This window comes from Bos javanicus, chromosome 3, assembly GCF_032452875.1.
Source record: "Bos javanicus breed banteng chromosome 3, ARS-OSU_banteng_1.0, whole genome shotgun sequence".
In the NCBI taxonomy this organism is placed as follows: Eukaryota; Metazoa; Chordata; class Mammalia; order Artiodactyla; family Bovidae; genus Bos; species Bos javanicus.
This window is the reverse complement of record NC_083870.1, coordinates 99,554,680-99,612,711: the sequence shown is the minus strand read 5'-3', so window position 1 is coordinate 99,612,711 and position 58,032 is coordinate 99,554,680. Positions and strand designations below refer to the sequence as shown.

At 46.7% G+C, this 58,032-nt stretch overlaps 2 protein-coding genes and 1 pseudogene across 2 annotated transcripts; 1 reads left to right on the top strand and 2 right to left on the bottom strand.

Moving 5' to 3' along the window:
• The first annotated feature begins 4,447 nt into the window (after positions 1–4,447).
• LOC133244637 (cytochrome P450 4B1) lies at positions 4,448–24,690 on the top strand. The gene is made up of 12 exons (XM_061412076.1): positions 4,448–4,673; positions 16,757–16,898; positions 17,080–17,124; positions 17,702–17,829; positions 18,673–18,797; positions 19,077–19,228; positions 19,383–19,489; positions 20,753–20,943; positions 22,695–22,828; positions 23,600–23,664; positions 23,765–23,847; positions 24,255–24,690. Exons 1-12 carry the CDS (start codon positions 4,494–4,496, stop codon positions 24,436–24,438), a joined length of 1,536 nt encoding a protein of 511 aa, XP_061268060.1. The 5' UTR covers positions 4,448–4,493; the 3' UTR covers positions 24,439–24,690.
• Positions 24,691–26,588: 1,898 nt separating this feature from the next.
• LOC133245052 (nascent polypeptide-associated complex subunit alpha-like) lies at positions 26,589–27,294 on the bottom strand (annotated as a pseudogene).
• A 2,060-nt stretch (positions 27,295–29,354) lies between these two features.
• On the bottom strand, positions 29,355–43,273 carry LOC133245051 (taurochenodeoxycholic 6 alpha-hydroxylase-like). Its single transcript, XM_061412972.1, has 10 exons — positions 43,079–43,273; positions 39,478–39,619; positions 38,270–38,397; positions 37,216–37,340; positions 36,693–36,847; positions 35,954–36,335; positions 35,724–35,857; positions 32,279–32,343; positions 32,078–32,154; positions 29,355–29,550 (listed from the first exon to the last, which is right to left on the bottom strand). The coding sequence occupies exons 1-10, from the start codon at positions 43,271–43,273 to the stop codon at positions 29,355–29,357; spliced, it is 1,599 nt and encodes a 532-aa protein (XP_061268956.1).
• Positions 43,274–58,032: the final 14,759 nt, after the last annotated feature.

Sequence of the window (58,032 nt, the reverse complement as noted above, 5' to 3'; positions counted from 1 at the left end):
CTCACAAGCCCCAAGCTCCCCGAAGGGTTTCAGCAAAGCAATTTTAAAAGCCAGGTGAAAAGCAGAGGGTTGCAGGATATGGGATAAGCTTGCACAGCTCTCTGATTGGCTGATGGTGAGGGGATTGGGTAGTGTCACAGAGGTTAACCTTACCAGTCCTTAGGCGTCAAGAAGTTAATATCTTCCATTTGGTGTTTTTTTTTGTTTGTTTTTTAAATATTAATTAATTTTTGGCTGTGTCGAGTCTCCATTACTTCAAGGGCTTTTCTATAGTTGCTGTGAGTGGGTGCCACTCTCCAATTGTGGTGCACGGGCTCCTTCTTGCTGTGCCTTCTCTTGTTGCAGAGCTCATGTTCCAGGGCCTGCGGTCTCAGCAGTTGTGGCACGTGGACTCAGTAATTGTGGTTCCCAGACTCTGGAGAACAGGCTCAATAGTTATGGCACAAGGGCTTAGTTGCTCCGTGGCATGAGGGATCTTCTTGGATCAGGGATTGAACCCATGTCTCCTGCATTAGCAGATGGATTCTTAATCACTGAGCCATCTGGGAAGCCCCTGGTGGGGGCTTTTCACATCTGTAAAACAACTTAGGAAATGTGCATCAAATACTGCTATCCAGGTAGTTCAGAGAGGAGCTAAAGCAGAGGATATGGGGGAAAGGCCTGTCCCAGGAAGGCCCCATAGGGTCCTGCTCAGCTTCATACCCAAGCCCAAACTTTGGCAAAATTCCTTGCTAGTTAAGCACCCAAGCCTAAGTTTCTTTCCTGCAAATTCCTCTTAAATCTATTGTTTCTACATCTAAAAATCAGAAAAGCTGCCTGCTTTGGTCACTTCTCAGGTCCTATTTCTATGAGACCTCTGAACACAGAAATCAAGTTGGTTTCTTTTTTCCCTGTTAATCTGTCTTGCATCAATTTTATTATTAGTCTAGCTACAAGAACTCAAGATGGGTGTGTATCTGGGGGGAAGGTTCTCCTTCCCCCACAGTCAAGGGTTGCCTCAGCGTTGTTAACTGTCTGGTCCAAATAGGTGTGTGCACCTACGCTGGCACGACTGCACAGAACCCCACCAGGTGTCTCATTTGGCAGACGCAGGAACAGAAAATGAGAGTTATGAGAAAGAGGTGAGGTGCCAGCGGGTTACATATGTGTGCAACTGGCTGCTGTAGAAATGCCAGAGCATAAAGGCAGGCAGAGAGGCAGTGAGATGGCTTATAAACACTGCTGGAGCAGAGGTGCCATCACTTGTCCTCTGGAGAGCACCCAACATTGCCATTATCTTAGGATCTTCACCACAGCCCATGAACCCCCAGACACCATCTGATGCACTGACAGGGGGCAACGGAGGCACCAAGGGCAGTGGGGTTTCATTTGAGGCCACTCAGTGACCCACAGACAGAATTAAAATCAGAACTCATATTTCCTGACTCTCTCTCAAGAATCTTAAGTCTACTGGGCTTCCTAGAAGCCATCTTCCCAGGAACAGGGTCACCTGGCAGACAGGGGATTTGAGTTCTGGACCCAGGCTTTTGGGAATATTGGGAGAGGTCTTTTTTTTTTTTTTTTTTGGCAGAACAATGTTAGAATGTGAGCTCCTTGTCTGTCTTGTTTATCATTTGAGTACCTAGTGCAATATCTGCATATAGAAGTTATTCAATATATACATGTTGGTAAACAAATGAATAAGTTTGATGACTGGAGAGAATTGCGCCATTCTTGGCTCCTCTTGTCTGCTGGTCTTCTTTTTGATGTTAATCTTCTCAGGCACCAACAGGTTAATTTGCTGTGTGTAACTTGGATCTGCTGGGTTTTATCTGTTCTACTCCCCCACCTCTCTTTCTCCTCCTATTTTCCAAGAATGTATCCATCCTTCCCAGGGTTGAGGCGTCTCTTACTCATTTGTTTCATAACATTACACAGCTCTGTTTTATCCAGAACTGAAATTACCTTACGGTTCCAGGTGAAAGGGCTGGGGGCTGGTGTCCTTGGAAGATCAGGGGTTCTAAGCCAAGTCTTCCTCCATTATGCTGCATCCTTATATGTCTTTGTGACAAAGCCATCTTAGGGTGGATCAGAACACCTTGGAAGAACTCTACTTCTCTCTAGACAGAGCCTGCAGAATAACCAGCTTTGATCCAGCCCAACCCTGTCACATTCCTCTTGCCCTCCCCATCCACATGCTTCACACTTGCCTCCCCTATATCTCATACTTTCAGGACCAAGATACTTGGCCAGAGCTGGTTGGGGTTGCTCATGAGCAAACACAGCACAAGCGGAAGGAGCTGGGCTGACCACACAGATCTGGGAGTCCCAGATACCAGGTTGAGGAGCCATCCCTCCTCCCCCCACCCCCAACTCACTTCGGGCTCTGACTGTAGTAGAGAAAACCAGCAACGAGCACAGACCATTGTCACGCTCTCAGGATCCTCCGCACAACCCCACGAAGAAGGCCATGTGAGCAGAAGACAGATGTGGATGAGCTCAGAGGTGGGGGTGCATCGAGGACATCAGATGTTTCTGAAACTCTCTAGGTGATTCCAGTGTGAATCAGGATGGAGGACTATTGTTCTAGACACAACTTTTCTTTCCTTGGATGTAATCTGATCCCTCCTCACTCCTATCAATAATTCACACTTACCACTCATTCTATATGTCTGACATCCCTAGGAAATTGAAGCAAGTGTAGTAAGTGTCAGGTTGAGGACAGTCGTGAGCTCTGGGCTCCTCACTAGGCAGTGATCCCTGGGACCCAGCCACAAGAGGGGTCAAATTCACTGTCCAGAGTGGTACCAGTACAGCAGTTCCAGTATATTTTGGATTGGTCAATCAACCTTTTCTCACTTTCTCTTCCCCTTATTTCCCACTATAATAGCCAATCCCTTCAAATTTCATTCAACAACAATTATTTATTAAGTGTCTACTGTGCTAGGTGCTGGGGAAGAGGAGAGAACCCTGATACAAAGCCTCCCTTGAAGATTTACTGAGCTATGGGTAAAAGTGGGGCAGTGCAGTGGGTGCATGCTGCCAATATTCTCCTAACTCCAGTAAAACCCAGGGCCTGCAGAACCCTCCAGGGTGTCCATCCTTTCACTCATCCACCTGATCACAGGTTTTGCTGAATGCTTGTATTCTGTCTGTCCTGGCTCAGCCATGTAAACAAAGGAAAAGACCAGCTCAGTCTCTGACACAGCAGAATGGGGAGGTTTGAGACCAAGACAAGCATTCTAGATAAGACAATTGCTGCAAGGCAAAATGTGAACAAACCCAAGAAAAGTTGCAGATGGTTAGAAGACTGGCTCTAGTTTGTGTTTCTGAAATGGAGGAAGGGTGTGTAGGAAGGCTTTCTGGAGGAGAAGAGCTTTTGGAAAGCATTTGGAGAAAGGCAGAGGCTCAATGTCTCCATCTCCTTAACCCAGGTAACTACTGGATTGGAGGTTATCTCTAAGTTTTTCTTTGCAGTTGACATTTTCTACTGGGTCCTTAAGGGCATAGCCAGTGAGAGCTCCAGGAAGGCACATTTTGGTTTCAAGAATCACACTGCCAAGGTAGTGCAAGGGGCAGCTGGTAGGATCAGGGGCTAGGAATTGAATGCTGGCGAGTCTCTGATTCTGGCAATGTGGTGACCTCTCTCTGGTGCTAGAAGTGAGGATGGTTGCCAAATTTCAGCCACCGTGTGAACAGCAGGGTGTGTGACGAGTTGTGTAGCCATCGGCATAATAATGACCACCTTTTCACACAAGTTACCTTGAATGTTACACATTATCTCATTTAACTTAAACAAGAAGGTCATCAGTACTTGCTTTTTAAACTCATTTTCCAGATAATGAAACTGAGGCTCAGCTTGCCTGTGCCTTCTTGCTAGAGAGCTTCCATTGTTCCCTCTGGACACGGACTGCTGGGAGAACTTGCATTTATGTCAGGCTAAGACAGGACAGAAGCGACTTAGCAGCAGCAGCAGCAGCATGATGCTTTAAGTCCTTTTTTTGTTTTGTTTTGTTGAGTCATCTTCAGGAGCAAGGTTCAAGCCCTAGAAGGGAGAACCTGGGTCAGAGAAAGGCCAACTCCACTCCCAAGACCATAATACAAACTTGTGTGTACAAACTTTTCTGACCTTGTTTGGGTTAAATGAGATAGTGTGTGTCAAGTACCTGAAGCAGCCAAGGTAGCTTACATGAAAAGGTAGTCATTATTACGCCAGTGATCATACCAAGAATTGCCTTCTGTTTGTTCCTCTAAGGAACCCATTGCCTCGTTTCTTTGAAGCCCACTATCTAGTTTTCTTCATTTGAGTTTTGGTAGAAATCAGCCAGGCTGTCTCCTCTCTGTGAATTTGGGGACTGTTGTCTCTGCCCCGTGGAACTCAGCCCAGCCTGGGACTGTGGCTGACTGCAGGGTGTGGCTGGACTGGGAGCTGGCAGGGTGCCTGGGCTCATAGTATAAGGGAACTTGAGGGCAGTAGGAGGCAGACAGAAACCCGGGCAACTGCGACTCCAGCCATGGTGCCTGTTTTGCTCTCCCTGAGTCTCTCCCACCTGAGCCTGTGGGCTTTTGGACTGGTCTCAGTCTTGGTCTTCCTTAAGCTCACTCGCCTGCTGCTGCGGAGGCAGATGCTAGCCAGAGCTATGGACAGATTCTCAGGGCCCCCCACCCACTGGCTTTTTGGGCATGCCCTGGAGGTAAGTGACTGAGCGGAGGATAGAGAAAGAAGCCAGCCTCCTTTCCCTCTGGGAGTCTGGCCTAACCTGCTGGGGGCCATGGAAGGAGACCCTATGCTTGGGCAGAGGAATGGGGTTCTGTGAGCCGTGATTCCTGTTCATCTTTCCCACTGGGTCTCCCCCTCACTCTCACTTTCCAAGCTGGCCTCAGGTGGGGGTGGGGAATGGGGGTAGAATTTAAAAGCTGGGACTCAGAAGGGCCACAGATTCCTCCCCATTATTCTGAGGCCCAAGGTTCAGACAGAGCTCTGCTAAGGACTCAAGGATAACCTGGGGAAAAAAATTTCCTAGATAGTCTGATCCTACTAGGCAATCTCATTTAGAACTTAACCAGTATCCTCTTGTTCTGTGCACTGTAAAAATTTCCCTTTTTAGGGCAGAAAGTGGAAGTGAAGGCAGGGACAAGTGCTCTCACCTAAGAGACCTCCTGAACCACTTAAAAACTGGTGCTCCCAGATGTGGAGTTCTCCCTGCCATGCCTATGAACCGGGTCAGGGGCTAGGCATCTTCCTGGGTTCAGATTCTGATTCATCCTTCCCAGTTATCTCAGGGCGGTGGGGACCCTTAGCACCCATTGTCAGGAAGAGCTCTTAGTTCCTACCTCCATGAGGATCTAGAGTAGAGGTTTCTGAACACACAGAAAGGGACAGCTGCATTGGAATCAACTGGGAGAAGCAGATTCCTTGGCCCTTGAGCCCTGAAAACTCTAACATTTTGGAGCTAGGGGGTCTGAGTTAAAAAATGTCCCCAAGTGTTTTGCTCTGCAGCCGGGCTTGGGACAGTAGGTATAGCTGCCAGAGGTTAAGGTTTTGAGGGAGGAATTTAGATTTCTACTACATCTTGAGTAAACTTTTCCCAGAAGGAGTCTAGGGAATTGCCTTTCCTTCATGATTGACACTCAGGATAAGCTTACCTCTGGGTGGGATCAAGAATGTGATTAGTCACTCAGTTGTGTCTGACTCTTTGTGACCCTATGGACTATAGCCCACCAGGCTCCTCTGTCCATGGGATTTTGCAGGCAAGAATACTAGAGTGGGTTGCCATGCCCTCCTCCAGGGGATCTTTCCAATCCAGGGATCGAACCTGCGTCTCCTGCACTGGCAGGCAGCTTCTTTACTGCTGAACCAGTGGGGAAGCCTAGGCAAGAATAAGTCTCTACAAATAACTGTCTTCTTAGGATGGCCTGGGCTTCCCTGGTGGCTCAGACAGTAAAGTGTCTGCCTGCAATGCAGGAGACCCGGGTTCGATTCCTGGGTTGGGAAGATCCCCTGGAGAAGGAAATGGCAATCCACTCCAGCGCTCTTGCCTGGAAAATCCCATGGACAGAGGAGCCTGATAGGCTACAGTCCATAGGGTCACAAAGAGTTGGACACGACTGAGTGACTTCACTTTCACTTTAGGATGGCCTAGTAACATACCTGCATCCTAGACACACCCAGAAAAGGACAGAAAGTTCTGGAAGATGAATCAGACCCAGGGTCTGCTCTCAAAGAGCTTACTGTCTAGGGAGAAAATAGATACCAGAGCCTTCGCTGCCACCAGGCTACTAGGGGCTGGGGTGCCTCACCAGTGTTTTGCATCAACCCCAGGTTTGGTATCTCAGTGCTTGTCCTGTATGGTTGTCATCTTCTGTTTGCTTGTTCATCATTCCCACTTGACCATGGAGATCTGGTCTGATTCTTCCCTGTCCCCTCAGGGTACAGTACAAACCTCCCCAGAGTAGGTATCACTGGATGAACAGACAGTGAGTGTAGGAGAGTAGGGCAGGGTATCAAGAGAGGAGACAATGATGGAGAAGACAAGTGGAGGGACCAGGATTTATCTGGGGGGCTGTATTAAGTTCAGGGATGTTCTCTTCATGGGAAGGTTGAGGTATGACCCTAATGTGGGAAAGAGAGGCATTTAGAGAGACCTTCAGTCCCTTTCCTCTCGTGTCTCCTCCTCTTCTCCTTGCCTCCATCAAAGCTGGATTTGTCATCAGCCTGTGGGCTTTCCTAGGACAGAGACCTTGCTCTGTGACCCCCATATCAGTGCTGTCTGCCCTCTTTCCCCCGGGTGCTCCTGCCTTCACCATGAGAATGTATTAAGGACCTGGAACACAACTTAGCTTTGGCTTCCTGGCTCTCACACAAGTATCTGAAGGGCCTTGGCACCAGGAAGGGTGGGCAAGGCCCAGAGGGGTGGTTTCTCTCAGACACAACAAATGTTTCCTGGGGAACCATGGCAGGCCCAACACCCCTGCATTCCTCCGGGGCTTGGCACCTCTGCTCTCAGCTGAATGGACTTGTGCCTTTTCATCCAGGACATGATCACATACAGAGTAACTGCATGTTTGAGTCTCGGGCCTTGTGGTGATGGAAGTAGGAAAGGAAGGAGGAGGACTGGTGGTAAAAGGAAGGGCCCCAGGGGCTGGGAAGAGATGTCCATCAGGATTCACTTCTCCCTTCTTGGCCTCCAGTTATAGTCTGTCCTCTACCCATCAGCCCCCTCAATTCTTAGAATGTATCACCTTGAGGCAGGGGCCCAGAGAGGACCCAGCACATAATAGGTGCTCAGCCACATTGTTGACTGAAAGTTGGGGCCCCTGGGAGGGGCCCGAGGCTCTAATCTGCGTTGGAAGGAGAGAAAGGAGAATGTCAACTCCAAGCCCAGGACAGGTGATCTCCTGGGACTGTAAAGCCCTCTTCCCTGGTCCTGCTCATTGCTGGGATGGTTCCCTTGACCATGTGCAGGTTAGTGAAGAGTGCTGGCCTGGGGATGTGGCTTATTTTCACTCAGTAGACATTGATCATGGGCCTTCACCATGCTTCCTCTCTGTACTTCCATTTCCTTTTCTCCACATTTAGAAAAGCCCCTTTACCTTGCTGTGTTGGAAGGGGATCAACAGAGATAAAGTAGAGATACACTGCAAACTGCTGGGCAGATAGACATCGTGTGTCAGTCATTAGAGGCAGACTCTTGCTGCAGAACACAAGGAAGCACCTGCTTTCTTCATCTTCTTCCTTCCTCCTAAATCAACCCAGTCTTCAGGAGCCAGATAAGGTTCCCTTTGTTCCCAAGCAGCTAGCATTATCTGACCAATTACTCTGGGTCTGGCCCTATGTTGAGGCCAGCGGAGGAAGAAACAAGACTAGAGCCAGGCCCTAGGGGAACCCGGTCTGCAAGAGAGAGATAACACAGCATAGTGTTCCAGATCCTAGGGCCCAGGGAGGGGTCGATGCGCCAATTCTGAGAAGAATGTGGACATAGCAGTCCGTGAAAGTGCGGAAGGGAGGAAGATGATACCTATGATGATACCAAAGGGAGAGGCCAGAAAGAGCACTGTGTGTTTAAGAAATTAATTTGTTCAACAGATGTTTGTTTCTCAAGGTCTTACATGTGCCTGCATAGGTAGTTCTGAGCTTCTGGAGGGGTGAGAGTGAGGGCAAAGAGGAGAAAATAAAACTGGAGTGGGGTTGGAGACAGATCACATGGGACCTCACAGGCCAGGTCAAAAGGCTTTATTGTGAGCACAACAGGGAAGCAGGGAGTAGATTCATGCAAAGGAGTGAAGAGCTCAGATTTGGGTGGAAGAAAGATAAACTTTAGCTTCTGGGTGAAGACTAGATTGGCAGAGACTCAATAGGAGGCAGGGAGAGCAGGGTGGATGCTGAGGCAGTGTTGATGGTGTGAGCCAGCTGGATGAGGGAAATGAGAGGCAGAGCAGGCTCTCTTGGTGTTGTGGGCATGGGGGGAGAGGAGGCATTGATGCCTTCACTGCGGCCAGATATGAGACGTGTCAGGGAGACTCCCTTCATGTACCAGGAGAAGGGGGACATAGGATTGCTCTGGGAGCTTTGTTAGACTGTGGCATCAACACAGCTGACTCAGAGAAGAATTTGGCAAAATCACCTAAAAAGAGAAAGAACCCCTGAGCCACAAGACTGCTATGTAACCTGGAGGAATCAATTTCTGTGTCTGTCTATGTGTAGAAATGTGGGGATCTGAGACCCAGGAAGTGGGGGCTCAGGGGTTGGCAGCACCTGTCAGTGTCTGGGTATGGGAACCTTAGGTTCTGGATTTGGGGTGTTTCATGGCAGGACCTCTCTCCTCCCCACACCAGCCCCCAACCCCAGAATAGCTACATTTGGTTCTCTGAATTCTGGTTAGCTGATTCCAATGTAAAAGTCTCTTGGTGGATCTGCAGGGGAGAGGGGTAGCCACCACAGGGCGTCTCCCTCAGTATTAACATAAATCTCAGAGAAAACGTCATTCCTCGTTTCTGGTTAGTATCAGCATGGATGGTGTTTCCATCCCTAGGTACGGGAGGAGGGGCAGATTTTGGGGGCAAACACGCTGTGTTCACATTTGGAAATGCTGAGTTTGAGGGGCCTGGAGGATGTTATGCAGAAATGTCCACGGGGTAACTGGTCATGTTTCTGGAGCTCAGGAGAAGGGCAAGCTGGGATGAGAGGTCCATTTAAGAACTAGTCAGGTAGATGGCAAAGGAAGCAATGGGAGGAGGTGAGCACCTTCAGGGAGAAGGTGCAGCTTGGGAGCAGACTAGAGGCTAGATTTTGGGGAGCCTCAGTCTTTGATTAGCAAATGATAGGTGAGGAGCTGCTGAGATGGGGCATCAGGAGAGGCAGGAGGACAACCAGGAGAGAGCTCAAGAGAGAGAGGGGAGCTGACCATGTCCCATCACTGCTGGAGAGGTGGGGGCCGAGGCAGGAGCAAGCGGAAACAAGGAGGCAGCTCATTTGAGAAATTGGGTTATGAAGGGAGGAGGGCAATGCGGTGTTAGCTGGAGGAGGAAGCAGAACAAAAGGAGGGTTTGTTTGGTCAAGGGCAAGAGACTTGAACATGTTTAAAATACCAGTTGGCAAGGAGCTGGTAGAGAGGGTGTGTGTTAGGCAAGAGAGGGGGGACTGATGGATGAGGTACCCGAGGGGAGGGTTGAAATCTAAAGGGAGTGGCCTTGGACAAGCCCTGGATACCTCCTCTACTGGAATAGGAGGGAAGGTTAGGAGCAGGCAGTGGTTCTTCAGGTCTGGTAGCTGACTTTAAGGGATCTCTTTTCTGATAGGTTCTACTTTGTGAAGCAGAGCAAGACTGCATTACCAGGAGCAAGGAACAGAGGGGTGGAGGGATAGTTGAGGAAAAAGAATTTTTAGAGGGACAGATGCTGGCCAATAATATGAGGCTTTCTAGAAGGTATTTCTGCCGATCTCTGCTCAACTGTCACCTGAGAGAGGGCTTCCTTGATCCTTTAATCCCCTGTCTACTATAGCACCCCTGCTCCCCTTTCTCTTCATTTTTCTTCCAAGAGTTGCCACTACCTGCAATTGTATGCCTGATGTATTTGATTCTTGTTGATTTCCTTTCTCCCCACTTGGCAAGTAAGTTTAGGGAGGGCAGGGCTTTGTCCTATTCACACTATGTCCCCAGGAACTAGCACCATGCCTGGCATTGAGAGTGGGTGCTCCATGCCCATTTGTTGAATATGTGAGTGTATCCCTGGGAGACCCAACTCTGGGCAGCAAAGTCACTCACACAGGGTGAGGGCCGAAGTTTGCACCCCTAGGACTCCCGGGCGCCTCTTGGATATCTGCCTTTCTGTCTTCTGAGGTGTTGGATTGCTTCCTGTGTTCTGCTCCAACCTGGTTATTCCTGGTGCTGGAGTTCATCTTTGGTGCTGAAGACAGAGACAGGTGTTACAGGCAGAACATATACAGGGTATGGGACTGGAAAACCTAGACCTCAGAGTTGTGTGCCATTGGGCAAGGCCCATCATACCTCCCAGCCCATATGTGGTGCTAGAAGAGTCACAGAGACCTGTGTCAACCTCATCCAAAGCCTCCCAAGCTCCTTCTGTTGAGCCAGGGGTTGCTTCCATGCGTTATGTATTCACATACATCCACAGATACATGTGCAGTATTCTACTTGTCTCTGAAACAGAAGATAGAGGATAAAGTCACTTACTTGTCTCTAGAGTTGGGGGGGAACCATTTCTCTGCTCCTTGGAGCATCACGCATAGATCCCTTCCTCCAAGTTCCCCATGGCTCCCTGCTCATCCTCATAGTTGAATCTCCAAAGAGTTTGTGTAAATTGAGTATTTTTTTTTTCTCACTGATTTTCATGTTTTTTTCAAGGACACTGCCTCATCCCAATTTTTGTTGCTGCTTCTTGGCAGGCAGTCCCAACCCCTCTGGCTTTGACTACACAGATTTGCTGTCCTTGACACTACTGGGGCTCACAAACATCCCGAGTGCTCATGAATCTGGTGTGTGTGGGGGGCGGGGCAGGGCCCATGGTGTGGGGAAGACTATAGCACCCAAGGGCATCTAGGAATGTCCATACTGGAGGAGCACAGACCCAGGAGGATCTGGCCCCCAACTCCCAAGGGACAGTAGCAGCCCCAGAGAGCAGACTGCAAACTCATGGGGAAGGCCACAATCTGGCAGCTTTTAGTTCAGTGACTAAGGAGTCTTTTTTAATTTTTATTTTATTTAACTTCTTAATCTTTTTTTTTTTGCCACACTGTGTGGCATGGGGGATCCTAGATCCCTGGCCAGGGATTGAAGCCGTGCCCTCTGCACTGGGAGCGGTATGTCTTAAGTGCTGGACTGCCAGGGAAGTAAGAATTAAGATGATCCAGAGATGGTTGGGACTACTACATTTTGAAAGCAGTAAGTTCTTGGTTGCTTGAGATGTTTGAGCTCTGGGGGCAGAAGTTCCCACATGGTGAAGGAGCTGGGTCAGGCAATTCTGGGTCCTGGGAACCGGAGATCCGCATGACCTGCCTCAGGGGAGCCCCGCAGGCTGAGGAAGAGGAAAGCCCATCCCCTCCCCTCCTTAACAATTTGTTTTTCTGAACTGCTACCCCATTTTGTGAACAGATTTGTTTGTTCCCCGTGGGAGAGCTATGGCTGCAGCAGACTGGCTAAGCGGGTATCTTGTTTCCTGATTTGGCTCAACTGACTGATGACTTGGGCAGGCTCATTAACAGGAGGGGCAGTAGGAAGTGCCTCTGCAGAATCCCAGTCGGCCCCACTCCTGTGGAATGGTTCTCTTTGTCTTGGAATGTACCATTCCCACCTATAAAGAAGGATGATGGTTTGGCAATATTAATATCTCTTTCAGATCTACTCCTCAGGGCAAAACTTCCTCCAGTTCTGAGGAGGCAGAGAAGAGAGTGGTGCCCATGCTTGCTCTTTCCATCCCCTCCTGTTTATTCTTGGTGATGTCTACAATGGGTGCAAATGTGAGGATGAGTGGCATGTGGCTCTGGAGCCAGGGTCAGGGAATTATCTCCACAACTTGTTCTTTTCCTGCTTCCTTCCTTTTGGAGAAAAACAAGCTGGCCTAGACCTCGGAGTCCTGTAGGCGTCCCAACTTGGGTCATCTGAGGACTGGTCTGAGATGTCCAGTTATGCAACCCAGAGAAGCTAGCCAGGCAGCCATGACCCCTCGAGAGAGGATATCCCAGCCCTTTTGATGGGGCTGCCCTCCACTAGTGGGGCCAGGTGCCAAGAGCTATCCTCACTCCTGCCAGGATCCAGGGGTGATCAAGGGCATGCAGAAGAAATCTGGGCATGGGGAGGCAGGGCTTGCTCAGGCTGTGTATGTGCTGTGGGTGTGCTATGTGTCAGCATGAGGTCAAATCTCCCATCCTGGGTGGGGATGCTCCCGTCCTCAGGCCAGGGGGACACTCACAGCTAATAAGGAGAAAAACAAGGCACAGATGAACCAGATAAGCCAAGGGTTCCTTCCAACCCTGAGATTCTGTGAGTCTGGCTTTGTGATTTAAGCCTCTCCTTGTCCCCTGTCAACTGAACTTGAGAGGGATGGAGAGAAAGGGCACAGTCATGGTGTTCAAAAAGTCAGCAAGGAAAACCCAGGAGCGCAGATGGAAAAATAAGAGGGACACAGGAGGAAGGGATTATTTCCAGGGATACCAAACAAGAAGGAAGCAAGAAAGAGGTCAGGGACACCAGAAGGAAGGTTCCCTTTTACTAATCGGCAGAGATTATGTTGCTCACTTGTAACCTTTTGGACACTGTGTTCACAAGGGCAATGAAATTCTTACAACCCATTATTCTGGGTTGAACTCAGAATAAAGAGTTCAGAGGCAGAGGGGGAAAGGCTCTATGGGGAGATTACACTGGACCCTACAGAGGGCCTGGAAGGAGAGGAACCCCAGAAAAACCACAGATGATTGGCTGGAGGCCAAAGTAGCCAAGCCCAGTCCCTCTTTGGGATCTTGGTCTAGACAAGGATTCCTGGGGCTAAATTTTCAAATGTCCTGTGTTCTTCTTCAAGGTTGTTTCCTGGAAGATACAACATGGATTAATTGAGTGGGTGAGGACTGTGAAAAGAAACTTTACAAGGTGGAAAAGCTGGGCCAGTCCTTGCACGGCCTTGTCGTGAACAGCACGCCCTAGGATTGTGCAGTATACAGTTTATACAGCTGAACACAACAACCCTGACAGATTTCAGTACAGGGAAGAGAATGTGGGGCTCTAACCCAAGTTAGAGCACTACTAAGCTACAAGCAAAGTGCAAGTCAGTTCACACCTCTGAGCCTCAGTTTTCTCATCTGTAAGATGGGAATAATTGTTCTGCATTAGGTACCTGAAGTGATCTATGAATTCACTCCCGTAGCTCCTGATTTACGGGAGATACACAATAATATCTGTACCCTCCCATCCCCTATGTTGTAAGAAAGAATGTGGAAATGAGCAGTGAATCTGAACTTTAGCCAGAGCAGGCAGGATAGGGTCATCTGGGAAAACAAAAAGAAATCTGTGGTACTGTTTACCACACAGGAAGTGCTGATGGTGGCCTTTCTTCTTTCACTTCCAAGATTGAGTGAGACTTGAACTGGTTCTTCATGAGATGGCCTATCTCTGGCCAATGTTTAGACTAGCCAGATGCTTTGTATGCTTTCTCCCTCCTTTCTAGTCTTCTCTGTCAGCTCCTTTTTCATTCTGTTCATCTGGCACACTGTTTATCAAGGATACTCTGTATCTGGTGAGCTCCATAGTGACCTGGGGACGCCCCACACATGATCTGTGCTTCTGGGAAACTCACGGCCCACAGGTGGGGTCAGGTCAGGGGTCCTGGGTGTGAATCCCAGGTCTATCGCTGACAAGCCGTGTGACTAAGCTTCTCATAGTTGACTTGCCCTGAACTCCGAAGTAGGAATTATGATAGTGCCTATCTTATAGAATTTTCTGAGAGTTAAATAAAAGAATTTGCATGTAGTATTAGCTCAGTATCTGAACACATCAAATGTTCAGTGAATGTCAAATGTTTTATTAAATTTTGGGGGTCTTAGATAAAAGCAATTATAGCACAAGGCAGAATACGGGTAAGGCCTTGGTAGGGCTAGAGAGGTCCAGAGGAGGCAGAGATGTCAGCTGGTGGAAGGTTAGAGAGGTCCCCAGAGAGGTCATTCAGGCTGGATGCCAAGGTACAGACAGAACATCAATGGGCTCTCTTGGGTAGAGGGTATATGAAGAGTGAGGAATGGTATATAACAAATGCACGAGATGATGCCACACCCCAAGAGGTCAACGTAGTTTCAAGCACTCAGACTCCCAAGGCTGCCAGAGGCACAGTTAGCATTCGTTTCCTCCAAGGATATGGGCAAGCAGCCAGCAAGGCAGCATCAGGCATTCCTCACAACCTCCACATAGCCGTTAGCCACTGTTTGCTCCTCAGGGGACGGCCAAAGGCAGGGAGATAAGCTCCCCATCCTGGATGTGGGTCAAGCTTGTTTTCGAATCTCCAAGTCCCACCGAATCCCTGTGTCCACTAGCAGTCCCAAGGGTCCTGCAAGGTCATGCACATTACCAGAGTCACCACACTCAGAGAAGCCCAAAGCATGGTGCTCTCATCAGGTGTGCGTGGTTCTTTCCAGTCCAGATATTATTTACCTCCCAGGGTTCATTTGGCCATAGCTATGTTGCCTAGCAACACAGTTGATGTTCTACAGTTGTCAAGTTTCCAGGGGAATGGGTTGGAGAGTGTAACGCAAGGGTCAATTTACCTTGTAACAGGAGATAAAGTTTGGTGAATGCTTTACCTGCAGTTGGAAGTATCTCAGGGCATGTCCAGACCACACTCTTTATTGCATTTTAGGGGCATTGAGGAGGAAGATGTGTGCAGGAGATGCAGGGATGAGGCTTGGAAGAAGATATTGGGAATGGGAGGGAAGGTTTGAAGGAGAGGAAACTTTTAGTCAGTCGAGGGCTTCCCTTGCCCAGGATCCACATGACCTCAAATAATGACACACCTGCCTTGTGTGTTCATTAATGTCACAGTGACTTGCCCGAGTTCACACATCTGAAAAATAGGGGAAATCAACATTCAAACCCAGATCTGTCAGGCTCCAAAGACTGCTGTGAGTTCTTGGGAAGCAACCTCAGATCTCTGTACTTAGGCTCCTCTTACTTCCCTTGTGGCTCAGATGACCTTGGTTCAATCCCTGGGTTGGGAAGAGCCCCTGGAGAAGAAAATGGCAACCCACCCCAGTATTCTTGCCTGGAAAATCCCATGGACAGAGTATCCTGGTGGGATATGGTCCATGGGGTCACAAAGAGTTGGACACGACTGAACGACTTCACTTTTCCCTGAAATGGGAAGAATGGTTTTGAAGATGCGATGAATCAAGATATAAGGTGCTTAGAAGAAGGCCTGGCACACAGCAGGTGCTTAATGAAGATTGGTTGTTACTATACTGTCTCCCAAACTATGGTGCTAACCCATGGGCAGGCAACTGGAAAGTTTAAAGTGTACTTCTAAAAGGCTCCTTCAAAATAGGGGGAAATGGATAAATGCATAATGGTATACCCCTGAAGTGGAATACTAGGCAGTTGTTGGAAACACTCTGAAAAAAGTGAAGTCGTTCAGTTGTGTCCGACTCTTTGCGACCCCAAGGACTGTAGCCTATCATGCTCCTCCATCCGTGGGATTTTCCAGGCAAGAGTACTGGAGTGGGGTGCCATTTCCTTCTCCAAAGGATCTTTCCGACCCAAGGATCGAACCCAGGTGTCCCGCATTGTTGGCAGACACTTTGCTGTCTGAGCCATCAAATATCTTAAATAAAAAAGCCATGTCTTGGAAAGGTATTTATCATATACATAAGGCATATACAGTATATGTATATGTATCATATACATATACCGCTTACATAAGGCAGCTCTAGGTGAGTAGATGTGGCTAGAAAAACCTCCAAAGTTGGTCTCTGCAGCCTCGTCTCCAGCCACTGCCCCACCTAGTGGCAGCTCCTGGGAGACACCATACTTTTTCCTACTCCAGACACTGCTTGCTGCTCCCTCTGCCTTAGAGTGCTCTTCCCTTACTTTTCACACGGTCAGCTCCAGTATCATCTTTCAGTTTGACCTTGAATGTCCTCGCCAACAAGAGTCCATCCTGGGTCACTCTGTCTCAGCAGGGTCTCCCTGTTAAGTCTGTCTCCCAGCGCTGTGCTTATTTCCTTGTGAGTACTTCCTACTGTCTGCAGTCATTTGACTTTGTTGTTTACTTGTTTATTAACACTTCCCCACCTAGAGTGAATTGGAAGGACTGTGTTTATCTCATTCCCCTGAAACATCTAGACAGTGCTCTGCACATAGTACATCCTCAATTAAAAAAAAAAGTGCCCCATGATTTAGGGGTGGAATCGAGGTGATTTTGAGGTGTATTGAACAACAAGCTGGAATTCTCTAATGAAAACTTTGATGCTGAAAGAAACCTCTTTTTGGCTGCAGTGGAGATAGGTTGGTGACAGGTACCAGATGGAAGTAAGTTGGCCAGTTTGGGTTGCTGCGCTCACCCAGGGGCAATAAAGCGTGGCCTGGACTTAGAGCAGTGGCTCTGGGGCTGGAGAGAGGACTGAGCCCAGAGATGTATAGGACTGTAACTGGCTGGGAGGGAAGGGCTGCAGGAGGAGGGAGGGGTGCTCCCTGCACCTTCCCGGGCAACCTCCTCTCTTCCCTGCCGGCCTGGCTGGTGATGCTGGGGTCCTGAGTGGCCTGGCCTTCTGTTGCTATTTCAGATCCAGCAGACTGGGAGTTTGGACAAGGTGGTGTCCTGGACTCACGAGTTCCCTTACGCCCACCAACTCTGGGTTGGACAATTTCTTGGCTTCCTGAACATCTATGATCCTGACTATGCCAAAGCTGTGTACAGTCGAGGAGGTGAGGACTCCTGGAAGAAGTTGGAGCTTCCTGAGAGCAGAGGGCTCAGGGTGCCATGTGGGGAGGGGTCCTGGGCCTGCACCCTAAGTCTGGGCAGGTGAAGTCCTCACCTTATTCATCACCAAACATCCTCCAGGAATCCCCCAGTCCCTGTTTGACCAAGCTTCTCTTTCTCTTATAGACCCTAAGGCCCCAGATTTCTATGACTTCTTCCTCCAGTGGATAGGTGAGTAGGCACTTGCCCTCCCTGTCCTTGGTGCTGGGTGACCAGGAGCCTTCCCTGTCTGATCCCTCCTTGCCCAGTGTCCACTCTTATGGTTACTCCATCCACCGGACCACCTGGCCCCAAGTTGCCACCCTAAGCTCAGCTTCTCAGTAGGAAATAGTGGAGGAGGCAGGAGAACTCTGGGCTGCCTGAGAGGTGGGGTTCAGGCAACTTGTCCTGCCAGGGTGTCCTCTTCCCTGGGCAGGCAGGGCAAAGGCTCTGGGCAATGTTCCTCCCCGCATTAGCGAGGAACAGCTTCCTGGAGGAGGTGGCACTACAGGAGATCTGAGGAGATTATATTGGTGGTGCTGGCTGGGGCAAGGGCCTGTGGAAAGGAATGTGGAAAGACAGGATCCAGGCTGTCTTTCCAGGCTGCGAGGCTGGGTGCCTGAAAGGCAGACCTGGGTTTGGATGCCAGGCTGATCAGGAGGATGGGAGTGGGGTTAGGCGGGGTGGTGTGTGCTTGATCCCAGGCTGCCAGGGGTGGGGGCAGGATTGTGTGAACTGACCAGCCATCCCTCTCCCATGCCTCCCCCAGGGAAAGGCTTGCTGGTTCTCCAAGGGCCTAAGTGGTTCCAGCATCGCAAGCTGCTCACACCTGGCTTCCACTATGATGTGCTGAAGCCCTACGTGGCCCTGTTTGCTGAGTCCACGCGTGTCATGCTGGTGAGCTCCCTGTGCCAGGCTCCTGGAGGCTGTGCTGTGGGGCCAGCCCCCCGCCCCCCAGTTTTTCCTGGGAGAGGGCAGTGAGGAGAGTTGCTGAGGCCCGAGGCCCTGTTCTGCCTGCAGCAGCAGTGTGAGCCTTGCTCTGCCTGATACTTACTGCTGGCTGTGTGCTGACAACGTGCTGAGGCTCCAAGCCGCCCAACAGCCCCAGCTTTTGTCTCCACCGGGAGACCAGCACTCCCTCTTCCTACATCAAAGGGCCTCTGCGAGACCCCAGGAAAGCTCCTACTGTAGCAGACTGGAGGGCTGCCTGTATCTGAGAATATTAGGAAGACCTTTCATATCTAAAAAGTGTCTCCTCATCCTTGGCCTAGCACAACTGCCTGAACTAATGTCGAGAGTAACTCTAAAATGGATGCTGGGAGTCAGGGGTCAAGAACTAGGCTCAGAGGCTTATAGCCGGATAATCCCTGAGGTTACCTGGGCTAGCCTGTCTTCTTGCAGGAGACTACCCCCTCCCCACCCGCCAGCATCACTGCAGGCCTGACTCACACAGACTGAGCTGGGGAGCTTACCACCTTTGGCCCTCCTCTTCCCTCATACACAGCTGCCCTGGCTGTGTGTGCTGGGTGAGGTTCTGTGGGTTCTGAGGGTTCTGAGGTTCTGTGGGTTCTGCCCTCTGAGCCTGAACCACCCCCCACCCCCACCCATAACAGCAGGATGAGGCCAGGCCAGGGACCCGGAGTGCGTGTGGGGAGGACAGTGGTGGGTCCTGCAGGCACGGTGGGGCACCCAGCCTGGTGGGCCCCCTCCCCTACATCACCTCCCATCTCTGGGCTCTAGGACAAGTGGGAGAAAAAGGCTCGTGAGCAAAAGAGCTTTGACATCTACAGCGATGTGGGCCACATGGCGCTGGACTCGCTCATGAAGTGCACCTTTGGCAAAGGAACCAGCGGCCTGAATGACAGGTCAGGGGCCCTCGGGGCTGACCACGGTCTCCACCCAGGTCAGCTCAGAGGGCATGTGAGGTGGCAGGAATCCTGGGCCCTGGTCTGAGAGGAGAGGGGCGTCCTGCTCTACGGATCCCCAGCTCAGGTGGAGCCGGGCCTTTCCCATGGCTCTCATGGGAGGCTTGATGGTGGGGCGAGGACGGGCAGAGAGCGCAGTACTTGGAACTGGATTCCACTCACTCGGGGGCTCTGCTGCGGGTCAGGGTCTCAGCATCTCCCCTTCCCTCTACTGTGCAGGGACAATAACTACTACCTGTCGGTCAAAGAACTCACACTGCTGATGCAGCAGCGCATCGATTCCTTCCAGTACCACAATGACTTCATCTACTTTCTCACCCCACATGGCCGCCGCTTCCTGCGGGCCTGCCAGGTGGCCCATGACCACACAGGTGGGCCTTTCCTGCGCCGCCAGCCCACAGGAGGCCTAGGTTCTGGTCTAGCTCCTCCTGGCCCCTGGGGGACCCCTCCCATTGCAGGACCTCTGTTCCCCTTTTGGGCAGAGGGTGGGTCCGCAGGCAGTGACACCCTGTGCTCCCGGCCCAGACCAGGTCATCAGGGAACGGAAAGCAGCCCTCCAGGATGAGAAAGAGCGGGAGAGGATACAGAGCAAGAGGCACCTGGACTTCCTGGACATTCTCCTGGGGGCTCGGGTGAGTGCGCAGTCACCCACCCTTGCCTAGAACATGTCCCTGACGGGTCTTCAGACTGTCCTCCTGAGACAGGGCTCCCTGGACAGCAGCAGGGGCTGTTAAGCATCTTTTCCCTCTTTCTCCAGCAAATATGACCTGTTTCTTGTCCTGTGGTGCTGTGCTGTGCTCTGTCGCTCAGCTGTGTCCGACTCTGCAACCCCGTGAACTGTAGCCTGCCAGGCTCCTCTGTCAGTGGGGGATTCTCCAGGCAACAATACTAGAGTGGGTTGCCATGCCCTCCTCCAGGGGATCTTCCCAACCCAGGGCTTGAACCCAAATCTCCAGCATTGCAGGTGGATTATTTATTGTCTGAGCCACCAGGGAAGCCCAAGAATACTGGAGTGGGTAGCCTTTCCTTTCTCCAGGGGATCTTCCTGACCCAGGAATCGAACTGGAGTGTCCTGCATTGCAGGCAGATTCTTTACCAGCTGAGCTACCTGGGAAGCCCTTGTCCAATGGTATATATCAGCAAAGGCTCAGAGGTGGGAAGGTGACTGGTGTGGTGCTGGGGAGAGATGTAGTGGCAGGGAGGCTGGGTCTACATGAAACAGAAGACCAATTCCAGCCTTTGAAGACTCTGAAGAATCTTAGCAACCTAGAACCTTAGACTTTATACATTACTCATTCATTCATTCAAGGAGGTCATGGCAACCCATTACAGTACCCTTGCCTGGAGAATCTCATGGACAGAGGAGCCTGGGTGGGGCTAGAGTCCATAGGGTCACACAGAGTTGGACATGACTGAAGTGACTGAACACCCGCAGCAACATTCATTTATTCACTCATTCAACTGGTCCTTCCACTCCACAAACTCACTGAGCCCTACTCTGGGTTAGTTCTCACGCTAGGGATGCAGATGCTGAGAAAGCCCTAGCCCTGGCCTCCTGACTCTCACAGTCAGGTGGCAGGGACAGGAGGTAGATGTTGACAAAGACCTCTTCCTCCTCCAGAAGGCATTGTGTGTGTCAGGTGAGCCCAATGGATAGGACTGGGTAAAATCACAAGTCATTTGGCCAGAGGGATCAAAGAAGACTTCCTGGAGTAGGAGTCATCCAAGCTGGCCTTGGGAGAACAGATAGGAATCAAAGAGACGCTCCGAACCCCTAGTCTGAAAAGGAATTTCCCTCCCTCTCCCAGACCTTCATTTGACAGCTACTCTTGTGAGGCCTTGTTGGAACCTACCTCACATGCCTTGGGCTGTCCCATTGTGCTTTCCTGACCCAGGATGAAGAAGGCATCAAGCTATCAGATGAAGACCTCCGGGCCGAGGTGGACACATTCATGTTCGAAGGCCATGACACCACCACCAGCGCCATCTCATGGGTTCTGTACTGCATGTCCCTGTACCCCGAGCACCAGCGTCGTTGTCGGGAAGAGATTCAGGAGATTCTTGGGGACCGGGACACTTTGAAGTGGTGAGTGAGGCTGTGGGTGAGCCCAGTCTGTCCCAAGGAAGAGCTGCGCCTACAGGGCCATCCTGGAAACCAGGCGACGGCAGTTAGCCCTTGTCATTTTCCCCTCCAGAGTTGTGGCTTTTGGGGGGAAGCTATGTGTGGACACAGCCCCGAGCCCTTTCTCTCACCGTGGACCATTTTCAGATGTGTCTTGTAAAGGTGGTCAAGAGGCTGACTTTTATGTTGGCTCCCTCTGGTGGCAGAACGTGACTACCCTTCTGGGTTCCCAGATAGATCAGGGAGCATTGGAAAGGATTTGAACACTGAGGATAAACAGAGCTGGGGTAGCAGGAAGAGCTGATTCCCTCCCACCTGCTTTTGGATGGCCAATGTGCAGCCTCTAGACTCCTCTGATGAAGGAGAAAAGGCTGTTGCCCAAACATCATCACTTAGAAACTTACAACTATTTTGTTTCTTCATTCAAGCTTGAGCTCACTATCACGACACTGATTGACGCTGACCTCTCTCTGGAGAATGATCTTTGGCAGTTTTGACTGGCCCCCCTCCTGCATGTGCCCTCTGCCCCGCCTCTCCCTGCCTCTTCCCCTTGGGCTTTCGAGTCCTGTCACCTTTCTCTCTAGACTCCTGTGTTACCTCCAGCCCAGGGATAGGACACAGCAGGGGCCACAGAAAATGCTCAGTCGAGGGAAGAAACTTTAGACTCGCTGAGGGAGACTGACTTAGAATTCCAGAATCTGGGATTTGAAGGATGTGGTTTTACTGGTCAGAGGTTGGAAACCTCCTAGGGTGTCCAGCCAGGTGCCAGATGCTGTTAGGAGTGTGGGGGATGAGAGTGAGTGGCCAATACTGCCCTGGGGGAGTTTTTAGAAAGACAAACTCTTGCAGAACCAAAAAGCTAGAGAAAACCACAGAGTGGGGTAAGATTGAGCGGCCCCATGTTCAGAAGAGAGGAATCAAAAGGGGTGGGCCCAAGTTGGCTTTCTAAAGAGATGTGTGAGGCTCAGAAAGGCCAAGGGGGAGAACTGGGTGCTCTGGGTTGGGGAACAGTGTGAACACAGCCTGGAGGCAGGGAGTTGAAACATTTATTTAATTTTCATTTTATTCCATCTCAATCTTGAAGCAACTTAAAGGACACATTCAATTAAATGTAGAACACAAATGAAAAATGAGGACCGAGGGAATAAACCCTAGAGTTTGGGGCTCTGTAGTTAGCTGTTGCACAGTCATTATAGCTGGAGCACATTTGAGGTCTGAACTTCCTAGTGGCAAAATGGAAATATCTATCCATCTGTCTATCTATCTATCCATCTGTCTATCTATATGTAGTTACTCACCCCCTCCAAGCTTGTTATTGTTTGACATTTATTCATTCAGCCACTGTATGTCAGCCCCTACCCCTTGCCATTCCAGCTCCATGGGGAATGAAGCAGAACCTAAAGAACTGTTCCTCGTGGGGTTTCTGGGGGACACTGAAAGAGTGACCTTGCCTTTGATGGCCAGGAGCACATACACCCCTAGGATCCTGTGCTTTCCCTTCCTAGCTGTGAAAATGAGGGAGGGATGGAGAAAAGTGGAGCCAGGCCCCTGAGTCTGTGTGTCCACTCCACGTCTGGCCTGGACACTTGGAGCACTTGCGTCCCTCTGACTCCCTTATGTGTGATGGTGGTGAAGTGGGGATTCTGGCTGGGCCTGCCTTCCTGCAGGACTGTGCTGCCCCCCAGTCCACAAAGGCCTGTTTGTGTTGCTGGCAGGGACGATCTGGCAGAGATGACCTACCTGACAATGTGCATCAAGGAGAGCTTCCGCCTGTACCCGCCTGTGCCCCAAGTGTACCGCCAGCTCAGCCAGCCTGTCAACTTTGTGGATGGTCGCTCTCTACCTGAAGGTGGGATGCGGTAGATTTCGAGGTGGAGCCAGAGTCCCTGTGGGTGCTCTCTCTACCCCTGTACCAGAGGGGAAGAGACCAGGCTTTGTGTTCGGCCAGCATCAAAGTCCTAGCTCCATAATGTGTGGGTAAATCCACCAACATCTACACCTCTGGTCTGTCTCCTATGAACTGGGGGTGAGAAGGGTCCCTGCCATACAGGGCTGTTTTCAGAATTAAAGAGGCAGTATTCATCAGGGATGTCATGTACCACCAAGCAGATTGTGCCCTGAACAGCTTCAGGAGGCGTCATTCACTTAGACTATGATGTGGTGCAATGGACAAGCTGTACAACTGTGTGTGGTGGCTTTGTAAGGAGCGTTTGACTCTGGATCTGACACATAGTAAGCGCCCAATGAATGGTAGTTGTTACTACTGATGGCATACTACTTCTCTTGAGAGTCAGTTAATGGAAAGTGGGAAGTGGGTAATAATCCTTGCCTGTCCTTCCTCGTGGTGCGGTGGGTTTGGTCCTCTTTAACTTTTCCGTTCTACAAATGTCTGTGTCAGGTGCTACACCTGGTGCTGGGGCTATGGGAAGTAGGTGTGCTGTTGATCAACACACTTTGATGTGTTGAGGGTGGGTATGAACTTTCCGTCACTGGCAGTGCTCAGGGACGGACTGGTGCTCAGTTAGGGGCACCAGTTAGGGGATTCTGACCCTGTGAAGAGGTGGGCCTGGCTGTCCCAGGACTGTCTGGTCACCAGTTTTCTGCTCTGCTCTGCCCACAGGCAGCCTGATTTCTCTGCACATCTATGCCCTCCATAGGAATAGTACAGTGTGGCCTGACCCTGAGGTATGCCATCCCTGGGCTCGGAGTTCAGAGGAGGTGGGCTTCTGTGGGGTCAGCCTGCCCTGGGACCTGGCAGATATTCAAGCAAGCCCTGTCCCCTCAGGTCTTCGACCCCTTGCGCTTTTCTCCCGAGAACGTGGCCGGACGTCACAGCTTTGCCTTCATTCCCTTCTCTGCTGGGCCCAGGTAAGGAGAGCCCAACGTCCCTGTCCAGAGGTGAGGATGGAGGATGTCATGGAACATCCTTTGGGGGAACTCTGCGATGAGGAGGGCCATGCTGGGTGTGCGGTGACCCTGATGTGAGGGAAGTTCCAGGGACCCTCTTCCTGCCATTAGCATACTCTTGTCTTTGGCAGGTGGGGTGGGTGAGTCATTCCAAGAGAGACCCCTAAGTCACAACCGCAGTATGAACCTACCTAGTCTGGGACCCTCACTATGCCCCCAAGATCTGTTTCTGAAGACCAGGCCAATCAATCGATCAGTCAATGATTCATCCATACACAGTGACTGATTTCTGTTGGACACTTAGAGCGCTAGTTTTCATCACTCTGGATGTCTCATAGCCTGATGTCATTTTGTGCTGCTCATTGCAGGAACTGCATTGGCCAGCAGTTTGCTATGGCCGAGGTAAAGGTGGTCACAGCCCTCTGCTTGCTCCGTTTTGAGTTTGCCCCAGATCCCTCGAGGCTACCCATCAAGATGCCCCAACTGGTCCTACGCTCCAAGAATGGCATCCACCTCCATCTGAAGCCGCTGGGGCCAGGCTCTGAGAAGTAGCTCTGCTGAGATGAGAGCTCCAGACAGCCCAACCTGTGGCCTCTTCCTGGACGCTGCCCTCTCCAAGCTGGGTTGTAGAGTAGCTGTGCTCCCCTGTCTTCTGTAGGCTTATGGACTAGAATCAGAATAGGCATCTGATAGACAATCACCTCAAAGGCAATGCCATGTAAACATGTGTGTCTATAAATGCTTACTGCACATGTGTTCCCGAGCTCACTCATTCATTTAACAAACATGCTGAATAACTACTTGCTTCTAGATTCTTTATTGATCTCCCATAATTGTCCATCTTTCTAAAATTTACACGGCATTCACATGGAATCTGTGCCTTGGGACTGGTGGTTATGATCAGACACTCATCCACTCCACACAATAGACAGATGGCTTTCGGAGCTTGCCCCTTTCACCAAGATCTGTTTCTTTGTTTAACTTTGTATGTATGTGTCTGGAATATAACAGACATAAGGAAAAACTGCTTAAATCAAAGATACATAAGAAGGAATTTTTAGAGAAAACTCCCTGATAACCACTGTTGAGGTTGAGAAATATGGACTATGGTTTCATGGGTATAAATTCTGCCCCTTCTGAGATGGTCTCTGGGGTACTCCTGCCATCATCAGCATCTGTATCACTGTTACCTGGTGCCCTGGGCATGTGAGTTTTGGCTGGGGAAGGTAGCAGAGTGACATTAAAGGGTGGCTTCCTGGAAGAGATGGTGCTTGAATCAGGGTTTAAGGCAGGGTGAGGTATGAGGGTGCAAAGAGGGACTTTTGGAGAAGGACTCAGGCTGGGGCCACGTGGGGAATTAGTGCTCTTCCCAAAGTAGTCCCTGCCTGATGGCTGGGAGCATATACACCTCTAGGGTTCAAGTCTAAAGCCATTAGTGGGCTTCAATCCAGGAACTGGACAGGTGTGGAAGGAAGGGAACTGGGCTCTAGGGGAGAGGCAAGAGAGGGAGAATTCTGGCTTTGGGACTTGGGGATGTCTTTATATTGCCCTGGGGATAGACCACCTGGAGACACATCCTTCCTGCTGCTGATGCGTGGCCTCTGAGAAGAAGGTCACAGCCTTGGGAGTCGGGCCATGGGCCTCATGCTCACTCCTACAAAGCCTTGTCAAGACTCAGATCTCCTTGCTCACCTGAGGCTGGGATGCTGAGGCCTCACCAGAGTGTCTCCCATGCCACCCACTTTCCCCTCTGTCCTGGCCCTGGACAGAACTTTCTCTGCACAAGTGAAAAAATGGTTTCCATAGGCATTCCCGGGGAGAAGAGCTCAGTGTACCATCCATCTCTGACCCATGGGTGGAACTCAAGTCTAGGATGCATCTACTCCTCTGATCCCTGGATTGTCAGGAGGCCAGTGAGGCAGGACTGGAAGAAGCTGTTATCCCACTTAAACACTAAGGGAAGGAACCTGACTCTGCCCTCTTCTGACTAAGACTCCATGGGTAGAATTGCATCTCTCTCTGAGGGCACATGCCCTTGAGTCAGAAGGAATGGGGAAGGTCCCTGTGAGAGGGGAGCTGGGGGACCAATGGGCACCAAAGCTGAATTCCATTTAATCCTACCAGCTCTCCAAAGAGATCCTGCTGCCTCATAGGATCCAGGATTTGTGCACATGTGTGTGAGCAGAGTGTGGAGTGTGTAAGGGGCACATATAGCTTGAGGTTGCACAGGGATTGTCTATGTACAACCCCAGCTGCTACATGTATATGATATGTACAACCCCAGTTGTATCCTGGCAGATGCACGTAGGAGTATGGATGCAGCTGGGGTCTTTCCTACTGCCTGGAACAAGCCGGGTCTCTTCTTGGTAATTCTCTTCAGCTCCTGTAAAATCCTGTGATTACAACTCATGTTCATGGCTGTCCACACAGAAGAAAAAGTTCCCATCTCCCCATGCTCTGAGAGTGACTAGACTGACCCTTTCGGTGCCACTTCACTCCAGGGGACTCGTCAAACTTCCTGCCTAGGACACACCCAGCTAACTCTACTGCTCCATTCCTGGTCAAACACAGTGTCTACCTGGCCACTTTTTTTTTTTTTTTTCCATCCAACAAGAAGCATTAACTTTATTAATGTTAGAAACAGTACAAACTTCAAAGTCAGCTGCAGTTACTCTTTTGAAGCACCAAAAAAGGTCCTTTTTTCAGATAGGTATTGTTAATGCCGTAATAGCACTTACAATATCATTACTGTTGTTCTTCAGGGCTCGGACTGCCTTTGTTCTTGACACATTTGCTTGTGACGTGACCAATTCTAGCCCCTTAACTTCCACACCTGTTTCATCAACCTCTTCCTCTTCACTCTCCTCTTGTACAGTTGGAATCTGTGTTTTCCTGAATTTTGGAAACAGCTTCACTTTGAACGTTGAATTTCTCAGCAGCTGCTAATTGTACTTGCTGAGATAAGTCCTTGATCTTGGCTTCCCTCAAAACTATCTAGGTATTTGAAGCTGGGCTCTTGTACACATCTGGTTTCTTGATGACAAAAAGGATATTCTTAGATGTCTGGATAGCCACTCTAGTAACCCCTGTAACCTGGTGAAGACCTAGTTTGGACATAGCCTTCCACGCCTTCCTTTCACTCCAGCTCTGTTTTGCTTTCCTAACTGGTTCTTCATCAGTTTCAGCTGCTGCTGCCAGCTGGGCTTGTGTGGTTGCTTGCACAGAATCCTGTTCCTCAAGTTCTGGTTTCTGTTCTAGACCTTGTCTCAGCCTGCAACTGTGGCAACTTCTGCTCTAGGGCAGGGATTTTTCTGTGGCTTCACCGGGTGTTTTGTAGGGGGAGTGCAGAACTAAGATGGCCATAGAAAGAGAGCAAGTGAGAGTGTGACCCACCTGTTGCAGAAGAAAGCCTTCCCCTGGTCACTTCTAGAAGCAGAATGAACTAGCCTGGTGACCTAGGAACCTGGAGATGGGGAGAGGATTACTGGTCTGAAGGTCCCGGCCACAGGCACTGGCTGGGGAGAGGTCCCATTAGGAGGCACATGGCAACAGCACAGCACAGCGCTGCTGGGAGGTCTCCTCTGGCACCAGGACACTGGTCTAGGAAGGGCAGGGGTGGAAGGGAGGAGGACCTGTGTGCAGAACCAGAAGAGAGCAGGGCTGGGTGCAGAGAGGCTGGAGGAGGAGTGCAAAGGGTCTGGTTCTGGTCAGTGCCCAGGGTCAGGAGGACAGGCCCCAACATGGTCTCCAGGAATGGCAGGGTTGAAGAAGCCTGTCCTCACTCAGAGTGGCCAGGCTGCATGCCAGGGACTCCAAGGTGCTATCCTGTGGGGGAGGTGCCACCAGCTGTCCTGGATTTGGGTCTGACACCTGTTACCAGTAGCCAAGCCTTGTGCCCAGTTGGCTCCTCCTATACCCTCCAGCACAGCTGCCCACTCTAGGCTTCTGAGGAGCCTGAGGCCATGCCTGAGAGGAAGGGCTGCCAAGGGACTGGAGAGAAGGCCAGCCTGGACTCTGCTCAAATCTCATTTGGGGTGAAGAAGCCTCTTGTGTCTGGCCAAGTCTGTAATGTCTTCCCTGCTAGCACAGGGTGGGTGCTGGCTGGGCCCCTCTACAGATGGGGTGAGGAAGCCACCACGGAAGAGCAGGAGGCTCCTTCCCTGACAGGTGCTGGTGTGAGCATCTTCCCTCTGAGCCTTTGGAGACAAGCCCTTTCTCCTGACTCAGCTGTCATGGGAGCTTCAGGTGCCAGGCAGCATGTGGGGCATGAGGGACCTCAGAGTGTGAGGCTGCAGTGGGGCCAGACACACTTTCCCTGCTGGGGTTCCAGCCCCACAGAGCAGGTGTCATCTCCCCTCCTCCTCTCTACTGTCTTCCCTCCACTTCTTTCTCTTTTGTTTCATCCAGATCCTTTCAGAGAAGACAAGTACACTCCATATGACATGCGAACTTTATTAAGGGAGAGCAAGAGAGGGGAAGCCACATGACTGACACATGGGTAGGCATTGGAGAGAGCCGGAGACAGACTGATGGTGGTCACACAAGACTTAACATGTCCAGCAATGGCTGCCCAGGTGTCCTCATCCTAATCACCAGGCAGAAGAACAAGTCTGTCTTATCTGAGTTGTTCATCTAATCACAAAAGTCCTGGTGAAAGAGAAAGTGATGTGAAGACAGAAGCAGAGGGACGTTTGAGATGCTGCTCAATTCACATAGGGAGGAGGGCCCAGGAGCCAAGGAATGCAAGGATTGCAGAGCTAGATGCAGAACAGGCAAAGAGTGGGACCCGGTCCTAGATCTTCGGAGGTGGAGCCCACCAACATCTTCCTTTTCCCAGGGAAACCCACTTCAGATTTCTCACTCCAGAGTCTTCAGAGAATAACTTTGTATTTTTCTAAGTCTCTAAGATATTCTGCCCTGTGCTTAGTCAAGTCCAACTCTTTGCCATCCTGTGAACTGCAATCCACCAGGCTCCTCTGTTCATGGGATTTCCCAGGCAAGAATACTGGAGTGGGTTGCCATTTCCTTCTCCAAGGGATCTTCCTGACCCAGATATTGAATTTCTCTCTGGTGGCTCCTGCATACCAGGTGGGTTCTTTATCCCATAAGCCATCAGTGAAGCCCCAAGTCCCTAAGCCAATGGCAAATTATTTTAGAAGCAAATATACGTGAATTCAGGGTCCGATAGGCAGGCAGAAGGGGAGAAACAGAGGAGAGAACAGACAGACTGGAGGGTATCAGGTGATCAGGATTCCAGTGGACAGTGAGAGATACAGGGGGTCAGAGACAGATGGAGAGACAGCAGATAGAGAGCCTGGAGAAAGGTGAGAGGAGAAGGGCAGAAAGTCAGCTGCTGGGCAGGAGGCAGGAGATAAGGCAAGCTGGTAGGGGGTAGACAGAAGCAGGAAATGGGCAAAGGGGCAAGGACAGGGAGAGTGACAGCAAGACAGGATGGCGGGCAGGGGCCCTCAGAGCTTGTCCTTGTCTCCACCTGGATCAGACAGTTTCCTGAGCTGCAAGTGGATCCCATTTTTGGATCTCAGCACCATGATTGGAGTGGGCACAGGGACCCTGGAGGGATCTGGTGACAGCTCAAAGCGAAGCAAGGTCAGGGCCACGGCCACCTTCAACTCATTCATGGCAAACTGCTTCCCGATGCAGTTCCTGGGTTGGGAGATAAAAAGGAAGAGAGCAGAGGTTTCTAACCCCTGCTGATCACAGGGATTCAGGGCTGCCCTCCACATGGCCCAGCCCTGATCCCTTCCTTACTCATTGCATTGAACTTGACAGCCAAGCCTTGGGCCAAACTCTTCCCCTGACCTATGACAAAGCCCACCTCTCCAAGGACTATCTCCTACCTTCTACTTCTGCTCTCAGCAGGAAAACCTGGGGAGCGTCAGTGCTCTAAGCTACAGAGTCAAGTCAACTGGATCCAGACTGTGAACTAGTATTCACTCATCCACTGGCAATTCCCGGTTTCAGGTCAGCCCAGGGCACTGTAGGGGCAGGGTGGACAGCCTCTCAGGACCTTACCACCTATGGTAGACAAACAGGCTGCCCAGTTCCCAGAGATGACAAGACAGGGTTGTGTAAGGAGTCAGAATGGCAACAGGGAGGCTTCCTGGTGGGACATGGGTTAACAACCCTAACCAGCTGACCATTTGCCTCTGAATTAATGGTCTGGCTTCCTGTCCCCCTCAGCCCCTCAGTCAATCTACCTTTGGAATGCTCCATTCTAATCCAGAAATGACCTTCCTAACCATCCCTTGGGCTCCTCATCTGGCCTTTTCAGCCTCCATTCCTCCCCTCCCTCTAAAGCCCCAGTAGCTCCAGGCCTGCTATCTTCCACATCACAGGGAGCACACGTCCCAGTGCCTCAGCGGCATCACAGCCCTCTCTGGATTCTTCCTCACTCACCTGGGATCTGTCCAGCTCCTCTTTCTGACTCAGCAACTGTTGAGGTCCCCTCCCCTCCTCACCTCTGCCATCCTCATGCTCAAGGCTCCATCCAGTGACCACCACCCTCACCCCCTCTGCTGGCTGCACCTCTTCCCACTCTGGACCCTGAAGGTACCATGGGTGTAACTCAAGGACACAGCACATCCAGTGCCCAGCACAGTGCCGGATCATGGATCCTCCACAGTCTTTTCAAGGAATGAATGAGTGAAAGAGTGGATGTGTGAATGATGTCTGTCTTGAGGAGACATGTTGTTGACAGTGAGCCCTGGGGGAGGACAGCGTTATCATCCCTGTGTTCCCATCTCCTAGCACAGGTCTTGGCACATGGACACGCTTAATACATACTTTCACATTTGAACAATATTACTTGAATTGAAAACAACTCAAGTGGACTGAGAGTATAACAAATATTCATTCTGACCTAAAATCAAGCTGCCTAGTTTCCCCTTTCCTCTAGTGGCAGCTGCATGATGTGCAGCCATGTCTACAAGGAAGGACTGGACCCTGGTGTAAACCAAATTCTAGAAGCAATTCAGGAAGACAATTTGCTTCAAAGCTGTTCTGTGAATGTTGATTCACAGTTGAAAATTTCCTAGAACTGTAGAGTCAGAAAAAACTTGTTTCTACTAAGTTACAAAGCCACTGAAGTTACTATTTTAGGGGAGGTTCTGTAGCCCATGGACGGAGGAACCTGGTAGGCTGCAGGCCATGGGGTCGCGAAGAGTCAGACACGACTGAGTGACTTCCATTTCACTTTCATGCATTGGAGAAGGCAGTGGCAACTCACTCCAGTGTTCTTGCCTGGAGAATCCCAGGGACAGCGGAGCCTGGTGGGCTGCCGTCCATGGGGTCGCACAGAGTCGGACACGACTGAAGTGACTTAGCAGCAGCAGCAGCTGTAGCCTTTAAGATCTTCAGTCATTTAGGAATGTATCATCCAGGTTAATAGCTATTTCAAAGGTGCTTTATACTTTACATGCAAGGGACTTTACAAATGCTTGTCAAATAAAAAATAGTTTTCTCCCCAAAGCTGACTTGATTGTCCTCCACTTTACTCTTTATCTTGCTAACATTAGACTCTGTAGACTCTGAGACTATGATATATAACTTCTGCTATTATATAAAGAATTTTGGCAACAGGAAAATATGTCATGGTTATATTAATATGAAGCCAAAATTATGTCAGATGTACTGTAGAACTAGAGAACACACTCATGACTGTGAAACTTATTCAAACAACAACTGACTAATCACAGACATGACTCAAAGCCTCAGGACATGGAGGGCAACCGATATTCCAAACCCATGCAAACACAACAGATACAGTGAGAGGTGGACTGGTGGATTAAGTAGAAAGGCAGTAGGCTGGCTAGCAATGTGGGAACAGAAGAAACCGTCTTTTAAGGTGACTGAAATTGTCCAAACCAAACATGTGTAGCTTAACTTTCAAGAAGACTTCTAATGTTAAGATGTCATACTCCTAAAGTGAGGAAAACCCTGGATACTTTGGATCAGTCACTGACATGGAAATGATGTCCATCCTTGTGGACATCAGGAGGTCAACGTCATTGTGGCGGGCCCTAAAGACCTTCTTGTACATGGAGACCCATGCCTCCTTCTCACCACATCAGCACACAAGGACAGAACTGCATGCACCACATACTAATGTAGACAGTCACACATATCAGGGAGCAACCAGTGACACCTGCTTCCCCCAGTACAGAGGCCTCACCTGGATCCTCCTGAGAAGGGCAGGAAGGCATAGCTGTGTTGAGTAGAACCTGGTGAGAACCGGGTTGGGTCAAACACCTGCAGAGAGAACAATGGGGCTAGGACAGTGGTTGTCAAACTCCTCACATCAATCCACAGAGCAGGAGCAGCAGCGGCTGGTGTGGAGCGAGCATCCCATCCCCTCCTCACACCATCAACTTGCCTCTGGATTCGGCCACACGTTTGGGTTGTGATGAAGTCCATAAAAGGAGAGGGAGACTAAGATTCCTGTGGGGCAGAGGAGAGAGAGAAGCCTGATGGTCCCCATGAAGCAGGGGGAGTATGTCTTCACAAAAGTCCTGGGAACCACCATGGGAGCACCCTCCATCACTCTGAATGAAATGATGTTCTTGCAAGACAGGTGGGCTGGGCATGAAAAAGCACATGAGCTCCATTAGGAGTAGGTGACCAGGAAATAGGACTGAGAAGTAAAAGAATTGGAGGCTTACATTTAGGAGCAACTCAGGTGACAACTCACATTTATCAAGTGCCATCATGACCCTGGGGAATGTGCAATAACTCATTTAATCCTCACACAGCCCTCAAGGAAGGCAGTTCTATCCCCATGAACCGATGAAGCACCTGAGCCTCAGAAAGATTAAGGGATTTGTCTATGATCACACAGCTAAGATGGGGAAGGGCTGGGATTCAGACCCACTGTGAGGTGAATCAGTGGGTGGCCTCCAGCCATGGCAGGGCTCTCAGACTTCATCATCAGCTGCTCTCTGCCACCCACCAGAGAAATCCTCAGAGACTGGACTCTCCGACCCATGACAGTGGAGTCCCTAAGCTCCCTCCTTTACTTGGATCCATGTGGAAGAAGCATGCTTCCCCCTGCTTCTGTCTGCTTTTCTCTTAAGTCTTCAGGTTTCAAGGAATTAGAGTTTTAGTTTCCATTATAAGACCACATTCAAGGGTTAACATTTGTTTATTGAGCTTTTGTTGCATTCAAGTTCCGTGTCAATCATGTTTTTATTGGATGTTACTAGCTGTACAATGTTGTGTGTGTACATTGAGAGAGAGAGAGAGAGAGATGGAAATAGCAACCCACTCATTGTTTTACTTGGATGTTACTAGGACTAGATCTGATAGACAGAGTACCTGATGAACTATGGACTGAGGTTCGTGACATTGTACAGGAGACAGGGATCAAAACCATCCCTATGGAAAAGAAAAAAAAAAAAAAAAAAAAATGGCTGACTGAGGAGGCTTTAAAAATAGTTGTGAAAAGAAGAGAAGTGAAAAGCAAAGGAGAAAAAGAAAGATATTCCCATTTGAACGCAGAGTTCCAAAGAATAGCAAGGAGAGATAAAAAGAAAGCCTTCCTCAGTGATCAATGCAAAGAAATAGAGGAAAACAACAGAATGGGAAAGACTAGAGATCTCTTCAAGAAAATTAGAGATACCAAGGGAACATTTCATATAAAGATGGCCTCAATAAAGGACAGAGATGGTAAGGGGTATGGACATAAAAGAAGCAGAAGATATTAAGACGAGGTGGCAAGGATACACAGAGGAACTGTACAAGAAAGATCTTCACGACCCAGATAATCACGATGGTGTGAGACATTCTGGGATGTGAAGTCAAGTGGGCCTTAGGAAGCATCACGATGAACAAAGCTAGTGAAGGTGATGGAATTCCAGTTGAGCTCTTTCAAATCCTGAAAGATGATGTTGTGAAAGTGCTGCACTCAATATGCCAGCAAATTTGGAAAACTCAGCAGTTTTCTGAGGACTGGAAAAGGTCAGGTTTCATTCCAATCCCAAAGAAAGGCAATGCCAAAGAATGCTCAAACTACCACACAATTGCACTCATCTCACATGCTAGTAAAGTAATGCTCAAAATTCTCCAAGCCAGGCTTCAGCAATACGTGAACTGTGAACTTCCAGATGTTCAAGCTGGTTTTAGAAAAGGCAGAGGAACCAGAGATCAAATTGCCAACATCTGCTGGATCATCGAAAAAGCAAGAGAGTTCCAGAAAAGTATCTATTTCTGCTTTATTGACTGTGCCAAAGCCTTTGACTGTGTGGATCACAGTAAACTGTGGAAAATTCTGAAAGAGATAGGAAGACCAGACCACCTGACCTGCCTCTTGAGAAACCTGTATGCAGGTCAGGAAGCAACAGTTAGAACTGGACATGGAACAACAGACTGGTTCCAAATAGGAAAAGGAGTATGTCAAGGCTGTACATTGTCACCCTGCTTATTCAACTTCTATGCAGAGTACATCATGAGAAACGCTGGGCTGAAAGAAGCACAAGCTGGAATTAAGATTGCCAGGAGAAATATCAATAACCTCAGATATGCAGATGACACCCTTACGGCAGAAAACAAAGAGGAACTGAAGAGCTTCGTGATGAAAGCGAAAGAGGAGAGTGAAAAAGTGGCTTAAAACTCAACATTCAGAAAAATAAGATCATGGGATCTGGCCCTATCACTTCATGGCAAATAGATGGGGAAACAATAGAAACAGTGACAGACTTTATTTTCTTGGACTCCAAAATCACTGCAGATGGTGATTGCAGTGATGAAATTAAAAGACGCTTGCTCTTTGGAAGAAAAGCTAATACCAACCAAGACAGCATATTAAAAAGCCAAGAAATCACTTTGAGATGAAGGTCCATATAGTCAAAGCTATGGTTTTTCCGGTAGTCATGTATGGATGTGAAGGTTGGACCATAAGGAAAGCTGAGCACCGAAGAATTGATGCTTTTGAACTGTGGTGTTGGAGAAGAGTCTTGAGAGTCCCTTGGACTGCAAGGAGATCCAACCAGTCCATTCTAAAGGAAATCAGTCCTGAATATTCATTGGAAGGACTGATGCTGAAGCTGAAGCTCCAGTACTTTGGCCACCTCATGCAAAGATCTGATTCATTGGAAAAGACCCTTTTGCTGGGAAAGACAGACAGCTGGAGGAAAGGGGGATGAAGTTTGGATGGCATCACCGGCTCGATGGACATGAGTTTAAGTAATCTCTTGGAGTTGGTGATGGACAGGGAAGCCTGGCGTATTGCAGTCCATGGGGTTGCAGTCAGACACGACTGAGTGACTGAACCGAACTGATGTCTACATCTCCATTCCTTCTCTGCAAATGGTTCATCAGTACTATTTTTCTGGATTCTATATATATGTGTTAATATATGATATTTGTTTTTCTGTTTCTGAGTTATTTCACTCTGTATAACAGGCTGCAGGTTCATCCACCTCACTGCAACAGACTCAGTTTCATACTGTTTTATGACAGTAATATTCCCTTGAGTTTATGGACCACATCTTCATAATCCATTCATTTGTTGATGGACATATAGTTTGCTTCCATGTCCTGGCTATTGTAAATAATGCTGCAATGAACACTGTGGTACACGTTCTTTTTTATTTCCAGGGTCTCAGGTTAAATTCCCAGTAGTGGGATTGTTGTATATATGGTAGTATTATTCCTAGGTTTTTAAAGGAAAACATTTTTCAAAACTCATTCAAACTAGTGGGTAAGTATTAACTTCTGGCAGAAAAAAATCAGAGCATACTGCAACTGGGAAAGCATATGTGGATTTCTGGTCTACCACATGGTCCTACAGAGTGCTTAGGTGAGTGGTGAGGTGAAGTTCATACCTGCAGGTAAGGAGCGTCCATCAGGGAAGGTGATGGGCTTTCTCAGCTCTCTGCCAATGAATGGTACTGGTGGATAAAGTCTCATTGCCTCCTTGATGCACATGGTCGTGTAGCGCATCTGGTCCAGGTGATCCCTGCAAGGAAGCCCATCTGAGAGCAGGCAGGACAGGACAAGCAGGGATTCTCTCTAGCTAGGTGGGACAGGGCTCTTTCATCTCCTGGACGCTCACCAGGTGATGGAGGCGCCATCCCCCAGGAGGCTCTGGATCTCTTCCCGACACCTCTGCTGATGCTCAGGATGGGAGGCTAGAGCATAGAGGATCCAGGAGATGCCACTGGCTGTGGTGTCATGACCCTCGAACATGAACGTGTCCACTTCAGCACGGAGGTCCTCGTCAGACAAGCTGCTCCCATTCTCCATCTGTGGAGGCAGGGCCAGAGTGCAGGGTCTGCCCTTCCTGTGTGCTTCTGCCCAAAAGCTCAGGCTTCTCTTGGCTACACTTACTCTGGCAAGGAGGAGGATGTCCAGGAAGTCCAAGTGCCTCCTGCTCCTCACCTTCTCCAGCTCTCCCTCCTTCTGCAGGTGAGCCTTCCTCTCCTTGATCACTGCATCTGTCCCAGAAAAGAGGTTCCCAGCCAGAGCTGAGGACTCTGGGGGCCCATATGCAGCCCCACCATAGCCCATCTACTCCAGGCAGCAATCCCTAAAGTAACACAGCCCATGAAGGCTCTGCCTGAATGCTGCTGGGAAGGGGGGTTTCACTCAGTCATCACCAACCTGGTGACTCCTGTAACTCCCTACACAACACCTGAAACCCCGACCTCTGGGTTCCCAGTCCCTGCAGCAGGTGGGCGTGTGCCAGCTCCTGAAGAGGAAACAGGAGTCTGGCCTCTGCCTGAAGAATCAAGGCCAGGCCCTCCCATATGTGCCTGATGAAGGTGGGGGAGCAGCCCAGGAGGGAGGGGAACCTGTGTGTTGATGGGTGAGCTGGCAGGCCCGGTGGTTCCAGCGGCCTTCAGGAGTCAGCCTGTAGATGAGGTCGTTCTGGTGGAAAGCATTCCGGAGTCGGGAAACAATCAGATGACTGAGGTCCCTGATGGCCTGGATGTAGGACTGGGAGCTCCTGAAGGGAGAGGATGCAGAAGAGGCTGGAGTTGAGGGAGGCGCTGACTTAGAGAGGGACTGGGGCTCTGGGTCAAGGATTCCTCATCAGTGGGGACAGGGAGCACTGAGGTATTGCCATTTCTGTCTTAGCCCGAGGAGCCCCTCAGTATTTACAAGTGGCCCAAGGATCCAGGCTTCTCCCTGTGTAGGAAACTGGAACTAGTGATTGAGTCAAGAATAGTCTGGGTAGAATTTGACTTTGGTCCATGTCTCTCGCAGAACTTACTTTTTGTGCTGAGAAGCATTAACACTGCCCTTATTGCCTCTCAGGTAAGTCATTCCCAGCTGGTGAGAAAAGGACCCTGCCATTGAAGAGCTGTCACTGACCTGTCCATCTGGACGCTGCCCTGGTGGCTGAAGGCGCACTTCATGATGGTGTCCAGGGTCATCAAGGAGACATGTCCAAAGATCTCCAGATGTGAGTCCTGGCTGACAAGATCTTCCCACTTGTCCTGTGGAGGTATGGGGATTGACCCTACTCTGCTTCCCCAGAAGGCCTGGCTTTCTCTCTGTCTCTACATCTTCAGATGAAATTTCCTAATTTTCTAAGCAGACTTGTTTTAGCAACTTAGGGCTGTAACACACATGTATAATGTAATGACTATTTCTTTGAACTGTTACTATATAATAGTTGTATTCTCTTCTAATATCCTAATTAATTATGAATTTTAGGAATAATTTATGATATTAACCAGCTTGTGGCTGAGCAGAAAGCATAGTCAGGGGAGAATATTTTGTGTCCTGAGGTCAGATCTGGAAAAGTGTTATCAACACTACAAAGCAAATATTTCAAGGCAAGGAAAAGCTAAAGTGACTCTAATGGGGCTCTTAGAAGGGGCATGAACTACTCAATTCCTTTCATTCATTTAATGTTACCTAAGACCAGGTGATGCCCAGTCCAGATCAGAGGTGATGTTTGTGAAGACCCAGCTCTGTGATGTAGACCTGGACTCATTTCCTCCCATGAGTGGCTCAGTGATGTGCAGAAGCCATGGAACCCAGGCCAGAGCCCACCTGTGTGACATCCTGGGATGTCCACTCTGCCACCGAAGCTGCCATTGCCCAGGCCAGCCAGGGCCAATTTGCACTGACCTCCTTGATCTAACCCCCTGTGTTCAAACATGGAGATGGGAGAAGAGTGGACCCTGAATACACCAAGACCCTGATTTCTCTTGGTGAGGAGAAAAGTATGCATCCAAGCTGGTGCCTAGATGTTCCTCTGTCCCACCTAGCTTTAATGAACACTGTCTCATACTAAGTTGAGAATGCATCATTCCGTGGGGCTCTATTCAATGGATGTCTGAGGGACATAAATGTCTGATAGTGGACTATGTCAGCTGTCCTGGATTCTAGTGCATATGGTGACAAGGGATGGACTCACCAGCATCACTCGGACAGAGTCGGCCATGATTCCCACGTAGGCCTTCAGGATGTCATAGCGGAAGGCTGGGGTCAGCATCCGCCGGTGCTGGAACCACTTCTGCCCCTCCAATAGCAGCAAACCTGTCCCTGAACCATGGATGGGTGTGTATGGGCATTGGGGAGAGTGGGGCCAACTTGGGAGGAACCAAGGGTGTCAGGAGAAGGCTCATCATGGGCAGGGGTGGGAAAAGCCAGTACATTTCAGGGATGTGAATTTACAGTATGTCTGTCCATAGGATGTGATTACGAGAGCAGTGAGATCGAGGTTGAAAAAGAGTAGGTGGACAGGTGATCAAAGGACTTATCGAAAAGTTAGACTGGGAACATTAGTAAAGACTGAGAAATTATGAAGAAGAAGCTTAGGTAAAAGGAGGGCTACAGCACCATTATAAAGGCTGAGGGTTTTATTAGCAGAAGAGAAATGAGGTTTGATTCAGAGATGAGGGTGCCTGGCACCTGTTGTTCTCCATTTACGCAAAGAGACTGCTCTTGTTTAACCTAAATGGTGGGTGGTCTGCAGTTGTATTTAAATGTACTTACCAATCCAGGGAGCCAAGTATTTGTAGGTTCTATGAGGCTTTGGGTCTGAAAGGTATAGAAGGAATGTGGATGGCAACAGACTTGGCAAGGAGCCTCCAGAGCAGCTGAGGTCTAGACCATAGACTCCCTTCCTTTCTTGGTTCTTATCAGATGACAATCTTTCTGAAGCCACAGCACTCTTGCTTCCCATCCCTGACTCTTTCTGTCCTGATAGTCATTGTGGTCCCAGGAAGGGAGGCTTGGTGCTCCAGAGCAGAACACCCACAGGACTAAGATGGTGAATTGCCCTGAAACATAAACTCAGTTCACTGCCAGAGAATAAGAAAGAACCTGTGGTTTTTCTACAGCGTGTGGTCATCTGGCCATCTCATGACCCAGAAGAGGCAACAATGAGAGGTGCCCAACCTGTATCAGTGTGGACAGGGAATCATATTCCAGTTCTGGGATCATCTCAATTCGTTTGTAAAAAGTAAGACAAAAGAGAAATCCTAGTCTTGCTTTTGGTTGGGAGGGTGTTTGGAGGAGCTCAGGCCTTGATGTCTGAAGTGTCAGTCTCTTCTGGAATTTCACATCCAGGGACATGTACTCAAATGAAAGATTGTCTCCAGCTGAGGGTTTCCTTCTTACCTGATCTCCCCAGGAACACCTTCATGTAGTCAGGGTCGTAGACCAATACTAAGGCCTTTGTGCCCCACAGCCAGCGAACACAGGCCTTTGGGTATTTCTCTACCCTTTCCAGTAGTGGTGGCAGCTCACTCTCCTTTTGGAACTGTCATCAAGGGAAAGACAAGTCAATAATGCCTTTCTTTTAGTTCTGGAGCTGATGTCAGGGTGAAGGTCTGGAAGGGTACCAGATTATCATTCTGGATCCATCAGCAGAACTAAGAGTTTAGAACTATTTCTTCTGACCTGGAATCTAATCCAACCTTGCAGGCTGTCCATCACTGTCCTAAGATCGGATTCTGTCCCATGTCAGGTAGAGGTATGGGCCAACACTACAAACTGCCTACAGAAACTTACATCAAAGATAATTACTTGGTTTATGACAATTTTGGAAATCATTTGTTGCTTGAGCAACTGATGATAATTTCTATCACTTGGTAAGCAGTATTGTCATATGATTCAGTTCAGTCTAGTTCAGTCGCTCAGTCATGTCTGACTCTGTGACCCCATGAACCGCAGCATGCCAGGCCTCCCTGTCCATCCCCAACTCCCGGAGTCTACCCAAACCCATGTCCATTGAGTTGATGATGCCATCCAACCATCTTATTCTCTGTCGTCCCCTTCTCCTCCTGCCCTCAATCTTTCCTAGCATCAGGGTCTTTTCAAGTGAGTCAACTCTTTGCATCAGGTGGCCAACGTATTGGAGTTTCAGCTTCAGCATCAGTCCTTCCAATGAACACCCAGGACTGATCTCCTTTAGGATGGACTGGTTGGATCTCCTTGCAGTCCAAGGGACTCTCAAGAGTCTTCTCCAGCACCACACTTCAAAAGCATCAGTTCTTCGGCGCTCAGCTTTCTTCACAGTCCAACTCTCACATCCATACATAACCACTGGAAAAACCATAGCCTTTAATAGAAGGACCTTTGTTGGCAAAGTAATATCTCTGCTTTCTAATATGCTGTCTATGTTGGTCATAACTTTACTTCTAAGGAGTAAGCATCTTTTAATTTCATGGCTGCAGTCACCATCTGCAGTGATTTTGGAGCCCAGAAATATAAAGTCAGCCACTGTTTCCACTGTTTCCCCATCTATGTGCCATGAAGTGATGGGACCAGATGCCATATGATTAGATTTATTTAAAGAATGAACAGATTATATCTTAAGAATTAAATTTATATGTTAATTTAATTTTGCCGTACCAATCACTACACACGTTTAATATTATCCCAGCATACATGTTAATGTTTCTTAGTAAGAAAGATTGTTTGGAATGTATATGGCTAAGTGGAAAAAATTAAATACCACATTGTGTGTATATATTATTATTTTTCATACCGAGTGTGTGCACAGTTGTAGGACAGATTCTGAGTGTACACATATGAGAATGGTATTGAAATAAGATTTTGATATGTGGATTTTTCATCTCATTTTCATTGACTAACTGTCAGAAACTTTTGTACACTTACCACTACTTAGAGGAATCTTTGTAAACTCCTGATTATGGACCACCAAGGCGTTTCCTTTCTGTCTCTATCGTCTCTACTCTTGCCCTGATGAGGTGGCGATTCCACAGGATGCATTGCCTCTGCCTTCAAGATGCTGCTTCCAGTGCTTCTTGCACTGGCTCCACCTGTTCATCTTCCAGGTCTTTGCCCACCTTCTTCCCTCTACCTGGTGGCCTTTTTTCTGTGCCACAGAGCAACTGCCTTTCCTCAACTTTGGAGACTCGGTTTGTTTTGTCACCTCCGGATTTCTCATCAACAATTGGTCCCAGGTGTGTTTCATGTAGTCAAACTGTCTTCACTTCAATGACTCTGTGTAACTCAGAGCAACCCTCTGCTCCTTTGGTATCTGATCTTGGCCTACATTTTTCTGCCATCAGAGTTCCCCAGCTTTGAGGCAACTTGTACTGTGGGTCACGTTCCTTCACTAAGCCTGTGTTTACTGAGCATTTACTTTGTGCCAGGCATGGATTTAAGGTACTAAATTAGGATGCGGCTCTAGATGCTCATCTGTTTGGACCCTGCAGGCTAGTGGAGGAGACTCAGATATTAAGTGGCCAAAACAGGAGTGGGTCATGAAAGTGTGATGGAGAAAAGACAAAGCCTATGGGGACGCTTTGGGGAATAGGGTCTAACTCAGAGCTGGATGTTAGAAAAGTCTTCTTCCTGCACTTGCTATTATTTGATTCATAATTTACCAAGACGATTTCAAGATAGAAAAATGAACCAGAGGCAGGCTTTCCAGAAGAAGCTCATAGCTATGATCTTGAAGAGAGAAATAGCTGAATCCAGTTACCACTGAGTTGTGAGAAGGACATCCAAGAGAAAAAGAGTTGTCCTCTCCACTCCTGGGAGACCCAGAATGAAAATGAATTGGGCCTGGGGCTTGTGAGAAAGTCATGTGAGGGATGAGATCATTCCAGGGAGAGAGCACATGGGGAGCCAAGTCCCAGAGGCTGGAATGCACAGGCAGGTGGAGAGGACCTTGAGACACCCAAGATGCAGGAGATTAGGAAGGAGAGGGGAGAGAGGTACTGGGCCAGCCTGCATGGGGCTTGGGCTACTTCTAGTTCTTCTCTTTGTCTCCACTCTGCTCTAATCGTGCTGCAGAGAAAGAGAGGCCTCAGATCTGTTCAACCTGTGATTGTCTCCTAACAATTGTTTAAGCCACAAACCCTTGGTGAGCCATTTCCACGTGGCCCCTGACTTTGCTCTGAGCTCCCCGTACCTCTAGGCAAGTGCTGCCCCTCCAAGCCTGCAAGCTGCTCTTTTCTCTCCTGCCTGTCCCTCCACACAATGGACTGACACCTCTCTGTGCAGGCTCTGGGCTGGGTGCTGAGGGTGAGGGGGATTACAGGCTCAGTTCCAAGAGCTCATAGTTCAGAGAGAGGACACCAAACAGGCAGTTCTCCTCACCTAACCCCTTCCTGGGAAACCGTTCCTGCGTGACAGCAACTTGTCAGGAATTAAGCACTGTAATTACATACCAGGAAAAATCCCTCAGTCCTAAGAAACGAAGCCAGTTTTTTCTAATACCTGACATAACACGACCCAGGAAGTGAGCCTCTTTTCCTGTGACCCGCACCGTCTTAGATTCCTGTGTGTTGTCTCCACACACAGTGAACCCACAGGGCTGATCCATCAGACTGATGTCTGTGCTCCCAAGCAAGCTCGGGGCCAGGCAGGGAGCATACAATTGAGTAATGAGCAGGGAAACATCTAGAAGCCTGTTTTGTAAGGACAGTTAAAGCTGCTCTGCCTGGAGAGCAGGGAGAGTCAATAAGGAACAGCCATTGTCTTCAAAGGGCAGGGTTTCCAGGACAGCCTGAGATCTCTCTGAGGAAGGGGTGTCTGACAGACTCGAGGACACCAGCACAGGGCCTGGGAGGAGTGAGCCCCCAGGACTGGATGAGGAGCCTAGATCTAAGAGATAAGCTGTGTTACTTCGTGGGGCCATGTGCTGGTCACACAAAAAGGCTTTGTCCCATGGACTAACTGACCGTGACCATCCCTTACCCCAGCCTTCCCTGCCCTCCCACTCCCCCATCCTGCTCCATCCTACCTCTTTCTTGTGTCCATAGAACCAGTGGGAAGGAGGAGACGGGAACTGATGAAGGGCTTTGAGCAGCCACTGTCTGCGCAGGTAGAGCTGTGCCGCCTTGAGCAGAAGCAGAACCAGGCCGAGCAGGGAGACCACCTGCAGGAGCCCAGAGACCCCACCCAGGGCTCTGGTGGGACTCAGCACAGAGACACTCATGGTGCAGTGGCTTCTGGATCACTGACTGTCCCTGACTGTGGCTGACCTTCCTGGACACCTAGCTTGGTCTGGGAGGATCTCCCCGCCCACATGGGGGAGGGTGAAGGTGAAGGCAGATCTCACACCTGGGCCTCCAGAGTTTTTTTGTGTGTTAGCATTTGGTTTTATTAAATGTAATCTCTCTTATGTTACAAAATGTAAAGAATAAAAAAGAGAAGATAGTATTTATAACTTGAAGGGGGAGTTTGGGTTGTTCTAGGATCCTGCAAACTATCAAACTGTCATATGCATATATATTTTTTGAAATAATTAGACAATTTGAAATAAAACAGGAAAGTAAATGTTTTTTGAAGTTTCCGATGGCTGAGTTCCCTCAATGTTCCCCTGAAACTATCAAACATTGTTAACTGACTATGCTCCAGTACAAAATTGGGCTGGTAGTTCAAATGGTAAAGAATCTGCCTGCAATGCAGGAGACCTAGGGTTCGATCCATGGGTAGGGAAGATTCCCTGAAGAAGGGAATGGCAACTCACTCCACTACTCTTGACTGGAGAGTTCCATGGACAGAGGAGCCTGACAGCCTATCTATAGATATCTATACATAGATGTCTAAGAGGATAGGCTGTCAGAGGAGCCTGATATCTAGACATCTATCAATGTCTAAAGACATCTATCCTCTTAAAATTTTAAGTGTGTAATACAGTACTATTTTCTATCCCAAAATAAATTTGCAATTTGGGGTTGCAAACAGTTGGACACAACGAGCAACTAATACTTCCTTTTCAATATAAAATCAGTTCAGTTCAGTTCAGTCGCTCAGTCGTGGCCGACTCTTTGTGACCCCATGAATCACAGCATGCCAGGACTCCCTGTCCATCACCATCTCCCGGAGTTCACTCAGACTCACGTCCATCGAGTCAGTGATGCCATCCAGCCATCTCATCCTCTGTCGTCCCCTTCTCCTCTTGCCCACAATCCCTCCCAGAATCAGAGTCTTTTCCAATGAGTCAACTCTTCGCATGAGATGGTCAAAGTACTGGAGTTTCAGCTTTAGCATCATTCCTTCCAAAGAAATCCCAGGGCTGATCTCCTTTAGAATGGACTGGTTGGATCTCCTTGCAGTCCAAGGGATTCTCAAGAGTCTTCTCCAACACCACACTTCAAAAGCATCAATTCTTCGGTGCTCAGCTTTCTTCACAGTCCAACTCTCACATCCATACATGACCACTGGAAAAACCAAAGCCTTGACTAGACGGACCTTTGTTGGCAAAGTAATGTCTCTGCTTTTCAATATGCTATCTAGGTTGGTCATAACTTCCCTTCCAAGGAGTAAGTGTCTTTTAATTTCATGGCTGCAATCACCATCTGCAGTGATTTTGGAGCCCAGAAAAATAAACTCTGACACTGTTTCCACTGTTTCCCCATCTATTTCCCATGAAGTGATGGGACTGGATGCCATGATCTTAGTGTTCTGAATGTTGAGCTTTAAGCCAACTTTTTCACTCTCCACTTTCACTTTCATCAAGAGGCTTTTGAGTTCCTCTTCACTTTCTGCCATAAGGGTGGTGTCATCTGCATATCTGAGGTTATTGATATTTCTCCTGGCAATCTTGATTCCAGCTTGTGCTTCCTCCAGCCCAGTGTTTCTCATGATGTACTCTGCATAGAAGTTAAATAAGCAGGGTGACAATATACAGCCTTGATGTACTCCTTTTCCTATTTGGAGCTGTCTGTTGTTGCATGTCCAGATCTAACTGTTGCTTCCTGCCCTGCATACGTGTTTCTCAAGAGGCAGGTCAGGTGGTCTGGTATTCCCATCTCTTTCAGAATTTTCCACAGTTTATTGTGACCCACACAGTCAAAGGCTTTGACATAGTCAATAAAGCAGAAATAGATGTTTTTCTGGAACTCTCTTGCTTTTTCCATGATCCAGTGGATGTTGGCTATTTGATCTCTGGTTCCTCTACCTTTTCTAAAACCAGCTTGAACATCAGGAAGTTCATGGTTCACATATTGCTGAAGCCTGCCTTGGAGAATTTTGAGCATTACTTTACTAGTGTGTGAGATGAGTGCAATTGTGTGGTAGTTTGAGCATTCTTTGGCATTGCCTTTCTTTGGGATTGGAATGAAAACTGACCTTTTCCAGTCCTGTGGCCACTGCTGAGTTTTCCAAATTTGCTGGCATATTGAGTGCAGCACTTTCACAGCATCATCTTTCAGGATTTGAAATAGCTCAACTGGAACTCCATCACCTCCACTAGCTTTGTTCGTAGTGATGCTTTCAAGGCCCACTTGACTTCACATTCCAGGATGTTTGGCTCTAGGTGAGTGAGACCTCAATATAAAATAAAAAGGTTTTAAAAAACACAGATAAAAAATGCTCAGATATTTCTTTTTTTTCTAGAGCTCCAGATATGTTTCTAATGAGCAGTCATGTTTAAAAACAACTGGACTATATGATGATCTTTTACTTTTATCTCGTTTGTTTCACTTTTTCTATTTCATATTCAGTGCTCCCATTTCATTTTGTTTATGTTCTCCAATTTCTCCATCTCTTCTTTTTTTTTTAATGCTCTTTCTCAAGCCTTTATCAAGTGTAGTAGAAAAGATTTTGTATACATGCATATACAAATATGTATAATATATATATTTTAGAAAACATGAAATTTTGCCTAACTAAAAATGTATGACATTTTTATTCCACTTATTTGACTTAGTATGAATAGAAGGCTATATTTCTAATTTAATAATAGATATACAACAAGTAACAAAGGTTTACTGTATAACATAGGGAACTGTAGTCAATACCTTGTACTAAGCTATGATGGAAAATAATTTCAAATATATATATATGTATTTGTATAACTGAATCACCTTGCTGTGCACCTGAAACACTGTAATCAACTATACTTCAATAAAATGTATATATTTATTTAAATTAAACCTTTCTCGAATATCTGATGCCTGTGTTATCTTATTTAACATTGTGATGTTGCACAGAACTGGAGTTGAAGTCTGTAGGAACATCTAGCTGTGGAGTACCTTACAAGACAACATGGCTCATTTTCATTTGTCCAATGCAACTGAAAATTCTACCTTTTCTTTTATTTAAACCCTCCAATAAGTTAATACACGCTGAGGCTATGGATGCTTATGTATTTTCTTAAGTTTGCAGTGACTTGTCTGTGTGAATATCCCTATCTTCCATCTTAAGAGATGAGAGAATATAAATTTGAAATACAGTGAAAGATAACCACTACTGAAATATGAGAGTCTTAGTTTTTTGTTTTGATTTTTAAAATTGGGATCGTGTAATTAAGGTTTTGGAAATTTTATTAAAATCTCTTGCTTTAGTTGCCTTTTATAGCCGTCAGTTTCTTAAAGCAAGTTTCCTTTCTGAGTTATTGTTTTCATCCTGTTGCTTATTAATCATCTGCTTCATCTAGATGGGGAAACAGTGGAAACACTGTCAGACTTTATTTTTCTGGGCTCCAAAATCACTGCAGATGGTGACTGCAGCCATGAAATTAAAAGATGCTTACTCCTTGGAAGGAAAGTTATGACCAACCTAGATAGCATATTGAAAAGCAGAGACATTACTTTGCCAACAAAGGTCCATCTAGTCAAGGATATAGTTTTTCCTGTGGTCATGTATGGATGTGAGAGTTGGACTGTGAAGAAGGCTGAGCGCCAAAGAATTGATGCTTTTGAAGTGTGGTGTTGGAGAAGACTCTTGAGAGTCCCTTGGACTGCAAGGAGATCCAACCAGTCCATTCTGAAGGAGATCAGCCCTGGGATTTCTTTGGAGGGAATGATGCTGAAGCTGAAACTCCAGTACTTTGGCCACCTCATGCGAAGAGTTGACTCATTGGAAAAGACCCTGATACTGGGAGGGATTGGGGGCAGGAGGAGAAGGGGACGACAGAGGATGAGATGGCTGGATGGCATCACTGACTCGATGGACGTGAGTCTGAGTGAACTCCGGGAGATAGTGATGGACAGGGAGTCCTGGCATGCTGCGATTCATGGGGTTGTGAAGAGTCGGACACGACTGAGCAACTGAACTGAACTGAACTGAATGGATGTATATGTATATGTGTATACCCCATTATTTTAATTATTGTTTGCCTGATTTTGTAACTGCCATTTGTCTGGCAGTCATCTTTGGTTTCTCATTTTTGGATATTTGTTTTAATCTCACTTAATGTCATAACAAACCACTTGTGGAATCTTTGTTCCTCACTAGAGATCAAGCCCTGAGCCTTTGAAGAAGGAACACTGACTCCAAGACACTAGACTACCAGTGAACTGAACCTAGTGGGTATCAAACAGTGAGAACTCACACAAAGGAAACCACTTGAGTACAAGACTTGGCATCAGCTAACCACCAATAGCACCCTGTGCAGGATGCCTCATCTAAACAACAAACAAATAGGCCAATATCACTGATGAACATAGATGCAAAAATCCTTAACAAAATTCTAGCAAACAGAATTCAACAACATATTAACAAGATCATACATCATGACCAAGTGGGCTTTATCTCAGGAATGCAAGGATTCTTTAATATTTGCAAATCAATCAATGTAATACATCACATTAACAAATTGAAAGATAAAAACCATATGATTATTTCAATAGATACAGAGAAAGCTTTTGACAAAATTCAACATCAATTTATGATAAAAACCCTCCAGAAAGCAGGCAGAGAAGGAACATACCTCAACATAATAAAAGCTATATACTACAAACCCACAGCAAACATTATCCTCAATGGTGAAAACTTAAAGCATTTCCCCTAAAGAAAGGAACAAGGCAAGGGTGCCCACTCTCATCACTACTATTCAACATAGTTTTGGAAGTTTTGGCTACAGCAGTCAGAGCAAAAAAAGAAATAAAAGGAATCCAGATTGGAAAAGAAGTAAAACTCTCACTGTTTGCACATGACATGATCCTCTACACAGAAAACCCTAATGCCAACATCTGCTGGATCATGGAAAAAGCAAGAGAGTTCCAGAAAAACATCTATTTCTGCTTTATTGACTATGTCAAAGCCTTTGACTGTGTGGGTCACAATAAACTGTGGAAAATTCTGAAAGAGATAGGAATACCAGACCACCTGACCTGCCTCTTGAGAAACCTATATGCGGGCTGGGAAGCAACAGTTAGAACTGGACATTGAACAACAGACTGGTTCCAAATAGGAAAAGGAGTATGTCAAGGCTGTATATTGTAAGCCTGCTTATTTAACTTCTATGCAGAGTATATCAAGAGAGATGCTGGGCTGGAAGAAGCACAAGCTGGAATCAAGACTGCTGGGAGAAATATCAATAACCTCAGACATGCAGATGACACCACCCTTATGGCAAAAAGTGAAGAGGAACTCAAAAACCTCTTGATGAAAGTGAAAGTGGAGAGTGAAAAAGTTGGCTTAAAGCTCAACATTCAGAAAACGAAGATCATGGCATCCGGTCCCATCACTTCCTGGGAAATAGATGGGGAAACAGTGGAAACAGTGTCAGACTTTATTATTCTGGGCTCCAAAATCACTGCAGATGGTGACTGCAGCCATGAAAGTAAAAGACACTTACTCCTTGGAAGTAAAGTTATGACCAACCTAGATAGCATATTCAAAAGCAGAGACATTACTTTGCCAACAAAGGTCCGTCTAGTCAAGGCTATGGTTTTTCCAGTGGTCATGTATGGATGTGAGAGTTGGCCTGTGAAGAAAGCTGAGCGCCAAAGAATTGATGCTTTTGAACTGTGATGTTGGAGAAGACTCTTGAGAGTCCCTTGGGCTGCAAGGAGATCCAACCAGTCCATCCTAAAGGAGATCAGCCCTAGGTGTTCTTTGGAAGGAATGATGCTAAAGCTGAAACTCCAGTACTTTGGCCACCTCATGCGAAGAATTGACTCATTGGAAAAGGCTCTGATGCTGGGAGGGATTGGGGGCAGGAGGAAAAAGAGACGACTGAAGATGAGATGGCTGCATGGCATCACCAACTCGATAGACATGAGTTTGAGTTAACTCCGGGAGATAGTGATGGACAGGGAGGCCTGGCGTGCTGCGATTCAATGGGTCGCAAAGAGTTGGACAAGACTGAGTGACTGAACTGAACTGAACCGAAAGACTCTACCAGAAAATTACTAGAGCTAATCAATGAATATAGTAAAGTTGCAGGATATAAAATTAAAGTACAGAAATCCCTTGCATTCCTATACACTAACAATGAGAAAACAGAAAGAGAAATTAAGCAAACAATTCCATTCACCATTGCAATGAAAAGAATAAAATACTTAGGAATATATCTACCTAAAGAAACAAAAGACCTATATATAGAAAACTATAAAACACTGGTGAAGAAAAATCAAAGACACAAATAGATAGAGCAATGTACCATGTTCATGGATTGGAAGAAACAATATAGTGAAAATGAGTTTACTACCTAAAGCAATCTATAGATTCAATGTAATCCCTCTCAAGCTACCAATGGTATTTTTCAGAGAAATAGAACAAATAATTTCACAATTTGTATAGAAATACAAAAAAACCTTGAATAGCCAAAGCAATCTTGAGAAAGAAGAATGGAACTGGAGGAATCAATCTGCCTGACTTCAGATTATACTACAAATCTACAGTCATCAAGAGAGTATGGTATTGGCACAAAGACAGAAATATAGATCAATGGAACAAAATAGAAAGCCCAGAGATAAACCCACGCACCTGTGGACACCTTATCTTTGACAAAGGAGGCAAGAATATACAATGGAGAAAAGACAATCTCTTTAACAAGTGGTGCTGGGAAAACTGGTCAACCACTTGTAAAAGAATGAAATTAGAACACTTTCTAACACCATACACAAAAATAAACTCAAAATGGATTAAAGATATAAATGTAAGACCAGAAACTATAAAACTCTTAGAGGAGAACATAGGCAAAACACTCTCTGACATAAATCACAGCAGGATCCTTTATGACCCACCTCCCAGGGTAATAGAAACAAAAGCAAAAATAAACAAATGGGACCTAATTAAACTTAAAAGCTTGTTCACAATGAAGGAAACTATAAACAAGGTGAAAAGACAGCCTTCAGAATGGAAGAAAATAATAGTAAATGGAACAACTGACAAAGAATTAATCTCAAAAATATACAAGCAGTGCCTGCAGCTCAATTCCAGAAAAATAAAGGACCCAATCAAAAAATGGGCCAAAGAACTAAACAGACATTTCTCCAAAGAAGACATACAGATGGCTAACAAACACAAGAAAAGATGCTCAACATCACTCATTATCAGAGAAATCAAAACCACATTGAGGTACCATCTCACACCAATCAGAATGGCTGCTATCCAAAAGTCTACAAACAGTAAATGCTGGAGAGGGTGTGGAGAAAAGGGCATCCTCTTACACTGTTGGTGGGAATGCAAACTAGTACAGCCACTATGGAGAACAATGTAGAGAGTCCTTGAAAAATTAGAAGAAGAACTGCCATCAGTTCAGTTCAGTCGCTCAGTCGTGTCCGACTCTTCACAACCCCATGAATCGCAGCATGCCAGGCCTCCCTGTTCATCACCATCTCCCGGAGTTCACTCAGACTCAGGTCCATCGAGTCAATGATGCCATCCAGCCATCTCATCCTCTGTCGTCCCCTTCTCCTCCTGCCCGCAGTCCTTCCCAGCATCAGAGTCTTTTCCAATGAGTCAACTCTTCGCATGAGGTGGTCAAAGTACTGGAGTTTCAGCCTTAGCATCCTTCCTTCCAAAGAAATCCCAGGGCTGATCTCCTTTAGGATGGACTGGTTGGATCTCCTTGCAGTCCAAGGGACTCTCAAGAGTCTTCTCCAACATCACAGTTCAAAAGCATCAATACTTTGGCACTCAGCTTTCTTCACAGTCCAACTCTCACATCCATACATGACCACTGGAAAAACCATAGCCTTGACTAGACGGACCTTTGTTGACAAAGTAATGTCTCTGCTTTTGAATATGCTATCTAGGTTGGACATAACTTTCTTTCCAAGGAGTAAGTGTCTTTTAATTTCATGGCTGCAGTCACCATCTGCAGTGATTTTGGAGCCCAGAAAAATAAAGTCTGACACTCTTTCCCCATCTATTTCCCAGGAAGTGATGGGACCAGATGCCATGACCTTCATTTTCTGAATGTTGAGCTTTAAGCCAACTTTTTCACTCTCCACTTTCACTTTCATCAAGAGGCTTTTTAGTTCCTCTTTACCTTCTGCCATAAGGGTGGTGTCATCTGCATATCTGAGGTTATTGATACTTCTCTCGGCAATCTTGATTCCAGCTTGTGCTTCTTCCAGTCCAGTGTTTCTCATGATGTACTCTGCATAGAAGTTAAATAAGCAGAACTGCCATATGACCCAGGAATTCCACTGCTGGGCATACACACCAAGGAAACCAGAATTGAGAGAGATGCATGTACCCCAATGTTCATCACAGCACTGTTTATAATAGTCAGGACATGGAAGCAACCTAGATGTCCATCAGACGAACGGATAAGTAAGCTATGGTACATATACACAATGGAATATTACTCAGCCATTAAAAAGAATACATTTGAATCAGTTCTAATGAGGTGGATGAAACTGGAGCCTATTATACAGAGTGAAGTAAGCCAGAAAGAAAAACAACAATACACTTTGCTAACTCATATATATGGAATTTAGAAAGATGGTAACGATAACCCTATATGTGAGAAAGCAAAAGAGACACAGATGTATAGAAGTCTTTTGGACTCTGTGGGAGAAGGCAAGGATAGGATGATCTGAGAGAATAGCATTGAAACATGTATGTTATCATATGTGAAACATATCGCCTGTCCAGGTTCAATGCATGAGACAGGGTGCTCAGGGCTGGTGCACTGGGATGACCCAGAGGGATGGGATGGGGAGGGAGGGGGGAGGAGGGTTCCGGATGGGGAATACATGTAAACCCATGGCTGATTCATGTCAATGTATGGCAAAAACCACTACAATATTGTAAAGTAATTAGCCTCCAATTAGAATAAATTAATTAAAAAATAAACAACAAACAAAACAAAAATACAAACCCAATCATCAGCAGACATTACCACCTCACTCAGCCTTGCCCATCAGAGGAAAAACAAATTAGTAAACAAACAAACAAAAACTCAGCACAAATCTCACCCTATAAGAAGCTTACACAAACCATTGGACCAACCTTAGAGGGCAGAAACCAAAAGGAAGAACAAATTCAACCTTGAAGCCTGGGAAAAGGAGACCTCAAACATAATAAGTTAAAAAAATAATGAAAAGGCAGAGAAATACTACACAAATGAAGGAATGAACTAGAAACAGAAGTCCAAATAAATCAAGAGGAAATAGGCAAACTACCTGAAAACAAATTCAGAATAATGATAGTAAAGATGATCAAAAACCTTGAAAGCAAAATGGAGGAAATGCAAGAATCAATTAACAAAGACCTAGAAGAATTAAAGAATAAACATGCAGAGACAAACAACACAATTACTGAAATTTAAAGTACTCTAGAAGGAATCAATAGTAGAATATCTGAAGCTGAAGAATGAATCAGTGGGCTGGAAGATAAAATGGTGGAAATAACTTCTGAAGAGCAGAATACAGTAAAGAGAATGAAAATAACTGAGGATAGTCTCAGAGACCTCTGGGGCAATATCAAATGAACCAATATTCAAATAATTGGGGTCCCAGAACAAGAAGAGAAAAAGAAAGGATATGAGAAAATTTTTGAAGAGATTATCATTGAAAATTTCTCCAACATGGAAAAGGAAATAGTCAATCAAGTCCATGAGGCACAAAGAGTCCCATACAGGATAAACCTAAGGAGAAACATGTCAAGGCACATACTAATCAAACTAACAAAGACAAAACACAAAGAATACTAAAAGCAGCAAGGGAGAAGGAACAAGTAACATACAAGGGAAACCCCACATGCTTAACAGCTGATCTTTCAGCAGAAACTCTGCAGGCCAGAAGGGGATGGCAGGATATATTTAAAGTACTGAAAGGGGAAAATCTACAACCAAGACTACTGTACCTGGCAAGGCTCTCATTCAAAATTGATGGAGAAATCAAAAGCTTTTCAGACAATCAAAAGTTAAGAGAATTCAGTACCACCAAACCGGCTTAACAACAAATGTTAAATGGACTTATATAGTCAAGAAATACAAGAAAAGAAAAAAGATCTACAAAATCAACCCCCCCAAAATTAAGAAAATGGCAATAGGAACATATATATCAATAATTACTTTAAATGTAAATGGATTAAATGCTCCAATGAAAAGACACAGACTGGCTGAATGGATACAAAAACACGACCCATTTATATGCTGTCTACAAGAAACCCACTTTAGACCTCAAGACACATACAGACTGAAAGAGAGAAGATGGAAAAATATATTCCATGCAAATGGGAAGCAAAAGAAAGCTGGAATAGCAGTCTTCATATCAGACAAAATAGAGCTTAAAATAAAGAAAATTACAAGAGATAAGGAAGAACATTACATAATGATATAGGGATCAGTCCAAGAGGAAGACATAACAATTGTAAATATCTGTGTACCCAATATAGAAGCACCTCAGTACATAAGACAAACACTAACAGACATACAAGGAGAAATTGACAGTAACACAATAATAGTAGGAGACTTTAACACCCCACTCACATCAATGGGCAGATCATCAAAAAAGAAAATTAATAAGGAAACACAAGTCTTAAATGATACATTAGATGAGATGGATCTCATTGATATCTTCAGGACATTCCATCCAAATGCCAAAGAATACACCTTCTTCTCAAGTGCCCATGGAACATTCTCCAGGATAGACCACATCTTGGGTCACAAATCAAACCTCATTAAATTTAAGAAAATTGAAATCATATCAGGCATCTTCTCCAACAACAACCCTATGAGACTAGATATCAATTACAAGAAAAAAAATCTGTAAGAAACACAAACACATGGAGATTAAACAATACATTTCTAAATAACCAACAGGTTACTAAAGAAATCAAAAGGGAAATCAAAACATTTCTGGAAACCAATGACAATGAAAACACTACAACTCAAAACGTATGGGATGCAGCAAAAGCAGTCCTAAGAGGGAAGTTTATAGCAATACAATCCTACCTCAATAAACAAGAAAAGCATCGAATAGATAGCCTAACTTCACACCTAAAACAACTGGAAAAAGAAGAACAAAAAATCCCCCAAATTAGTAAAAGGAAAGAAACCATAAAGGTCTGAGCAGAAATAAATGAAAAAGAAATGAAAGAAATAATAGTAAAGATTAATAAAACTAAAAGCTGGAACTTTGAGAAGATAAACAAAATTGACAAATGTTTAGCCAGACTCATCAAGAAAAAAAGAGAGAAGAATCAAGTCAACAAAGTTAGAAATGAAAAAAGAGAAGTTACAACAGACAATGCAGAAATATAAAGGATTATAAGAGAATATTATGAAAAACTATATGGCAATAAAATGGACAACCTGGAAGAAATGGACAGATTCTTAGAAAAGTTAAATCTTCCAAGACTGAACCAGGAAGAAATAGAAATTATGAACAACCCAATTACAAGCACTGAAATTGAAGTTGTGATCAAAATCTCTCAAAAAACAAAAGCCTAGGACCAGATGGCTTCACAGGAGAATTCTATCAAACATTTCAGTTCAGGTCAGTCGCTCAGTCATGTCCAACTCTTTGTGATCCCATGAACCACAGGATGCCAGGCCTCCCTGTCCATCACCAACCCCTGGAGTCCACCCAAACCCATGTCCATTGAGTCACTAATGCCATCCAGCCATCTCATCCTCTGTCGTCCCCTTCTCCTTCTGCCCCCAATCCCTCACAGCATCAGGGACTTTTCCAATGACTCAACTCTTTGCATGAGGTGGCCAGAGTATTGGAGTTTCAGCCTCAGCATCAGTCCTTCCAATGAACACCCAGGACTGGTCTCCTTTAGGATGGACTGGTTGGATCTCCTTGCAGTCCAAGGGACTTGCAAGAGTCTTCTCCAAAACCACAGGACAAAAGCATTAATTCTTCGGCACTCAGCTTTCTTTACAGTCCAACTCTCACATCCATACATGACCACAGGAAAAACCATAGCCTTGACTAGATGGACCTTTGTTGGCAAAGTAATATCTCTGCTTCTTAATATGCTGTCTAGGTTGGTCATAACTTTCCTTCCAAGGAGTAAGCGTCTTTTAATGTCATGGCTACAATCACCATCTGCAGTGATTTTGGAGCCCAGAAAAATAAAGTCATCCACTGTTTCCACTGTTTCCCCATCTATTTGCCATGAAGTGATAGGAACCAACATTTAGAGAAGAGCTAATGCTTATTCTAAAACTCTTTCAAAAAATTACAGAGGAAGGAACACTTTCAAACTCATTCTGTGAGGCCACCATCACCGTGATACCAAAACCAGACAAAGACAACACACACACACACACAAACTACAGGCCAATATCACTGAAAAACATAGATGCAAAAATCCTCAACAAAATTTTAGCAAACAGAATTCAGCAACACATCAAAAAGCTCATACAGTATGATCAAGTTGGGTTTATTCCAGGAATGCAAGGATTCTTCAATATATGCAAATCAATCAATGTGATACACCATGTTAATAAATTGAAAGATAAAAGCCATGATAATCTCAATATATGCAGCAAAAGCCTTTGACAAAATTCAGCACCCATTTATGATTAAAACTCTTTAAGAAATGGGTACAGAAGGAACCTACCTCAACATAGTAAAGGCCATATATGATAAGCCTATGGCAAACATTATTCTTAATGGTGAGAAACTGAAAGCATTCCCTCTAAGATCAGGAACAAGACAAAGGTGTCCACTCTCACCACTATTATTCAATATAGTTCTGAAAGTCCTAGCTACAGCAATCAGAGAAGAAAAATAAAAAAGGAATCCAGATTGAAGAAGAAGAAGTAAAGCTCACACTGTTTGCAGATGACATGATACTGTACATAGAAAACCCTAAAGATAGTATCAGGAAATTACTAGGGCTAATCAATGAATTTAGCAAAGTTGCAGGATACGAAATCAATACACAGAAATCACTTGCATTTCTATATACTAACAAAGAAAAATCAGAAAGTGAAATTAAGGAATCAATCCCATTCACCACTGCAACAAAAAGAATTAAATATCTTGGAATAAACTTACCTAGGGAGACAAAAGAACTGTACACAGAAAATTATAAGACACTAATGAAAGAAATCAAAGATGACATAAACAGATGGAGAGATATTCTATGTTCCTGAGTAGGAAGAATCAATATTGTGAGAATGACTATATTACCAAATGCAATCTACAGATTCAATGCAATCCCTATCAAATTACCAATGGCATTTTTCACAGAACTAGAACAAAAATTTCACAATGTATATGGAAACACAAAAGACCCCGAATGGCCAAAGCAGTCTTGAGAAAGAAGGATGGAGCTGGAGGAATCAACCTTCCTGACTTCAGATTATACTACAAAGCTACAGTTATCAAGACAGTATGGTACTGACACAAAAACAGAAATATAGACCAATGGAACAAGATAGAAAGCCCAGAAATAAACCCATACACCTAGGGGTACCTTATTCTTGACAAAGGAGGCAAGAATATACAATGGGGAAAAGACAGCCTCTTCAATAAATGGTGCTTGGAAAACTGGATAGCTACATGTAAAAGAATGAAATTAGAAGACTTCCTAACACCATACACAAAGATAAACTCAAAATGTAAATGTAAGACCAGAAACTATAAAACTATAAAGCTCTTAGAGGAAAACTTAAGCAGAACACTCAATGACATAAATCAAAGCAAGATCCTCTATGACCCACCTCCTAGAGTAACAGAAATAAAAACAAAAATAAACAAGTGGGACCTGATTAAGCTTAAAACATTTTGCATAGCAAAGGAAACTATAAGCAAGGTGAAAAGACAGCCCTTAGAATGGTAGAAAATAACAGCAAGTGAAACAACTGACAAAGGATTAATTTCCAAAATATACAAGCAGCTCATACAACTCAATACCAGGAAAACAAACAACCCAATCAAAAAGTGGGAAAAGAACTAAACAGACATTTCTCCAAAGAAGCCATACCGATAGCTAATAAACACACGAAAAGATGCTCAACATAGTTCATTATTCAGTTCTGTTCAGTTCAGTTCAGTCGCTCAGTCGTGTCTGACTCTTAGCAACCCCATGAATCGTAGCACGCCAGGCCTCCCTGTCCATTACCATCTCCCAGAGTTCACTCAAACCCACGTCCGTTGAGTCAGTGATGCCATCCAGCCATCTCATCCTCTGTTGTCCCCTTTTCCTCCTGCCCTGAATCCCTCCCAGCATCAGAGGCTTTTCCAATGAATCAACTCTTCGCATCAGGTGGCCAAAGTATCAGGAGTTTCAGTTTTAGCGTCATTCCTTCCAAAGAACACACAGGGCTGATCTCCTTTAGAATGGACTGGTTGGATCTCCTTGCAGTCCAAGGGACTCTCAAGAGTCTTCTCCAACACCACACTTCAAAAGCATCAATTCTTCGGTGCTCAGCTTTCTTCACAGTCCAACTCTTGCATCCATACATGACCACTGGAAAAACCATAGCCTTGACTAGATGGACCTTTGTTGGCAAAGTAATGTCTCTGCTTTTCATTATTAGAGAAATGCAAATCAAAACTACAATGAAATATCACCTGACACCGGTCAGAGTGGCCATCATCA

What these genes read in the sequence shown, in the direction of transcription:
- LOC133244637 (XM_061412076.1), top strand. Translation starts at nt 4,494, where the DNA reads ATGGTGCCTGTTTTGCTCTCCCTGAGTCTCTCCCACCTGAGCCTGTGG. An exon ending in GGTGGCCCATGACCACACAG is followed by an intron (nt 19,229 to 19,382) that starts GTGGGCCTTTCC and finishes CTCCCGGCCCAG; the next exon opens with ACCAGGTCATCAGGGAACGG. An exon ending in ACATTCTCCTGGGGGCTCGG is followed by an intron (nt 19,490 to 20,752) that starts GTGAGTGCGCAG and finishes TTCCTGACCCAG; the next exon opens with GATGAAGAAGGCATCAAGCT.
- LOC133245051 (XM_061412972.1), bottom strand. Translation starts at nt 43,273, where the DNA reads ATGAGTGTCTCTGTGCTGAGTCCCACCAGAGCCCTGGGTGGGGTCTCT. An exon ending in TCTATGGACACAAGAAAGAG is followed by an intron (nt 39,620 to 43,078) that starts GTAGGATGGAGC and finishes CCTTGATGACAG; the next exon opens with TTCCAAAAGGAGAGTGAGCT. An exon ending in TGGACGCTCCTTACCTGCAG is followed by an intron (nt 32,344 to 35,723) that starts GTATGAACTTCA and finishes TCTGCCCCACAG; the next exon opens with GAATCTTAGTCTCCCTCTCC.